This window comes from Leucopleurus acutus (genome assembly GCF_964270905.1).
Source record: "Leucopleurus acutus genome assembly, chromosome: 8".
In the NCBI taxonomy this organism is placed as follows: domain Eukaryota; kingdom Metazoa; phylum Chordata; class Mammalia; order Artiodactyla; family Delphinidae; genus Leucopleurus; species Leucopleurus acutus.
The window spans coordinates 107,255,499-107,324,960 of NC_139151.1; the positions used below are offsets into that span (position 1 = coordinate 107,255,499).

The window sequence follows — 69,462 nt, forward strand, 5'->3', positions numbered from 1 at the left end:
TTATCTGTTTTATACAGAGTGGTGTGTATCTGTTAATCCCAAATTCCTAATTTATCCCTCCCCCCCCCCTTTCCCCTTTGGTGACCATAAGTTTGTTTTCTCTCTGTGAGTTACAGTGTGTGTTGTAAATAGTTGGTTCTTGGCATAAGTTCAGTTATTTTAATCCAGACTGTGATCACGCTTCTCTGTCTCAGCCCTCCGGGGGCTACAACGTCGACACCAAATAAAGGGCTGGCAGCCGCGTGCCGGGCTGCACGTCCTATGGAGTGTGGGGAGCAGGGAGGCGGGTCCGCTTCCCTGAGATCACGTGCTCGGTTTTCCCACACGTTGTGCAAAGTGTTTTCCACCTGCAGTGTGGCCGAGGCTGGTTTGGGACAAGACTGGAGTATAATTACTGCACGGCGTCTGCCCGCCCGGATCCCCGGGGCCAGCAAGCAAACCGGCTGAGGAGCCGGCCACGGGCCCACGCGTGCATGCTGACCCTCACATTTGTGTTCCGTGGCCCCGTGGCGGTGTCTTCCCAGCTCTGTCGGGAGCCCACCTCTCAGCCTCAGTCCCCCAGAGGGCTTTGGTTTCCCCATGGACGGCTCCCCGGAAAGGGGCCTGTGCTGTCTTCATCCAGCCTCACGCCAAGCCTTCCCCGGCCCCGGCCATCGCTGCACTCCTGACGCCAGGCTTGTCTCTTCAGGGCTCGGTGCTGCAAACGGTAGAACTTCACGTTTGTTGGTGCTGCTGTTCTAAACCCTCTGTGAGCCTCGACTCCACGATAACCCTACGACGGGTGCTGCCATCAGCCTGTTACAGACGAGGAAACCGAGGCACTGAGTAGGTGCGTGGCTGGTCTCCCCACCCCATGGTGCTGCCTCCCCGCCGGCTACACCTGTGCTCTTATCACAGGCCTCTGTGCCGTGTTGTCAGTGATCATAGCAGGAGGAGAGGGCAGCCTGACGTCCGGGTGTGTCGGTCAGGGTTCTCTGGTGTGTGTATCTGTAGACGTATAATCTATACGTAATAAACACATATATATAGAGAGAGAGAGAGAGGGAGAGACTTATGATAAGGAATTGGTTCGGGGCTTCCCCGGTGCGCAGTGGTTGAGAGTCTGCCTGCCGATGCAGGGGACACGGGTTCGTGCCCCGGTCCGGGAAGATCCCACATGCCGCGGAGCGGCTGGGCCCGGGAGCCATGGCCACTGAGCCTGCGCGTCTGGAGCCTGTGCTCCGCAGCGGGAGAGGCCACAGCAGTGAGAGGCCCGCGTACCGCAAAAAAAAAAGGAATCGGTTCGTACCGTCACGCAGGTGGCGCAGCCTGAAGATCTGCGGGTGGTCGCAAGCTGGAGACCCGGGGGCACTGGTGGTTTAGTTCCGCTCCAAACGCCAGCGGGCTCGAGACCGAGGAAACAAGCGGATGCTTCAGTTCAGGTCTGAAGGCAGAAAAAATCCAACACCCCGGTCCGAAGGCATCAGGCAGGAGAAATGCCCTTAGTCGGGGAGGCTCAGCCTTCTGTGCTATTTAAGCCTTCAAGTGATTGGACAAGGCCCGCCCACACTGCGGAGAACCACGTGCTTCACCGAGTCCACCGATTCGGATGTTCAGCCTCATCCAGAAACACCTTCCCAGACACACCCAGTATCGTGTTTGACCAAATGTCTGAGCCCCCATGTGGCCCAGTCAAGTGGATGCATAAAATTAACCAGGTGCCCTCCTTGTGACCTCCTTGGTCTCAGAAACGAGGTGCCCACAGCCAACCCTGGGCTGCCGCGAGCCTGGGCATCAGGGAGCCTGGACGCCCCAGCCAGGCCCCCAGTCTCCGGCTCGATGCTGTACAGCATGGTGGGTGGGGAGACGTTGCCCGTCCCCGGGGGTCCAGGCTTTCTGGGTCCTCGGTGCCCCTCTCTCTGGTGGGGGAGGGCCCCGAGGCCAGGCCGAGCTGGTGGACGCCGTGCGGGGATTACGCTCTGTCGATGTCCCAGAACCAGCCTTGGGCACAGTCCGGCTGGGGTGTGCTTTGCACGACTTGTGGGAAAAGCGGGCATTGGACTTCCGTGGACCTCACGCACCCAAGAGCACGCGACCAGGGGCTGTTGAGAGTGGGTCCTGCGAGATCAGGCCCCATCTCCCCTGAGCGAGCCAGCGTGCGCCCCCGACCCAGCGCCGGGCAGCCGGGGGCCAGGCTGGCTGGCATTTAAGGTGACCCGCCAGCGAGCCCGTGAAGGTGGCACGCGAGCGAGGGCGCCTCTTCTTGGCAAGAGGCAGGGTTTCTCCGCACTCAGAACCGGCCCGGGTCAGCCGGGCTGGGGTAGGAAGGAGGAGACGGAGGCTGCACCCCCCCCGATGAGGCTGAGATCCTGGTGTTCGTGTGGGGTCCTGAGCAGGTTTGGGGGCGCCCTGCCGCGCCGCGCCTCAGCGTTCTCAGCCAGCAGGCGGGGCGGCCCCCTCCCTGCAGGAGCTACAGTGATGCCTGCTCAGGTGTGGCCAGGGTGCTGGATGAGGGGCGCCCGACCCAATTCCAGGGACGCTGCAGGGCTGGGGCACGGGCAGGGGCTGGGGGAGAGGAAGACTTTGCCGCACCCACACCTCTGGATCCCACCACCATGACCTCTGTGGGAGACCTGAGCCTTTTCGGGGGCGGGGGCCCCCCACCCAAGTTGGGGGGCCACATTGCTGAGTCTCTTAGGGAGCTTCTAGGTGCTTTCAGGAGCCCACCCGCCTCCGCACACGCTTTGCCTTTTCCTGGGCTGTGGGCGCCGCACCTCCCCTTCCCCAGAGGGCGGTTGTCTGAGCCCCGCATGAGCCCGGCCCTGCCTGGAGCTCACACCATCGATCACCGGAGGGACACAGAGGAGAGCTGGGCTGTGTGTGCCCTTCCCAGGTGGCACCGCTCCCCGGTGGCACGGCCCTGGCCCTTCACAGAGCATTCCTTTGGGCCACCCCTTGCTGAGACGCGCAGGGCAGAGCCCAGCAGTCTGACCAAGGAGGGCTCGCTGGAATCATCCCCTCCCTTTTTCTGGGGGCCTCACTCTGGGTTAACACAGTCCGAGATGGTGGGTGTTGCTTAGGGAACCTGGGCCAGATTCTCCCCTGCGGAGGGAGATCCTTGACAGAGATGCCCTGAGGTAGAGCCCTGGCTGTGCCCATTCCCGCCCTGCACCGCCGAGGGCCAGTGCCCCCCTCCGGGGACCCCCAGCAGGCTTCGGCCCCACCCATCCGCTGGCAGCCCTCCTGGCCTGTCTCCTTCTGTTTACTGGACGACTGCGCCTCCAGGGGCCGCGGCTCCTACCTACCTAGTTTTCAGGCCCGCTCAGCGCCCGCCCCAGGGCCACCAGGACAGGAGCAGCTGCGGAAGGTCCCATGGGGGGAGCACGGGTGGGCAGGGGGAGAGGCTGAGGCTGGAGGGGTCTGGAGGAGAGTGCAGGCTCACTCGAGCCCCCAGAATCCTCTCAGGGTCGGCGATGACCCACCACTTCCCCTCTTCTCCCAACCCCCTCCATGCCCCTCCCTGCCTGCTGGGAGGGGGGCTGGGCCACAGCAGCCCCTGGCCCACTTTGTTCTCCTTTTCTTATTGGAATTTCTTATTGGAATTTCCCTCCCAGGCTCGGCCCTGCAATGAGGGAAGATGGGCGGGTGGCCATCTGTGGCCGAGTGACCCCCAGGGCAGCCGCCTAACTGCTGTCCGTCAGCCACCACCACCCAGGCAGGCAGCGGCCTGGGGGGGTGTCTCCCGGGGGAGGGGGCACGCAGAGCAGAAGCCCCGCTGGGAGAGCCAGGCCACAGGGGATGTCCGGGAGACATCAGCACCCCTGGGAGAGCCCCGCAGTGTGCGGAGGACTTCATGTCAGCAGCCAGCCCCGCGGCACGGGCAGTGCCTCGGGCGTGAGGTCACCCCGGGGGCCCAGATCCAGCTGCCTGGTTCAGATGCTGGACCTGAGGGTGGGCAGCCCCGACCCTTGACCCTCGGCAAGCCCCTCTCCTGGGGGGCTCCTGCCTCCCCTCCCCGTCCTCCTCCCCGCTGCCCTGCACTCCCGCCTGGTTGCACAGCACCCGTCCTCTCACCGCCCCCTCCCCGTCCCAGAGCACTGCGACCAGGATGCAGTTTGCATCAGAAACTCAAACTCTCATTTGGGACAGGTGGGCGGGCAGGGTCTGGGTAGGACAGGGTGGGGTCAGGCCTGCAGCGGGGACCACATCCGATCAGGCCACAGTGGCCCGGGCTTCCCAGAACTGGGCGGCAGTGGCCTGATGCAGAGGAAGTGGCAAGTGGGCGGTGCCCAGGCCAGCCGATCGTGGTACTGAGTGTGCCAGTTGGCCCCGTGTCGGTCAGGAAGCCAGGTGGGCGGGCGCCAGGGCCTGGCCCTACCCGCGGCCATGTGATCTGGCTGAGTCAGCCGAGAACACCCAGGCAAGGCCTCGAGCAGGGCAGGCCGCTTCCTGCCCCTCTCCGCAGGGCTCAGGCACCCCGAGGTGGCCTGCCTGGGAGCTGTCTCTCTGGGGGAGACCCGGCTCCCACCACCTCCCCCAGGATCCTGTACCCCGCTTCCTTTCTGCCCCTGCCCTCAGCCATCTTCAAGGTGCACGGGGACTGGGGGCGTAAAGCTCTGCCACCTCGCGGGGACCCGGGCACGGTTCAAGCCACTGGACCTCAGGCTGGTCTTTTCTGCTCTCGGGGCCTCTTTAAAATGAGATCTGCTACCCTCAGCTCTCCGATATCATAAGAATCACATCAGGTGGAATAATACCTATGAAAGGGCCTGGGACGCGTCAGGGGTCCATCAGCACAGGTCCGAAGTTCTGAACACCGGTCTGGACCCGTCAGGGATGCGCCCACATGCCACGGTGCGCTGAAGGGGCTGCTGCTCCCATGGGGGCTGCTCAGGCTGCCCAGTTTGAGCCCAGATGCTAGGTCCAGCTGGGGGACGGTAGCCAGGACATGTTTCTGGACCCTCACGAGGGGCCTCCTGGCAGGGACTTCATGGCCACTAGCCTTGGGACCTTAGCGAGTTTCTGGAAGGCAAATGTGTGGTGTTGACATGATGGCTGCTGTACTTTAACTGATGGCTGCTGTCCTTCCCTGGGATCTGCTGACCTGTCCACTGGGTGTGCAGACAGAGAGCCAAGCGGGTGGGTTCACGAGGCTTCATCCCTGAGCTTATCTGTGATTTCAGAGCATTTTTCCCCTCGCCTTTTACGATCCGTTTTGTTCAAGCAGAAGTGAGTGCACTGTGAGTGCAGGCACGTTGGCGGTGGCCGGGCTGCCAGTGCCTGCTACTCCTGCACCCACCAATTAACAGAGGAGCCCCCCGTGGCCCGAGCCGCACCTCCCCTGCCCAGGAACTCTTGCCCTCCTGCCCTCTAGCACAGTTAGGCCAGTTGTGACACTCAGCCACTGGTGAGAAAGCTAACCAGGCAGCCAGGAACTCACACTGGGTTCACCGTCTCGGCCTCTGCAGGGGACTTTGCCACCCCCACTCAGAGGAACCCCCCCCTTTACAAATAGGGGCTCAGAGACGAGCATGGCCAGCTGAGGCCACACAGCCAGTCCCACAGGCAGGACTGGACCTTTTCCCAGGCTCAGAATTGTCCCCCCCACCTCCGCGCCTGCAGGTGGGATGCGAAGTGAGTCCAGGATTCTGTTGGATTCCTTCTCAGAGCCTCAGCCCTTCCCACCGAGAGCTGCAGGCGGCTCCGCGGATTCTGGCCCCAGATAAGCGGGCTGGGCATCCTGTCTGTGCTCGCAGATAAGGCACAGAAGACCTTTCCTGACAAAGATCACATTGTTCTGGCCCGAAGGTGGGCCTCTGGTGGTGGAGGGAGGGGACAGTGTTTAGAGGCAAATAACTGCTCGGAAGGCAGCTTCCAGTGGGGGAGGGGAGGGGCAGGGTGCAGGCACCCAGGTGGGGCAGGGTGGGCTCTGTGCAGCTCTCCAGGCCTTGATGTTGGCCAGGCGGCCTTGTTGAGGGACAGAGAGCTTGTCACCTACCGGGTGCCCGAGCAAGTGCTGGAGCTCAGGGACATGGGGCTGGCCCGGGCGGGGCCGAGCCTGACCTATACCCCGTGTACCCTGGGCCAGCACCACGTGGGACCCGTCTGCCCCCGACGCTGGGGGGCCTTCGTGCCCCAGAAGGGAAACGGAAGCCGAGGAGCCAGCTCAGGCCGTGCGGGGTGAGGGCGGCCAAGCCGGAGGTCGGAGCTGCCTCCCGTCCTGGGCTCCCCTATCTGTCCCCCTCATCTCCCAGGTGGCCCGGGAGTGGCAGTGGGGCAGGAGGAAGTGGGGAGCCCTAAGGAAGCAGACCAGGAGGCTCCTGCGGTTGACAGGAAGACTCCTGAGCCGGGGTAGAGCTTGAAGTTCAGCTTGTCCGGCCCCTGCTGCCGGGCAGGGCTGCACCCAGACCCCACCCGTGGATACGTCCCGCCTGCGGCTGCAGGACCCTGATGGCTCCTGGCAGTGATGTTTCACTCGAGGCCCCCATGGCGCCCATCAGCCCGGGCCTTCTGCATCCTTGGGGTGCAGGCGGGGCACAGGAGTCTGGGGCAGGCTGCAAGGAGGCTGCTGGGACGCAGAGGACGCCGGGGAGGCGGGTCCATCCCTGGATGCCTGGACAGCCACTACCTTGCCCAGAGCAGGGCTGCAGGAGGGGCCCCTGCCCTCCTTGCTCTGGGCCCCCAGGGCTACTCCCTGGACCCGCGACAGCCCTGACCCCTCGCAAGCCCCCTTGCCAGCGTGAGCTGATTCATTCTGGAAATGCTGCATCGGCCCTACGGGCGCCCGGCCTGAGTGGGTACCCAGGGGTTCAGGCAGTCGAGGAATCAGCTGGGATGTGCCCCACGGCGGAAGCCCAGCCCGGCGGGGAGTTAACGCATGGACCGAACTAAGACACGAGGGGTGTGTGCCTCGGGCCCCAAGACGGGCAGACGTGCTGCCCCCGAGAGCGCTAGGGTCAGGGTTCCTTCCCTCTGCGGGGACCAGCCGGGAGGAGGAGCGGTGGGCGGCCGGCCCTGCCTGTCCTGGAGCTTCTCGGGCCAAGGGGTGGGCCCGCCTAGACGCCTGCCTCCATGGGAAGGAACTTGCTCAGACAGACAAACCTGGCGGTCCCAGGGGCGGGGGGCTTGTCCCCAGGGGCACGTGTGCCTCCAGGGCTGGGATTCCTGCTTGCTGGGTGGGCCGCGAGGGCCCCGGCGGCAAACCACAGCCCGCCGTCCCCCAGAGGTGCCACCACTGCCAGGGCCTGCAGGAAGCTGACCACGCCTGCGCCCTCAACCCTGCAGGTCAGCGTGGGAAACGCTGCCACGCCTTCCCAAGCCCCGAGGCTGGCTTGGTCTTGGGTCTGAGCAGGGGCTGCAGCGGCTTCCCTGCTGAGCTCAGGCCTGCAAAGCCCTCCCCCGAGGCTTGGCCAGGGCTGGGCAGTCCCAGGCCACAGACCTTCTCCCCAGCCGCCGCCCCTCCTCCCGATTCCTGAGCTCCCCCTTAGGGGGGCCGGGGGCCTCTGGGCTGGGGGCCCCCTCTTGCTGAAACACCCGAGGCTCCCGCACAGGGATGCCAGGGCCCCTCACGCTCAGGCCCCCTCACGTGCTGTGTCGGGGGCCGTCTCACCGTGTCAGGGTGCCCTTGGGCTCCTTCCTCCAGACCCTACGGTGTCCCCTCAGACACCTGGACTTCATAATAACGAGGGCCAGGTGAAGCCACGGCAGCCTCATTTATGGCAGCGGGGGAAGAATTTAGGCAACTGTAGGCCGAGGGCGAGCTGTGTACGGGCAAGCGTCACCCCAGGAACCAAGTGTAACGGAGCCCCAGTAACCAAGGGTAACGGAGGGCTGTTACTGTGGTCGGGGCACAGGCCAGCCGTCAGAGGTTGGGGAGGCCAGTGAGGGCAAGGCACATGGTGGCCCGAGATGTCTCAGGCGGGCAGAATCCAGGCTCCAAGGGCCCAGGGCTGGGCCCAGAGACAGCGTGCCCTGAGCCCTTGGGCAGCTGGAGCCCAGGCCAGGACAGAGGGAGATAGCTGCCCGCCGCGGGTGTGGTCCCTGGTTGCTGGCTCAGCCTGGGAGTCTACTTCCTCATCCGCCTCCCTCCCTCCTCTCTCCATCCTCATGGACTGGCTCCCATCCTCACGGGTCTGTGCTCCCTGGGCTACGAGCCTTCAGCTTTCCCTGTGAGGTGCAGAGCAGCAGACAAGGTCATGGTCAGCCCAGCATCGGGCTGACGGTCCTCCCAGCTTGGAGCCTCCCAGGGTCCGCAGACCCGCCAGGTGCCGGATTCCTCCTGCCTCCTGCCAGTGCCTGGAGGGCCGGGCCTCAGTCCTCGGCCGCACCAGGCATGGCAGGAGGCCTGGGACAGGAACCTCACCAGGGTTACCGTGAAAATCGGCCCCCAAGCTGACGCTGGCCAGAGGTTCCTCCCCTAACCCGCAGAGGAGGGACGAAGCCCAGGGGCGTTTGCTCCGCTGCCTTCATTCACCCCAGGCTCTGGGGTCCCCAAGCCCTGGAGCGGAGTGGCGCCCACGCCCGCTGCAAGTCCCTGCTCCCGGCCCTGGGGAGACTCAGCAAACGGGAGGGACAGTGCTGTCCTGGAACTTGCATCCTGGGGTGGAAGAAAGTTGACACAGAAGCAGGAATGTAGGAGCAACGGCCCAGCGACTTGGACTGTCCACGGGGATGTGGCATCGTGCGAGACAGAGGGGTGGCGACCTGCTGGGAAGGGACATTTGAGCGGAGAGTGGAATTTGAGAAGGACCCAGCCACACGGACGGACGGAGATGTGGGCGAGGGCGTTCGGTGGCGGGGGACGTCAGAGCAGAGGCCCCAGTGGGCACGGGCTTAGCGTGTTCAAGGAACATAACGGGGGCCAGTGTGTCTGGGGCAAGTGGGTGACAGAGCCAGGCAGGGAATGAGGTGGGAGGAGCGGGCAGGGGTCCTGACGGCCTGGGAAACAGGGACAAGGAGACAGAGGCCGGACTGTGTTCTAGACACAGTGTGGAGCCTCTGGCGAGAGGGGCCCTGGATTTAGCTGTGAAATGAACGAAGCAGCATCTCTCCCTCCTTGACCCCAAACGAGATCATTGACAGCAGCCAGGGGTGGGCATTGGGAAGGCCGAGGGGCTGCGTGTACACCCTGAGGCCTTGCCGAAGGAGAGGGGCCACCTCGCTGTCGGAGTGGGTCAGAGGGGGGCCTTTGGGGGCCCGCGCCTGCTCTGGGGTGTCAGGACACAGAGGGGGTATCCACGGGTGCCCGCCGGCACTGCACTCGGATCTGTGGGGGTCTGTTCTGGACCAGCTGTTCAGCCATTTGAATGTCACCTCTGATGTACCTGATTATTGGGCAAATAGGAAGGAAGGGGGGAAGGGAAATCAGGCTGCTCTTCTGAGAAGAGAGATTCACGGAGGAGGGAGGGGAGAGAGTTTGGACGGATGGATCGATGGATCGATGGATGGTTAAATGATTGGATGTTTGGATGGATGGATGGGTGGCTAGGCAGTTAGATGGATGGACAGATCGGCAGGTGGGAAGATGGGTGGCTGGCTAGCTGGATGGATGGATGGATGGAAAGGAGGGAGGGAAGGTGGAACGGAGGATGGTATATATGAGCAGATGGTGGGGCTCACAGACTAATGAGTCCCACTGGCCGCTGGTGGTTAGCTGTGCTGGGGGAGGAGAAAGGCAGCCAGTGACCTCTGTGCCCTCCCCACCCTGCCCTGGTAGAGCCGGGGTGCATGGCCAGATGGGGGAGCTGAGATGTGTGGGCAGGAGCCCCTCTCCCTGCCCCAAGTTTGCAAGACTCAACCCCTAAGAGACATGCAGCTCCAGGTGAGGAAGGCCTACCTGTGTCATCCCTCCTCACGCGTCCTGGGGCCTCCAGGGCAGGAGCGGGTCTGACTCACCGCGGCTGCCAGCCAGGTGCTTGGAAGATCTCAGCTACATGAGGAAGACGCGGCGGACCTCCTCTCAGGTGCTGGCTCCCTGGCCTGAGACACGCCTGGGGAGTCAGTGAGCGAGCACTGAGACTCTGCAAGCAGGGGCTGGGCTTCCAGACTCCCGCCCGCTCCTCCCCACAGTGGGTTTGCTAGAAGCTAAGCTGAACTGGTGAGAGGGGGGGGACTCGGGCCAGGATTGAGAGTCAGCCTACTTGACTCAAACACAGCCGTTGCCAATGAACAACTGTGCGACCTGGGGCCCCAAATCCCAACCTCTCTGAAACCAGTTTCCCCCTCTGTGAAATGGCAGAGGTGACAAGCTTAGCCAGGTGACACGGTAGTGATTAGGAAGGGTGGGGCCCCTGGGCCCACTGCAGCCTTGGAGCCCCCCCACTCTGACCCCTGGGCAGGGAACACAGAGGAGTTTCCGGGGCTGCCGACGGAACCCTGGGCCACCCTGCCTACTCCTGAAGCCCTGCCCGGGTCCACTCGCCCACCTGTCACAGCAGGAAAGGCTCTGTGTTTCTGCTGCCCTGCCCAGGAAGGCCCAGGGCCAGGGGAGAAAGCGGGAACTTTGTCCTGGGCTTGGCAGGAGGCCACCGGCCCACCCGGGAGGCGGCAGGAGGCACCCCTGGGCCTTTAGAAATCGGTCACTGGGCCTTTACGCAGCACGTCCTCAGGGAGTGGAAAGAACCCAGGATTCCGAGCCGGAGTTCCTGCTCTGCCAACATCGGCCAGGCCGTGACCACAAGGCGAGGTCATCAGCTCTTGGAGCCATGATTTTCTCATCCATAAAATGGGCCGACGTCGGTGGCGGGGTGCCGTCCACTGGGAACTGCTTGCCCCAGCCCCACGCAGGGCAGGGCTGCGAGGGGGCAGGAGACAGAGGGAGCTGCCTCTTTCCTGATCTGGGCAGACCGGGGCAGCGGCAGGGCTTGGGAGGGCGCGGCAGGCACCTGAAGGCCTGGCCGTCGGGCTCCCCGGGGGCCGCTGCTTCCTTTGGGACCGGACGCTGGTTTGGGCAGTGCTGTGGGGCAGGAAGGTGATGTCTTGGGTGGAGCGTGGGTTCGGGTGCACCTCACCGTAAGCACGCCTGCACTGCCTCTCCGAGTTAAGGCGCTTTGGGTGCAGGGATCAGAAACCCAGCCGGGAGCTGAAGCCGGGGAGGGCAGGAGGCGGGGTCTCGAGGCGCCCTTAGGTGGGATGGGCAGGCCAGGTTCAGGGACGGCCCCAGCCCCATGCCAGCTCCCCCGGGGGCTCTGTGGCCACCTGTCTGGGCAGCCCTTGGCCCCCTCCCCTGCGTGCACCAGTCGCTGTCTTCCCACCACGGAGCTCCATCCCCTAGCGGGGGAAGTCTGGTGGCCCGGCATGGGTCAGAGGCCCACCTCAGCTCCACTTCACCGTGTCCAAGGTCCTACAGAGCCGACTTAGTGCCGGGCCTGGGGGGCAGGGGGTCCTGCCACAGCTGTGACAGCCAAACTTCCAGCGGGGCCGGTCCAGGCCTGGCTTCTGCCATGGGCCCTGGAAAGCCTGAGCTTGGCCGTGAAGCCTTCCCTGGGTGACCCACAGGCCCCTCGGGCCCTCGTCCCATTTCTGAGACGTCCCCTGAGTGGGGACCTGACTGTAAGACACGGTGGCCCCGGCCACTCGGCCCTGGCTCTCTGGCGGGTCTCTGGTCCCCTTGCCAGGGCGGGTGGAGGATACCCCCTCCAGGCCCCAGGCTGCCCCAGCCTCGGCGTGAGGCGTGACCAGTACTCTCCCCTCCTTCCTTCCAGAAGCCCCCCAGTGCCCACGCCATGAAGGAGGAGGCCTTTCTGCGACGACGCTTCTCACTGTGTCCGCCCTCCTCCACCCCTCAGAAAGTCGACCCCCGGAAACTCAGCCGCAACCTGCTCTTGGGTGGAGAGAATGAGCTCGACTCTCTGGGTCCAGGTCAGCGTCCACATGGGAACCCGGTCACCTGGCACGTGGGCCATGGGTGGGGACAGCCAAGCCTGGGCCCTCCTCAGCTTCGAAGGCCAGCTGTGTGGCCTCAGGCAGGTCCCTTTCCCTCTCTGTGCTGTCCGGGTTGGGGGTTGGGGAGGGAGGGCGTCGGCCTTGCTCTGCTCACACCCCAGCCCCTGGTGCCTCCCGGTCAGGATGGCTCTCCCCTAGTCATTGCTTCTCCACTTCCTGCAAGGACCTGGCAATAAACCACCAGCCACAGGGAGCTGGTGGGAGTGGCCCGTCAGGCGGCCTCAGGCCTCCTCTGAGACCATGGCCTCTTCTTCCTGCCCGTGAACCTGAGCTTTAGAAACCCGCTTCAAAACAAACAGAGCTATATGGAATCTAAAAAAAAAAAAAAAAAAATGGTTCTGAAGAACCTAGGGGCAGGACAGGAATAAAGATGCAGATGTAAAGAATGGACTTGAGGACACGGGGAGGGGGAAGGGTAAGCTGGGACAAAGTGAGAGAGTAACATTTACATATATACACTACCAAATGTAAAATAGCTAGTGGGAAGCAGCCGCATAGCACAGGGAGATCAGCTGGGTGCTTTGTGACCACCTAGAGGGGTGGGATAGGGAGGGTGGGAGGGAGACGCAAAGAGGGAGGAGATACGGGGATGTATGTATACGTATAGCTGATTCACTTTGTGATACAGCAGAAATTAATACTCCATTGTAAAGCAATTATACTCCAATAACGATGTTTAAAAAAAAAAAAAACGGAGCCGGGCACGGGCAGCCGCTCCCCCCAGGGTCGAATCCAGACACCTCACGCCCCCCCACCCGCTCAAGCGAGCTGCAGAGGAAGCCTGCTGGGAGGGGCGCGGGGACAGTGTCCGGCCACCTCCCTCCGAGAGCCCAGCACTGGGGAGCAATGGAATTCCAGCCAGCGGATTTGGGGCGTGGGGGAAAGCCAGGCGAGGTCTGGGTACCCTGAACTGAAAACAGGGGGCCTGTCTTACAGACCCCAGAGGGTGTGCCACACCAGCGCCCAGGGCACCCGGGCTTCTCCCAGCGGTGACACCCCCTCATGACGCTGACTGGTGCTCATTAGCTCTCTGGTCCCGCAGCCACCGCCTGGGCTGGCTTCCTGCCCCGCCCAGGCCACCCGTGCCGGTGCCCGTGCCTCGCCTGCCACACACTGGGCAGCGGCGGAGGGGCTGCCCGGCAGCCATGCCCCGGTCCTCATGCCGGCCACTCTCTTGCAGGGAAGGACATGGAGCCCAACAGCCCATCGCCGCCCAGAGATGAAGGGCCCCCGACCCCAGGCTCTGCCACGAAGGTGCCACCGGTAGGAGCCCGGCTGTGGGAGGACCCAAGGCAGGGAGCCTGCCCTGGGGACGATGGGAAGTGGCTGGAGGGAGGGGACAGCAGGGCTGCCGGCCGAACCCACCGTTGCCAGCCCTTGGCTCTGAATCAGGGAGGCTGCTGGAGCCGGGGACGGAGTCACAGAGCTTGTGAGTTGTTTATCAAAGCCATCTTCTTGAGTAACACAGGTCGGGGATGCAGGGCCCGGAGGAGGCTGGGGCTGCCAGGGGGCCTCAGGGACAGAAAATCATGGTAAAAGGAGGCCCCGGGCTCTTCTGTCATAGGGAACCCACCCAGGTGTGAGCGCATCCTCCCTCTGCCTGTGTCTGTGCTGCGCCCTCCACCCGTGCACCCTCTTCAGGGCAACGCCGAGTTCGGGGAAAGGGCACGCGCACACACAGATGCACACACAAATGCACATACAGATACACAGATATACACACACACAGATACACACAGATACACACAAATGCACATACAGACACACACACAGATATACATACACACAGATGTACACACACACACATGCACGTACAGACACACAGATACACATACACACATAGATACACACACACATGCACATACAGGCACAGAGATATAGACACACACACATATAAATGCACATACAGATACACACACAGATACACACAGAGGCACACACACAGACACAAACATACACACAAATGCACATACAGATACACAGATGCACACACACGGATGCATACCATACATGCACACATGTACACATGCATACACACAGATGCACATACACACAGATACACATACACAGATGCGCATACACACAGATGCACACATATACGCACAGATATACACACACAGATGCACACACAGATACACACACGCGCACACACACACACACCACGTGCTCCCCAGCCCAGCGCCTCTCAGCTGGGGCCCAGCCGTGCACCTCCAGGCAGAAGCTCTGGTCCAGGGAGGGTGTGGGGCCCCAGGTACAGGTGCCAGGTTGTAGACACGCCCTTCCTTCCCCCAAGGGCCTCAGGCCAGGGGAGCCACGGCCCCCAGTTCTGGCGGTGCGGCTGGGGGGCTGGGGGCACATAGAAGCCAGTTCTCCCCACCCTGGCTGCCCCGTGAGACCCAGAGTGACAACCGCCTGCTCCTCTGGGACCCCACGCCCTCCTCTGTCCAACAAGGAGTGTGTGGTGGTCCTCCCTGTGTCCACTTCCGGCAGGGAAGAAACCGGACCTTTTGTGGGTCCCCCCTCAGCCAGCGTTTCCCCGCCTCGGTCCCCAGGGCTGCCAGCTGCTGGGAGTGCAGTTGGAGCGCCTGCATTTGTGTGTGTGGAATTTTTTTAATTAAAAATCTTTTTTAGATTACAGTAAAATACTCATAACAAAATGTACCATCCTAACCATTTTTAAGTCTACAGTTTAAGTACGTTCACATTATTATGTCACCATCACCACCATCCACCCCGAGAACTTTTTCATCTTATAAAACTGACAGTCTGTCCCCATTAAACACTCACGTCCCACCCCTTCCCCAGCTCTGGGCCCCGCCGTCCTACTTTCTGTCTCTATCAATGTGACTCCTCTAGGGACCTCCCGTGAGTGGATCGCACAGTATTTGTCCTTTTGTGTCTGGCTTATTTCACTTACTATAATGTCCTCATGTTCATCCAGGTTGTAGCTGGGTCAGAATTTTCTTCCTTTTTAAGGCTGAATAATATTCCACTGTGTGGCTGGACCATACTTTGTTTATTCAGTCATCTGTGTACGGACACATATATTTTTTTAAGACACAGATTTATTTCATGAAAACATGGCTCTTCCTTCTACAACCCAATAAAACATTAAACCCGATAAAACCACATCAAATGCTATCAGGAACACTCGGTTCAAATTTCAGATTTCACCCATTCAGAAATGATGTCTGAGCATCCTCTCTGGGCAAGGCCCACACCGCGGTAGGTGCTGGGGATGGAGTCATTGGTAAAAGAAAGTCCGTCTCTCCTGGAGCTTGTGTTCTAGAGGGAAGACAGGCACCAGACAAAACAAGTAAGGTCTAGAACATGTCAGAGGCTGAGGGAGGAAAGAAAGGACAGCTCTGGACACCCCCAGGTTCTTTTCTTTTTTAACAATTTTTTTAAATGTATTTATTTATTTATTTTTGCCTGCGTTGGGTCTTCGTTGCTGTGTGCGGGCTTTCTCTAGTTGTGGCGAACGGCGGCTCCTCTACGCTGCGGTGCGCGGGCTTCTCACTGCGGTGGCTTCTCTTGTCGTGGAGCACGGGCTCTAGGCGCGCGGGCTTCAGTAGTTGTGGCTCGTGGGCTCTAGAGCGCAGGCTCAGTAGTTGTGGCACACGGGCCTCGTTGCTCCGCGGCATGTGGGATCTTCCCAGACCAGGGCTCGAACCTGTGTCCCCTGCACTGGCAGGCGGATTCTTAACCACTGCGCCACCAGGGAAGCCCAGCCCCCTGCCCCAGACTCTTAAGAGCGACTTGAGACTGTTCTAAAAGGCACAGCTTGGGGAAAGATACAAACTCTAATATATATATGATAAATATAAAGTATTTAATATATTAATATTAGATATCATATACAATATAATATAGCATAATACAGTATAATATCACGTATAGTAACATATCAGATATGTAATATACCAGCAGTTCTTTATGTATACACACACACATGTGTATATATATTATATAGTTTTTCCACGAGATAAAATTCAAATAACACAAAATTAACCATTTTTGATGAACAATTCAGTGACACTTAGTGCATTCACAGTATTGTGCAACCGTCACCTCTGTCTAGTTTCCGTGACCCCAAACAGACACCCTCGCGGCAGTCATCCCTGCAGCCAGCGCTGCTTTCCCCCTCTACGGATTTGCCTCTTCCGGACATTTCATATAAACGGAGCCCTGCGCTGTGTGGGGTTTTGTGCCGGGCTCCTCTCCCTGAGCCTCATCCAGGCTGTGGCAGGTGTCAGTGCCCCTGGAGGGATGGACCACAGGCGGCTCGTCCACTCGTCAGCGGGAGGACATTTGGACCGTTTCCACTTTTCCGCTGTTGGGAACAGAGCTGCTACGAGCACGCGTGTACAAGTATCTGAGTCCCTGTTTTCAATTCTTTGGGTTTATATCTCAGAGCGGAATTGCTGGGCCATCATGGTAACTCTGTGGCAAGATGGAATTCTAGAAAGTTCTATAGTTGACTTTTGGGGGAAGTGCCGAAATGTTTTCCACAGTGGCTGCCCATTTTACTTTACAGCCCCGCTGGCGAAGAGTAAGGGTTCCCGTTTCTCACCTCCTCAACAACACTTGTTTCTGTTCTTTTTTAAACCCAGTAGGTGTGAAGTGATGTCTCACTGTGTTTGTTTGTTTTGCGGTACGTGGGCCTCTCACTGCTGTGGCCTCTCCCCCTGCGGAGCACAGGCTCCGGACGCGCAGGCTCAGCGGCCATGGCTCACGGGCCCAGCCGCTCCGCGCCATGTGGGATCTTCCCGGACCGGGGCACAAACCCGCGTCCCCTGCATCGGCAGGCGGGCTCTTAACCACTGCGCCACCAGGGAAGCTCCCTAAATCACTCTTTTAAAGGAATTCTTAGGTTTTTGGTCAGACTCCCGCGTTCATGGTTCTGAGCAGCATGTCTCACTCCTGGGGGTGCTGTGTTATCGCCCCACTGTGCCTTGAGGTTCAGTGGCCCTCGGGAACGAGCAGAGGGGTCTGGTGGGCCTTGGCGGGGTCCCCAGCATGGCTCTAGGATGGAGGAGTAGGGGCACTGTCTGCAGGGACCCGGCCCGGTGGGGCTTGGGGGGCCCAGGAGCAGAGGGTTGCAGGGCACAGACGCCCCATCCCATGCACCCCCCAGCCCCGCTGTCCCCAATCGCACCTCTCTCTTCCTCTGTTGCCCCCAACAAACTCCTTTCAGCCGCATCTGGTGGAAAGCTGGGCGGCAGGGAATCGGCAGAGGGTTCATTCACTCATTCATTCATTCATCCATTCATCCAAGATGCTCACCGAGCTCCCAGCCGCTGGTGCCAAGGGGATGCTGGGATGAAGCCGAGCCCAGTGGAGCTCTCGACAGTAAGCAGAAACGTCGGTGTGGCTGTCACTGCAGGAGATGCCCAGCCGGCCAGGGGTGGCTGGTGTCATCAGCGTCTGATGCCAGCAGGGTGGGCAGAGCCGTCTTCCTCCCGGGGAAGCAGCTCAGCGGGGCCTGAGGAAGGAGCAGGGGTTGCTCAGCAACAGGGAAGAGCATTCAGGCTGGGGGAACAGCATGTGCTAAGGAAGCTGGGGGCACCAGGCATAAGAATCCCAGCTCCCCGGGAGCTGGAGGGTCAGCCCGGCCCCCAGAGGCCTGTCACTCAGCTCCTTCTCACCACTCCTGCTTCAACACAGAGGGTGCTTCTAGAGCAGAGTCCCCCAGGTGCCTCGTCCCATGTCCCTGTCTTCCTGGGATCCCTGCCTGAGTTCAGCCCCAGCTCGGCCCCTCGCGAGCTGTGTGACGTCTGGCAGGTTCTGAGCCTCTCTGTGCCACAGCCTCCTCACCTGCAGGGCGTGGGTAGTAAGAATGCCTGAAGCTGCGCTGGTTCCCGTGCACACACATGCTCTCCAACCCCCTCTCTCAGCCCCTGCTCCCTGGGGGCGGCCTGTCCCTCTGTTCTAACCCCAGCACCCGAGGCCATGCCTGGCACGTAGTGCCGTGGGGACAGCCGGTCCCCGGGACAGTTCCGGCCGCAGCCCTGCCCCTGGCTCTGCAGCCTCGGGGGTCACTGCACCTCTCTGTGCCTCAGTTTCCTCATCCAGCGGATGGGGGTAGTAACTGGGCCCGCCTCCTGGGTGGTCGTGAGAAGTAGGTGAGCAAAGGCAGTAAAGACCTGAGAGGACCTGGCAACGGCGGAGCGGTCAAGAGCGTTGCCTTGCGCAGGGAGGGAGCTGAGGGCCGTTGGCCTCTGGTCCTCCGGGCCTCCCTCCCCTGCCTGGAGGCTCGGGGTGGAGGCACTCAGCCCAGAGGACGAGCAGGGCAGGCAAATTTCTGCAAAGGACCAGAAAGGGAACGTTTTAAGCTCGGCAGCCACAGGAGCTCCATCGCAAGAACTTGCCGTGGCCGTTAGAGCCAATGCAGCCAGGACAGCAGGCCAACAATGGGCGCGTCCGGTGGCCACGATCACCTGATTGGTGGATGCGGAAATCTGAATTTCATCATTTTCACATCTCACGTTGATTTCCCCCCCCCCCCATCCCCTTCAAAATGTAAAACCCGGGACTTCCCTGGCGGTCCAGTGGTTAGGACTGTGGGCTTCCACTGCAGGGGGCGTGGGTTCAATCCCGGGTCCGGGGACTAAGATCCCGCAAACCACGCAGCATGGCCAAAAAAGACCCAAACAAACTGTAAACCCCATCTGGGCTCGCAGGCGCCACAGAAGCAGGCCCATAGCCTCTAGTCCTGGCTTCTTCTCCCCACTCCCCCACCCCGGCTGCCATGTCCCCGTCTGTTAAAGGACCGAGGCCCCATCCGCTCCCAGATCCCTGGATGCAGCTGCCTGGTGGGCGTGGCCGGCTGCACCTCCTCCCTGCAAGCCTCGGGAGAGGGCCTGGGCGTTGCCCCACCCAGCAGCTGCTGTCAGTCAGGGCACTAGGGATGGGGTCCCCACTGCATACGTGCGCCCTCCCTGACCAGAGGCTGGGCGCCAGGTGATGGCTAAGATGGATGCCTCCTGGGCACCACGGAGAGGGTCATTGCTATGTGCCCAATGCGGGCCCCCAGGGAGGGGTTCCACCGCAGACACGCCCCCGGTGACCCACCCCAGCTCGTGTTCACGTGCCCACCTCCTGAGGCCTGTTCACCCCCCGCCCGGGGCAGGGAGTGGGAGGGACGCCTTTCTCCCACCTCCTGCTTCCTGCGCCCCGGCACCACCCCTCACCGCCGCACACCTGTCCTCTTCTCCCCTCCCTTCAGCAACCTGAGTCTCTCTTGCAGGCGGAATACAGGCTGTGCAATGGGTCCGACAGGGAATGTGTATCCCCGACAGCCAAGGTCACCAAGAAGGAAGCTCTCAAGGTGGGCCCAGGCCTGGGGAAGGGGCACGGTGTGTCGTTTGTTGGATGAATGGGCACCCCAGCCAGTGAGGCCACACCTCCACCCCAGCCTGCCAAAGGGAGGGGGACAGAGTGCACCCTGGCCACCTCCACACCCCCTCTTCCTGTCCTCTCCCTGCACCCCTCTTCGCCCCTGGCTAGACGGTGGAGGCCCTCGCGAGTAGAAGGCCCCCCGGGAGGGCCAGCCCAGGGCCTTCTCCCCTGACCCACCTGCGGGTGCCCTGGGCCCAGGCACAGAAGGAGAGCTACCGCCAGGAGAAGAAGCGCGCCACCAAGCAGCTGCTCAGCGCCTTGACAGACCCCAGCGTAGTCATCATGGCCGACAGCCTGAAGGTGAGCGCGTGTGTGTTCCAGCACTGGCCAGGCTCCCTCGGGAGGCCTCCCCCAGGGACAGTGCAGGGTCACCAGCCACTCGGGAGATGGTTAGGCATGCTGGCTGCTGCAAACTGTATGTGTCCTGGGGCTGCCCTGACAAATGACCACAGGCTGGTGGCTTATGACAACCAAAGATGATTCCCAGGTCCAGAGGCCAAAGTCCAAACTCAAGGTCCTGGCAGGGCCAGGCTCCTTCCCGAGGCTCTAAAGGAGGGTTCTTCCTGCCTCTCCCAGCTTCTGAGGGCCCCAGGCATCCCTGGACTTGTGGCCGCGTCCCTCCAGCCTCTGCCTCTGTGGTCACCTGGCCTCCTCCTGTGTCTGTGTCCTCTTCTCCTCTTATAAGGACACGGTCCAGGGCCCACCCTGCTCCAGTGCAGCCTCATCTTCACTTGGTCACATCTGCAGAAACCCTATTTCTAATTAAGGTGGGGGGCCCTGACCTGCTGGCGGGGGTCCCAGAGTGCCCATAGAGCCCCCTGCTGGGATACAGGAGGGAGGTGAAACTCGGACTTTGGGAGAAAGGACCGGGGCTGTGTTCAGACCTCACTGAGGCAGCGAGAGAGTCCCTCAGCTCCCAAGCTTCGGTTTCCCCCTCCGTACAGAGGGGGTAAAGCTGCCGTATCCCGGGGCTGCCACGAGGGGCAGAGGAGACAAGGGGACCAGGGGGCCTGGGCTTCTACAGAGCCCTGGGCCCGCGGGGCTCCTGTTCTCTGCTCCACGAATAAAAAATTAAGTACAAAAGTGAATATTTAGGATGAGAAAAGAAATGATCACAGGTTTCAAAATCACACAGCGGACAATTGCAACAGTCACCTCCGATTCCCAGTCCCCCCAGGGCCCTGGCAGGGCCTTGAACTTGAGCTCCATGAACTTGAGCTCACCAGTAAATCTGGCTACAGCGTCCTCCTTTGGATTCACCATCATTCAGAGTTCCTGTTAAATCCTAAAAGAGAACTCTGCCCGGAGCCCAGAGCCCTGTGTATCTGCCCCTCCCCCAGCCGTCCAGATGCCCCTGGGTCCCGGGCAGGCATGGACGGCAGCGCCCCTCCCCCCAGATCCGCGGGACCCTGAAGAGTTGGACCAAACTGTGGTGCGTGCTGAAGCCGGGGGTGCTGCTCATCTACAAGACGCCCAAGGTGGGCCAGTGGGTGGGCACGGTCCTGCTGCACTGCTGCGAACTCATTGAGAGGCCCTCTAAGAAGGACGGCTTCTGCTTCAAGCTCTTCCACCCGCTGGACCAGTCCGTCTGGGCCGTGAAGGTACCGCAGTGCGAGCCCTGGGGCTCGGGAGGGCCAGGCAAGGAGAGAGCCCCCGGGGGCAGGTGGCTGTGTGGGAGGAGAGCACAGACGGGCAGTCAGGAGGCTCACCCTGGGGCCCCAGCGGCACGGAGTCCAGAAATGGGCGGACAGTTCCAAGGGTTAAGTCACTCAGTGGCCAGGGGATCAGATGTGGTCACTGGAGGTTGGGGGCGCTCGGGGCCTGGGGGCCCCATGGGATGAGATCACACCTCGAGCCGTGTCCAGAGGCTGAGGAACGCGGCCATGTGAGGGCAGCTTCTCTGAACCCAGACCTCACCCTCATAACCTGGGGGCTGCCCAGCCCAGGACCAAAGGGGGTCAGGTTGCCAAGTGAAATCCTGAATGCCCAGTTAAATTTGGATTTCAGAGGAAGATCAGAAAGTTTTTTTAGGGACTTTCCTGGTGGTCCAGTGGTAAAGAATCCGCCTTCCAATGCAGGGGATGCGGGTTCAATCCCTGGTCAGGGAACTAAGATCCCCCATGCCGCAGGGCAACCGAGCCCGCGCGCCACAACTACTGAGCTCACGTGCCTCAACTAGAGAGCCCCCATGCCGCAAACTACAGAGCCCACGCACCCTGGAGCCTGCGCGCCACAACTAGAGAAGAGAAAACCCGCATGCCACAACTAGAGAGAAGCCCGCGCGCTGCAATGAAAGATCCCGCGTGCCTCAACGAAGATCGTGCGTGCCACAACTAAGACCCGACGCAACCAAAAATAAATTAAAATAAATAAATCTTTTTTAAAAAAAAGTTTTTTTAGGATAAGTATGTCCCAAAAAGAAATGGAGTTATTTGTAGTGAGGTGGATGGACCTAGAGACTGTCGTACAGAGTGAAGTAAGTCAGAAAGAGAAAAACAAGTACTGTATGCTAACACATATATATGGAATCTAAAAAAAAAAAACACTATGTCCCAAATATTTCATGGGGTATACTTATACTATGTATGTAATTTTTCTGAGATTCAGATTTAACTGGGTGTCCTGGATCTGCCCATGCTGATTCTGGCCACCCTAAAGTGGGGGGCTCAGAGCTGGAAAGCCAAGGGTGGGACAGCCAGCTAAGAAGGGGGACTGAGCACCCCGCCCGTTCGCCTCTCTTGCCGCCTGCCACGTCTGCGTGGTCAGGTGCCTGACCCTGCCTAGGGGTCCTGAGGCCTCGGAAGCGTCCACGCGTGTCTGAGTGTGGGTCCACATGACCGCACAACCTGTGTTTCCACCCATCCCCGGCCCATCCCTTGGGTGACGCCGGGTCTCTGCCTCTCCAGGGCCCCAAAGGTGAGAGCGTGGGCTCCATCACACAGCCCCTCCCCAGCAGCTACCTGATCTTCAGGGCCGCCTCCGAGTCAGACGGTGAGTACCTGCCTGCCCTGCTGGTCTCCATGGTGACCCCACCTGATGCACCCCTCCCCTTGGTGGGATTTAGGCCGGGTGTGTGGGACCCCAGTTCGGACCCCTTCACCGCCATCCAAGGAGGCAGCCTGGTGCCCGGGGACGAGCCCGCCATTCACCAGCCCCCTCTCTGGAGCCTCAGTCTTCCCCGTGGGCAAAAGATGAACAGTAGCACTGTCTCCCCAGTTGCTATGCGAATCTGATGACCTTATTTAAAAGCAACCAGATAACAGTTACTGGGTGCCAACCACGTGCCAGGCACCACTGAATCAGCAGATGCTACTGTTACCATCCTCGTTTGACACATGCGGAGACAGGTTGGGTGAACTGCAGGTGAGAAAGTGCTGGAGCCGGGACGAAGCCAGGTTCCCAAATCAGCGCACGTGTTTGGAGCGCCCTCTAGTGGCTGCCCCGAGTAACCGCGGCTGCCCCCCCACCCCCACCCCACACACACACCGCCCCATCGCCGAGCCCTGAGGGCCGGCGCCTCCCAGGGATCTGGTGGAAGACTCCCACCCCACCAGCAGTTCAGGGCAGGCAAGGTCCTGCCCGAGGCAGCCTGGCCTGACCACTGGGCTCCGGCCCTCCCGGCTGGGAGTCTGGGGCAGGCGGCCGTCCCTAAGGTGCCATGCCACCCCCTGGTGGCCAGACGCTGCATCCACGCTCCAGGGGGCCGTCCTGAGTCCCTTGAATGCCACCCTCATTTCCCCAGCCCCCCCACTCGGTGCCAGGCCCCTCGTGGGCCCTGGGATGGGATGGGCAGCTAGTGCTCCCATGGAGCCTGCAATCTAGTGCGAGAGAACACCAGCAAACCAGCAGACGAGGCCAACTGGGCTGAAGCATGAGCTGAGTCCCTGATGGGGTCGGGGGCCGTGGTCAGGGAGGAAGGGCACCCACAGCCCCTGTGGGTATCAGGGTGGGCTTCCTGGAGGAGGAGGAGGAGGAATGGGCTCGAAGGATGCGTGCTATTCAGGATGTCTAGTCCCTTGGGGCAACCACAAAAAACGCACCTCAGGGCCCCAGGCCCCACCCAGCAGGTGTGGGTTTCCCAGCTCTCGCCTGCGGGTTCTGCTCCCATGAGCGCCCCACCTTCCACCACCATGACCTTTCAGCCCTGGCTGAAAGTTGGAAGGTTGGTATCCAGCCAAGCCTGCAGTGAAGCCCCCCCCGCAGGATGCCGGGTGTTCTCCTGATGACCAGGATCCACCCCCCTGCAGGCCCCTCCCCCGCGATCCCCAGCGCCCCTCCCAACGCCAGGCCCCGGGATGCACCACGGAGAGTTAGGGAAGGAAATTCACTGTCTCCAGGAGGGAGACACTTTGAGGCTTTGGAGAAAGAAAGAACCGAGTTCAAGGTCCTTCAATCCCAGGTCCAGCCCGCGGGCGGCCTCTACCAGCAGGGCTGCAGGGAGCTGAAGATAAGGGCTGGGGGCTGGAGGCGGCTGGCTCTGGCCACCCTACCCCGCCTCCCCGCCCGCCTGGCCCTCCCCTCCCCCCGGAGCTGTTCCAACACCAGGGGCTGCCTGTCTGCGGCCTTGGCTCCGCAGCCCCTCCCCAGCCTGCCAGCCCCGCTCCTGCCCTGTGCTCCAGGCCAACGCAGAGACCCCCTCCTGCCCTGTGCTCCAGGCCAGTGCAGAGACCCCCTCCTGCCCTGTGCTCCAGGCCAGCGCAGAGACCCCCTCCTGCCCTGTGCTCCAGGCCAGGAAAGCCCTCATCGCACAGACGCCCTCCCGCCCTGTGCTCCAGGCCAGCGCACAGACCCCCTCCCGCCCTGTGCTCCAGGCCAGGAAAGCCCTCAGCGCACAGACGCCCTCCTACCCCGACCGACCCGTGGGGGCCAGTCTCCATCAGGGAGGGCCCTCACCCTGACGCCACAGGTGGGAGCTCGCAGGGCCTCTGGGTGCAGAGTGGCCTGAGCTTGCTACGCGTATGACCTTGGGGGGGTCACTTACCCATCCTGGCCTTAGCCCTTGTCTGTGACGTGGGTGACTGACAGTGTGCTGGGAGTGGGGGGCTCCTTGTTGAAGAACGGAGGGATGGGGGCGGGCAGGCTCCCTGACAGAGGGGCAGGAAGCTCCCCAGTGTGCAGTGGGTGCCTCCCCAGCTGGGGGCTGCTCATCGCCCCTGACCCCCACCCCCCCACTACAGGCCGCTGCTGGCTGGACGCCCTGGAGCTGGCACTGCGCTGCTCCAGCCTCCTGCGACTCAGCACATGCAGGCAGGGCCGCGACGGGGAGCCCGGGTCCTCGCCAGACGCATCACCCTCCTCACTCTGTGGGCTGCCCGCCTCGGCCGCCGTCCACGACCAGGACCTGTTCCCGTGAGCAGGGGTGTGGCGGGCAGGGACCAGCCTCTCCCGGGAGTCTGCTGGGGACTCCTGGGCCCGGGCCCTCCCTGGCACCACCGCACGGGGTCTCCTTGTATGTGGGGAGAAGATGGGGGGCAAACGCCACCGAGGTCTGGCTGCCCAAACCCCAGGCCAGGAGGCAGGCCTCCTCCACTCGAGGTGGACCGGGGAGCCTCAGGGTGTTCGCCTGTGAACTGGGGCTTCTAGTGTCAAATGCCCATCGCTGAGGCTTTTCAGCACAGGGATGGGGCGGAGGCGCCCGGCAGCGAAGGGTGCCCGGGTGAGGGTACCAGGGGGTGTGCCCAGAGGTGGGCGTGCCAGGGCCTCACCTGTGACCAGCAACCCACGGGCGCCGTCCACCTTCCAGACTGAACGGGTCCTCCTTGGAGAATGACGCTTTCTCAGACAAGTCAGAGAGAGAGAACGCTGAGGACTCAGATAAGGAGACCCAGGACCGCAGGCGGAAGGCCGAGAGCGGGGGCGAGCCGTCGGAGGCCCCGGGGCGCCCCGCGCGCAGAGGGACCACGTACGTGGTACAGGAACACGAGGACCTGGGGGAGGTGAGAGCCCGCCCTGCCTGGAGCTCGGGCGCCGCCCAGCACCCACCCCGCATCCCTGAAGCGATGGAGGCGACGCCTGGCCGTCCCCTCGGGGAGAGCCCGCAGGGTCTGCTACACCCAGAGGGCCAGGGGCACGGGAAGGCCAGGATGGCGGGACTCAGGGAGAGCCGGGAGGGCCGCGGGGCTCTGGTGAGGGTGTTGGGGGGGCCACAGGGCAGGTTCAGGTGGCGGCCTGCCAGGGTCCAGGTGAGACCTTCAGAAGGTCAAGGGACAGAGGTGGAGCCTGGGACCCGCTAAGGAGGAGCTGTTGTCTGGACAAAGCTGACGGTGCCCTGGACCCGGGTCGGGGTGGGGAAGGGAGAAGGGGTTCAGGGCGCGTCCAGAGGCAGACGGGCAGGACCCAGCCTGACGGCGATGCCACCTGTGAGACGGGCGCTCTGGAAGAAAGAGCTGGCGGCTGGGGGTAGGACCCGACTGTGTCCCAGGCTTGGACGTGCAAGGGAGACGCTGCTGCACAGGAGGGTCTGGGGCTCAGGGGGCCGTCTGGACATAGGGCAGCCCAAGGGGCCCAGGCACCCCAGCCTTCAGAGGCTGAGCACAGACGGGGCTCCGCAGAGGAACCCTGGGAGGCGTGGCAGGGAGGGGAGGGGTGGCCTCAGGGGCAGCTGTGCTGGGAGCTGGAGGAGAGACAGGGTGACACGGGGGTGGTGGTGACCTTCACCAGGGCACTTTTGGTGGAGAGGAGGGGCAGAAGCTAGAGGGAGAGGGTTAGAGGGAGTGTGGGTGGGATGGGGGGTGCAGGGGATTCCCACCTGCGGCAGCTGCCACACGCGCCCCGAAGCTGGCCTGGACATCAAAGCCAGGGAGCCACAGCCTCATGGGGGTCAGAGATGACTGCTGCCTCTGGGGGCTTCCCCCCCTCAGTGCCCAGGCGAGCTGTCCAAGTGAGCGCCACTAGGCCTCCGCCACAGCTGTGCAGACACAGAGAGGCAGAGTGGCTGCCTGAGGTGGCCCAGCAGGGTGGTGATGGGCCCTGACGCAGGGCTGGCTGCTGGCACACCATTCTGCTGCCTCCCCGGGGGGTAGGGATGGGGGTCCATGGGGAGGGGAGGGGGGCTTGGCATTGGCCCGGGAACTGCGGCTCGATGGCAATTCCCGAGACGGGCGGGTCCCCGATGCACAGCCCTGCCTGGGAGCACCTGCCCCCCCAGCCAGCGTCTGTAGACAGCTGCACGACCCTTTCTGAGATCACTCTGCGCACCTGAGGGTTTGCTGGTCGGTGCGGCCTGGGAGATGGAGCCCCCCACCCCCCTACCCTGCCCCCTCGCCCCCTGCCCAGACAAAGCCCAAAGCTCCGGGGCTCAGTCTCTCTGTGGCACAGTCTCAGGGAAGAGAGGAGGGGCCCAGGGCGGCCCCCTCTAGCCGTGCGATCCTGGACAGGTGAAGACCCCCTTCTGAAGGGGGTGCAGGCCTGAAGCGTCTGTGTCACCCCATGAAGACAAGATGGGCTGGGGGTGGGAGGAGGTCTCCTCGAGCACGTGGCACCTGCTGCCGCGGCACAGGTCATGCAAAGTCCACAGACAGGTGTCAGCAGCCACGGTGGACGTGCACCAACCGCGGGGAGGGCCCAGGCTGGCCAGGAGCAGAGGCAGACGGGAGCCGGCCTGGGCCAGCAGCTGCCCCTCGGGCCTGCTGGAAAACGCAGGGCTCAGCTGGGGCTGGGACAGGCCCTCTGGGTGTGGCGGCCCGGCCCCGCCCCCTCCAGGCTCCCCGCCCAGCTCTGGCTGCAGCCTGACCGCGGTCCCTCTGCCGGCAGCTGGGCGAGGCATCGCAGGTAGAGACGGTGTCTGACGAGAACAAGAGTCTGATGTGGGTCCTGCTGAAGCAGCTGCGGCCGGGCATGGACCTGTCCCGCGTGGTGCTGCCCACCTTCGTCCTGGAGCCCCGCTCCTTCCTCAACAAGCTCTCCGACTACTACTACCACGCCGACCTGCTCTCCAGGTGAGCGACGGGGAGGTGCCCAGAGACACCCCCCACCCAGGCTCCCTCAGCCCCTGCCTGCCCCACAGAGAGTCCTAAGGGTCCCCAGGAAACTGTCCCTGAAGCCTCTGCCTCCAAGGGGCCCGGCCTCCATGGGAGGAGCTGGTGGACAGGGAGGACGGGGCAGCCCCACGTCCGGTCAGGGCCACCATCACAGGTGAGCCCAGCACCTTCTGTGCACCTGAGCCCTGGCATTTGGCTCCCTCAAGCTGAAGAAGGCGGAGGTTGAAAGGGGGGCTGCAGGCTCAGCAGCCCACGCAGAGGGAGCTGGGTGAGGGCGAGAGCATCCCGGGGACTTCCTGGAGGCGGCACCCTGCCGGCCTCGAGCCAGCAGCACCCTCTCTGCCCCAGCACTGGAGCCACCCTGACATTTTCCAGTTCCGTGGAAAACCCGATTCCCTGGAGTGTCGGGGGAGGGTGGGAAACTCCTTTTTGGGGGCTGGGCAGCCGGGGAGGGGCCTGGGTTTTCAGCAAGTGGATGGAGGTTGAAACGGAAGGAGAGAGGGCGCCGGGAAAGGGCAGAGGGCGGCCCAGGTCCCCCGATCTGGAGTGAGGGCATTCCCCCACCCCATCGCAGGGCCGCACTGGAGGAGGACGCCTACAGCCGGATCAAGCTTGTGCTGCAGTGGTACCTGTCCGGCTTCTACAAGAAGCCCAAGGTGAGAAGCACCGTCCGGGGAGGGCGCAACTACAGCCCAGCCCTGCGCCCTGGCACCCAACCCCACCCAGAGTCCAAGGCCATCCCCTACCCCGCGTGACCCTGAAGGATCCTGGTCGTCCCCACAGTGGTCCCGGGTCCTCCGAGATGGGGGACCAAGCCCTGACTTCCCACCCAGGGAAGCGACTGAAATAGCAGGGCTGGAGAATTGGGGCTTTAACTTGAAAGGTCATTAGAAGCCACAGCGGGCTTTGAGTGGGCTGTGCACTGGCTTCCCCTGAGGTCCGGGGAGAGCTCGATGCGGTGAGGGTCTCATGTGCCCCTCAGAGCCAAGAAGTGGACAGGGCACCTCGTAGGCCGTCCGCCCAGAGCATAAACCAAGGGTAAAGCATAGTCTCCCCAGACCAGGAGTGGGGCGCTGTTCCCAGATGCTGGTGGGAAACTAGACATCCCTTCTAGAGACCTCCTCCCTGCAGGTGCCCGGGGCTGTGGGCAGCAGGCAGCCCCTCTTGTTGTCCCTCGGTCCACACCCCGTCCCAACTGGCATCTGTGCCCCACCCACAGCTTCTCACACAAGCCTCTTTGTTCACTGCCTGCAGGGAATCAAGAAGCCCTACAACCCCATTCTGGGGGAGACCTTCCGCTGCTGCTGGTTCCACCCCCAGAACCACAGCCACACCTTCTACATAGCTGAGCAGGCAAGGGCCCGGCCACCCTGGGCTGGCTGCTGGGTTCTGCAGCAGACGGGGCCCTGGCAGGGGGCAGGGGGCGTCTGACCCCCAGGCACGTTTCTGGGTGGCTCCACCTGCGACCACTGGAAGAGCTCTGGCCTCACTGCGGCCAGCGGGGATTCTCCCAGGAGGCACAGGCACCATCTCGGCTGTGACGGCAGAAAGTGTTTCCTTAGGGAGGGGGACAGCGCATCCCGTTTTCCTGGGGGGATGCGGGGATGGCATTCAGCTCCCCCCCGGGCCCCAGGACTCAGGCCCGGCTTCGCTGGACGTTGGGGCTGAGAGATGGGGACTGCCCTCGCGCCTGGTGCTGGCACTGGGAGGGATGTGGTGGGGGACCGGGCCTGCCTGCTCCTGGGGCTGCCGCAGGAGCCACCTCTCCACCCACAGGTGTCCCACCACCCCCCCGTGTCCGCCTTCCACGTCAGCAACCGAAAGGACGGCTTCTGTATCAGTGGCAGTATCACAGCCAAGTCCCGGTTCTACGGTGAGGGGGGCTCCCCTGGGCCTCGAGGAAATGGGGGGAGGACTGCCCTGCCGCACTCAGTGGTCACCGAGACCTCCCCCGGTGGCCATGTTCGTGTCCCTCTCCGCCTCTCCTAGCCAGGGACCACGAGGGGTAAAGTGCTCAGAGCCTGGGGTCAGGCAGAGCCCCCTCCCCCCGGCCTCTCATCCCTCAGCCGTAGAGCTGCACTGATGCTGGGAGGATTACGGGAAGAGCCATGTGAAGGTACCATCTCGAGCTGGCTGTCCAATTCAGCACCACTGGCCACACGTGGCTGTTTGAATTGATCCAAACGAAATACAACCTAAAAGGCAGCTCCGCGGTTGCTCTGGCCGCAGTGCAAGTATCCGCGTGCTGCGTGGGATAGAACAGTGTCATCATCACAGGGCAGGCTATCGGGCAGCACCCCTCGAGAGCCTGGCACCGTGGGTCTGTCTGCATTTTTACGTCCTGTCGACCTTCCTGTTGTTCTCACTGGTGGGCAGGTGCTCTGAGTGCCTCTGCGTGCCCAGCAGACTGCAGAGGGCGTACAGGCTCGGCCCACCTTTTCCACCCCTGTGCTCCCGTCACTGACTGTGGCTGTGACTCTCAGCCCTGAGCGGGCCGTACCCCCTCTCCGCTGGTGTTTAAAATCAGAGCAGAGGCCCTAGTTTGAAAAGGTTTGAAGGCTCCACCCTAAGAATCCCTGCTTTAGTAAGTGAAATAAACATGAACACATGGCGACTTAGGTAACTCCTCAGGATGAATGACTTGTACGACCTGGATGGGGCCTTTACAGAATCCGAGGCTCAGAGAGGTTAAGCAACCCGCCCAAGTCACACAGCTGGAGGTGCCTGGGACTCTTTCCACCTGTTGGAAGGGAGCTCAGGTCCTGTGACTTGGGGTGGAGGTGGGGGCCCAGGTCCCGAGGATCGGTCTCATCTCACTGGTCCCACTGCCCCGTCTCTGCAGGGAACTCACTGTCAGCTCTGCTGGATGGCAAGGCCACCCTCACCTTCCTGAACCGGGTGGAGGATTACACCCTTACCATGCCCTACGCCCACTGCAAAGGTGAGAGGCCATGGTACTCCCACCCTGGAGGGCAGAGCCCAGGCCGGCTCCCTCAGGGAGAGCACCCTGGTTCTTGTCTATTTGAAGGTATCTTATTTGACCCTCACTCTTCCATGACTTTTTAGCTGGGTATGGAATTCCAGGCAGATTGTCCTTCTGTCCTCTTTGGAAGCTTGTTACCACCTTCTAATTTCCATTGTGGTTGGTGATCAATCATCTGTTGGCCTGTTTGTTACATGTTCTGCTTTTCTCTGTAGCTGCTTTTAAGATCGTCTCTTGTCTGTGGTTTTCTGCAATTTCACTGTAGTAGTTCAAGGTTTGGATTTCTTTTTTTTTTCCTCTACAGTGTTGTGTTAATTTCTGGTATACAGCAAAGTGATTCAGTTATAGGATTTATTTTTTATTTTTTAATTAACAGACTTTCTTTTTTACAGTGCTTTTAGGTTTACAAAAACTTTAGCAGAAAGTGCAGAGAGTTCCATATACCCCCCCATCCCAACATGCACACAGACAGGTGCACACACACACACACACACACACACACACACACACACACACACACTCGGATCCCCTAGTGTTAACATCTTGCATTGGTATGCTACATTTGCTACAATTGGTTAGCTGATATTAACACATTATTATTAACTTAAGTCTATAGTTTACCTTAGGGTTCACACTTTGTGTTGTATAATTATATGGATTTGGACAAATGCATGTTTCTACCTTTACAGTATCACAATAGTTTCACCACCCTAAAAAATCTGAATAGATGAATTCACCTGTTCATCCCTCCCCCCTCCCCTCAACCCCTGGTAAACGCTGATCTTTTTTTTTTTTTGCGGTACGCGGGCCGCTCCGCGGCACGTGGGATCCTCCCGGACCGGGGCACGAACCCGCGTCCCCTGCATCGGCAGGCGGACTCTCAACCACTGCGCCACCAGGGAAGCCCTGTTTGAACTTTTTAAGCAGCGATTTCATGGTTTTGATCAAGTGTGGGAGTTTTTAAGCCCTTATTATTTAATACTGCCTCACTCCAATTTCTCAATTTTTTTTCTAGAACTTCAGACACTCTGTGCCCTGCATCTGACATCTTTTACGTCTTTGCGTTCTAGATAAGTTCTTTAGATCTACCTTTAACTATGATTAACCTAATATTTAACTCATCCACTGAGTTCAATTTTGAAGTTTTGGATTTTTTTCCCCCCAGAAGCTCTACTTGATTCCACTTCAAACCTGCCTGTTCTTTTATACTTGTATCTTGTTCCTTGATCAAGTTCACAGTTTCTTCTCATAGATCTGTAAACATGGTAAACGCAATTCTTTTCTATTCTCTATCTAGGAATCCTAATATTCTAGCCAGTTTGCAGCTGTGTCCCCACTGCCCACAGCAGTGAGATTCTGGATAAACATTTGTTGAGTGGATGAGTGTATATATTAAGACCTTGAGATTCTAATTCTGCTGGGGGTTTTCCCCTATACTAGGCTGTCATGTATAGTAGGCTGTTTCTGGGCCACACAGGAAGTTTCCATTTGAGTCCCAAACTCACCTTACAAATTGAAGGCCAGGGATGTAGGGGGTGGGGATATTTTTAGCCCCTAGAACCCTGCCCAATGCAACTGCTTCCTTGGCTCTCCTTTTGCTGAGAGCATGGCGATGTGGGAGTCCCGGTTTTATGGAAATGTCTCAGAACACACTTTCCTTGTTGCTCTGGCCCAAGCCCCTCTGTCCTGCACCCCACCGGACACCAAGGGCTCAGGTCAGCAAAGTCCTCTCTGCTCAGAGGACAGATGCACTTCTTCCTCTCTCTCCCCCTCTCCTTCTTGTTTGTTTTTTCTCCCAGAAGATTGCCCTTATTTTCTGGCATTGCCTGTCTGTTCATTAGTGCATTTAAAAGAGCATTACTTTTTCTTCAACTTTTCATTATTGAAAACTTCAAACACATGTGAAAGGACAGTGACCCCCCTACACACACAACGTACCCAGAACGCAGCAAGTACCAATCGTTTCCTTTATCCCCTCATGCCTCCCACCTCATTCATTTGAAGCAGATCGCAGATATCACGTCATCTCTGCGTTTCATAGAGTGTCGCTAAAAGATAAGGAATCCCCTTCTTAACCACAACCACGGGACTATCAGTACACCAAAAATTTTTTTAAAAAAACAAACAAAACAAAACTCAAGGCTCTTTCCCTAATACCATCAGGTATACAGTCAGTGTTCAAAGTGCTCTGATTGTCATAAATAAATGTATGTTTACATACGTACATACACACGTATGTTACGATTCACTTGTTTGAACAGGATTCCAGATGAGGGTCACACTTTGTGCTTGGTGTGAACCTTGACCTTTCTTTCCCTTGCACTGTATTTGTGGAAGGAATAAGGTCATTTTCTTGTGGGGTTTCCTCTAGTCTGGACTTACTGGCTGTGTCTGTGGTGTAGTTGAACGTATTCTCTGTAAACTGGAAGCTGACCTCATCCCTGGAGGTCTGATCGCTTTTCAGGCACAGTTTTTCCAACAAGACAACAGTAGGTGGCTTCCCGTCCTCCTGCCGTGGGGCTCGTGACGTCAGGTTGGCTCCACGTCTGTGATCTTAAGTGACGTGGATTCTCAGCTCCTGGTCCCTCTAACCTGGTGACGGTCCATCGCTCCTTCATCCAGCCAGCAGGCAGCCTCCTGCAAAGAGAAAGTCGCCCTCGCCTACCACGTGCTTACCCGCTAGGCCAGTACCTGTAGGAAAAATGCCAGAGTTCTTCAAAATAGTCATGAGTTTTCCTTCCCTTGCCCCTGGCTCCTCCAAAGGGGATCCTTGGTGAGGTCGTTGTTGCTTTGAGTATTATTTGATCAGAACACGCATGATCGATACAGAACGTTCCAGCTAGAACATTCCATGCTCCTTGTGCCACGCTGGCCAGCGGGAGCCCTCAGATTGGCCCCTGTGTCCTCTGTACCCAGCCCAAGTGGCCTGCCTCCTTTTGCTGTGACCCCGGGAGACCCTGACGTCTCCTGCTCTACACCTTGAATCAGGCATTGCTCCTGGGAGACCCAGGTTCCTGCCAGTAGGAAATGGTACTTAGACATCGTTGTCTGGAGGCGAGATCTGCTTCCTATGAGTGGTTTGATCATCGTTTCTAGGGCTTTCGTCCAGTGAGCTGAAGATAGAATCTTTTTTTTTTTTTTTAAGATTAAAACAGGTGAGTTCACACTGACATTTCCAATCCAGATTCAAGACGGCGGGTCTTTTTACGCCCCATTCACCTCACATGGGAAATGTCTCCCCCACGCTGGAAAGCCACTTTCCGTGACCTCGCCACGCTCGCTTTTCGTCCTAGCGCCACGCACAGCGCTCAGAGTGACACTCGGCCCCGCCACCAACAGGGCGGTGGCTGAAGGCGGCGTGGGCTGTGATGTCTGTGCTTCTTGTCCCGAGTAGATCGCTCTGGGATCTGTAGGGCCATCAGATACACCCCTCTGGGGTCGCGCCCGCGCTGGTCTTTTGTTTCATTTCACTTTGCATCTTTAGGAATTGCTCTTTTAACTTCATTTTTTAAATAATTTTGTAAATGAAATATGTACCTGGTTCCAAAGTCGAAACTACATAACAAGGTGTAGACAGTTCTAGGGCCTCTCAGACCTCCTCCCCCACCCCCCGCAGTAGAGAATCGGGCCCTGCACACGCGGCCCTGCAGCTGCTTCTCTGACTCTGCGTTGGTGTGTCCTGGAGAGACACCAGAGCAGCTCAGAGGCCCGACTCCCTTCCATGTAGCTTTTCCACCCTGTGCACAGGGGAATTTGGGGGTGATTCCAGCCTTTTTGTGATTTCAATTAGCTTGTCTTTCTAAATTGTTTTTTTAATTAGTGCTAAATCTTTTTTTTTTTTAATAAAGTTATTTATTTTTGGCTGCGTTGGGTCTTCGTTGCTGCGTGCTGGCTTTCTCTAGTTGCGGCACGTTGGCTTTCTCTAGTTGTGGCGAGCGGGGGCTACTCTTGGTTGCGGTGCACGGGCTTCTCACTGCGGTGGCTTCTCTTGTTGTGGAGCACGACCTCTAGGCACGCGGGCTTCAGTAGTTGTGGCTCGTGGGCTCTAGAGCACAGGCTCAGTAGTTGTGGCTCATGGGCTTTGTTGCTCCGCAGCATCTGGGATCTTCCCAGACCAGGGCTCGAACCCATGTCCCCTGCATTGGCAGGCGGATTCTTAACCACTGAGCCACCAGGAAAGTCTTTTTTTTAATTTTTGAAAGACTTATTTTATCCTACGTCTCTAAGTGTTTTCAAGTGAGAATGATCCTTTCTTTCTTCCTTCTTCCTTCCTTCCTTCCCTCATTTCTTTTTTTCTTTTAGAGTAAGCCCTCCATAAGACCAGAAATAGAAGACTCATGCTTTCCTTCAGTAACTAAAAAATATATGTATTAAGTTAAAAAAAAAAGAAAACCACGTGGGCCCGTCCTGGGCGCAGCAGTGAGCAGGGACGATGCAGCCACCTACATCGGGGCAGGATCTGCGGAGCGGAGTGACAGGCCTTGACGAGGGTCTCCCGGGGGCAGTGGGGCTCCTGGGAGCCTGGAACAGGGGCTGCTGGAGGAGGTGACCTAGTAAAGGGTGGGGATGTCTCCCAGACTTAGCAACTCGCATGAGCAAAGGCCCTGGGGCCAGAGACCCCGTTCGCTGCGGGGAGCTGGTCACTGAGGAATCAGGCCCGGTCACGGGCTCTGCTCACCTAACGAGATTCTCCCCCTCCTGGCAGCACTGCCCCCTCCCTTTTCCCGTCTCGCCCTCCGGGCCCTGACAGGGGCCTTCCCGGCTCAGTGTTGCTGGGTCAGGACTCAGCAGAGGTCTGGGGACTCGGCTGGCCAGGGGGTGGCCCTGACCCCTCAATGCGGCTGTGTTCCAGGCATTCTCTACGGCACCATGACCATGGAGCTGGGTGGCAGAGTGACCGTCGAGTGCGAGAAGAACAACTTCCAGGCTGAGCTGGAATTCAAGCTCAAGGTAGCGCTGGCCACAGCACCTCGGCCACCCAGGGGCCTTGGGGGGCGTGGGGCTTGGGCCGGGGAGAGGCGAGGCCTTGGGTGGCCCCCTCTTGCCCTCTCAGTGCCCCAGGGATGGTTTCCTGAGCAGGTGCACATGGACGAGCAGCTCCTGGCTTCCCTGTAGCACAGCGGGGCTCGGAGAGGGAAGGGGCTGCCCACAGGCCACACAGCAGAGCTAGGACAGGCCCAGGCCCCTTCCCCACCACGGGGCACAAAGCCCTGGCAGGGACTCAGCACCCTTGAGCTCAGGCTGGACCGTGGGCGAGCATGGCCCCCTCCAGCTTCAGTCCCGTCCCAGCCAGCCCCCCATGCACTGGGGCTGGGAGCTCACCTCCCGCCCACCCATGAGGAAGGGGCCCCTCCTCCCCAGCTCCACGAGGGGGCCGTGGCTGCCGCCCTCACCAGCGTCGTAAGGGCATCGTCTCGGGTGTGTCCCCACAGCCCTTCTTCGGGGGCAGCACGAGCATCAACCAGATCTCCGGGAAGATCACATCGGGCGAGGAGGTCCTGGCGCGGCTCACGGGACACTGGGTGAGAGGCCGCCTCCGGGCAGGCGCGGGTGGGCCCCGGGGGCAGCAGAGGCCACGGCCGGTACCTCTGACCTGCCCGGCTGTCTGGGGCAGGACAGGGAAGTGTTCATCAAGGAGGAGGGCAGAGGAGGCGCCGAGCTCTTCTGGAACCCGAGCGAGGAGGTCCGCGGGCAGCGGCTGAAGCGGCACACGGTGCCTTTGGAGGAGCAGACAGAGCTGGAGTCGGAGAGGTAAGGCCCGGGTGCCACAGGACCCCTGACCACGGCTGGGGTGGCCGGGCCGGCAGCTGCTGTCTCCTGGGTGCACGTCCCCTGGATGTCTGCGGCAGGGAGGATGGACCTGAGTGGACCTTTCTGGGCAGAGGACACATCCAGCTGTGGGCAGCTGGAGAGAGAGCAGGGGAGGCCTGGGGAAGAGCAGGCTCCGGGGCAGATGACCTGCAGTCCACAGGGAGGGCCCTGCTGGTGGCAGGTGTGCGTCCAGCATAAGAAAGAACCATCTCAGGGTAAATCAACAGTGCCCAGGAAACCCGGGCACCCTGAGAGGCAGTGAGCTCCCTGTCACTGGAGGCAATCAAGCGGAGGTTGCTCTGAGGCTCCCCTCTAGTGTGAGGGGACGGGACTGCCCAGGTCCCCCAGCTCAGAACGTGTGCTCCGCTCGCAGGCTCTGGCAGCACGTCACCAGGGCCATCAGCGAGGGTGACCAGCACAAAGCCACACAGGAGAAGTTTGCCCTGGAGGAGGCACAGCGGCATCAGGCCCGAGAGCGCCAGCAGAACCTGGTGCCCTGGACGCCGCAGCTGTTCCACCTGGACCCCACCACCCAGGAGTGGCGCTACCGATACGAGGAGTGAGTGCTGGCAGACAGCGGCCTGGGCCCCGCGGTGGGCTGGGTAGCAGACCCCCACCATCCTGGCCCTGGGTGATGGGGAGGGAGGGAGGGTCACACAGGGGCTGCACACAGGTGCAGGCAACGGTCACTCCCCTGGGGGTCTCCGGTCCTGCTGGGAGGCTGAGGGCTGGGCCGGGCTGGGGCCCCCTCACTCCGAGGGCCACCGCCTCTGCCAACAGACACTCTCTGGACCCTCCAGCCACAGCCCCTGGGACCCCCTGAAGGACATTGCCCAGTTTGAGCAAGATGGGGTCCTGCACACCCTGCAGCGGGAGACCATGGCCCGCCAGACCACCTTCCTGGGCAGCCCGGGGCCCAGGCACCAGGTCAGCACCACCCCCAGGGCCCCTGCTGGGTCCCTCCAGGTGTGGCCCCATGCCCACCCTCACACCCACCTGCCTGGCCCCCCTCCTCTGGGTCCCCCACCCTGGCACACTCTGACCCACGTCCTAGCAGGGTCGCCTCTGGCATCCCCCTGCATCCCTGTCCTGCCCTTCCCTGCCCAGCATGGGGCCTGGACGCCTGGATTTGCAGGACGCTCAGTTCCCAGGGCACCCTGGTGTTCAGGGCACTGTGCCAGGGTGTATGGTCCTGGCCCATCAACCCCCAGAGCCGCCCTCTGCGGTGCGGGCAGCATGCTATCCCATTCCACAGATGAAAAAACGGAGGCTCTGGGCAGCCCAGGGACTCGCCCAAGTAGGAGCAGGAGACGGCACATTTACCCAGATGCCTGGGCCTCAAAAGTGTGGGAGAGAGGGTGGGAGGCGCGGGCGAGGGCAGGTGGGAGGTTCCAGGAGACACGAGGAAGGAGAGCTCCAGACAGAGATGCCTTTTGAGGGAAGCCTGGAGCGGCCCCCACCACGTGGGCAGGTTCCACGTGTGGAACAGCACACGCTACACCAGCTAGGCACCCACTGTGCACACGGCCGGGGGGCACGGCCCACCCGGGGCAGGGAGGGGAGGACTCCCCATCTTGCCCAGGGGCCCCAATTTTCCCAGCAAACAGGGGCCACAGTATCTCACTAGCCACGTGTGTCCCACCCACCCTTCCGCCACATTCCGCGGCCCCTCGACCTCGACCAGATGGCCCCAGCCCCTCGCACACGTGTCCACCTGATGCCCCTCTGCATCCTCCTCCTTCACTTAAGCCTTTCCAGTCGGCTCAGGCCCCACCAAACCCCAAAACCTGTCCCTGCAGCAAAGTCTACCTGGGTGGACTGCCCCACCCTCCATCTCTGTCTGCACCTCCCATCGCTGACCCCACCCCCCAGCACTGACCCCACCCCCCAGCACTGACCCCACCCCCATCGCTGACCCCACCCCCCAGCACTGACCCCACCCCCATCGCTGACCCCACCCCCCATCGCTGATACACGTCAGAGCCACAGGGCCCTGATGCAGAGCGTCCAGGCACCATCCTGGGCCCGTCTGTCGGACACAGGCCTGCTGTCACCTGGCCACTCCTGTACTCAGGGGGCTTGTTTGAGGCCGGCCAGCCTGGGGGTCCCTCCATGATGGGGGAGCCCTCAGCTCACACACTGAGCGGGTCCCTGGCCCCACCCCCATCATCTCCGCATGTACTGGGCAGGACCTCGTGACGGTCCCCAGGCCGCCGCAGAGGGGCCAGCAGTCTGCATTACCCCTGAGGCCCCTGAGGCCCGCGGGGAGTGAGGCTCCAGTCCAGGCAGGGCCAGACCTCCTCTGTGCACCCAGAGCCAGCAGTTCCCTCCTCTGCCGGCCACCTCCTCCGGAGCTGCCCTGGCATAAGCCCACCACCACGTCCCCAAGGCCAGCGACACCCCAGCAGGTCCCCGAGGGCACGGCGGGCGCACGAGGGTGCGGTGGGTGTGGGTGAGCTCCAGGCCACAGCCGCTCCATCTCCCTCCAGGGGTCTGGCCCCGACCGGCGGCTCCGCAAGGCCAGCGACCAGCCGTCTGGCCACAGCCAGGCCACCGAGAGCAGCGGCTCCACGCCCGAGTCCTGCCCAGAGCTCTCTGACGAGGAGGAGGACCGTGACTTCGCTCCCGGTGAGCCCTCCTGGGCCAGGCCCTCTTCAGGGCGGGAGGACAGAGAAGCCGAAGGGCAGAGGGGGGTGTGGGAGGGGGCAGGGCTCCCGAGTCTGCACTCAGGGGGCGGGGCCAGAGCGAGGGGCGGGGCTGTGACCTGTCCATCTGTCTGTGACTCTCCGGATTGGCTCCTGCCTCTCTGCCCCCTGCCCTCAAGGGCGTGCCTGTCTCCCCAGCTTGGTCCCCGCCTCTGGGCGAATCAGAGGCCAGCGGAGCCCGGGGTTCCCTCTGGAAACATCCCTCGGCACCACCTCCCTGTGTCATTAGCTTCACCTGAAGGCTCCTGTGAGGTGGGACACGGCCCCACGACCCCACCTGCCGGCTCCCCAGACATCCCCGCTCATCCTCACTTCTCCCCCCCACCCCGTGTTCCCTTGTCCCCCGGGTCCTGCGTCCCAGGCTGCGAGAGCCCGTGCCCTCGGTGTGGGAAGGAAGCGTGGCGGCTGCAGTTGCTGCACGAGGGGATCCTGTCCATCCGGGAGGCCCAGCAGGAGCTACATAGGTGGGCCATGCTCGGGGGTCCAGCCGGGGCTCCGGGTCAGAGAGCAGGAGAGCCAGAGCCGGCGGGGGGTGAGGGCAGGCGTTCACCTGCACTGTCACTTGGGCTAGAACCCTCAGGACTTCAGCCGGTCTGGCTACTGGGCGAGGACAGGGGACCTCCTGGGTTCTGCCCTCTGCGAGGGGCGGGCAGGGCAGAACGCGGCGTGTGAACAGGCTGAGCTGGCAAGGAGGATGCTGGGTCTGGCGGGGGCTTGATGGAGTCCAGGTGAACCAGGGCAGGGCTGCCCGTGCTTGTGGCGGGTGGAGCAGACAGAAGCTGGAAGGAGGTGCTGCCAGCACCGGCTCCCCCGAGGATGCCTCCGACCGCCCCGCGGTGGCCCCAGCTCCAAGAATAGTGGGTCCTCAGGAACAGCTGGCTGAGTCATCTCGGGGAAGACTGGGAACACACTCTATTTGCCGGCACCAGGAGGCAGAGCCCTGCTTGCCAGCTCTGCCCCAGAGCCAGGCTCCCGGCTCCAGCAGGGCTGCAGGACTCCCGGCCTGTGGGACCTCGGGCTGTCCCTGCCTCAGTCTCCCCATCTGTGAACTGGGGTGACAGCAGTGGCCCTGGGGCGGGAAGAGGATGGAGCAGAGGGCTGAGCTCTGTGCCTGGCACCCAGCGAGCACTTAACCAGCTGTTAGCATCGGAGCCGCCCTCGGAAGCCTAGAATTTCATGCCTGTGACCCACCCATATGTGGCATAGAGGCGTTTCACACCGTTTTAGCACCCCACTCCACTGCAGGCTGTGTGGGGCTGAGAGAGGGAGAGGAATGCTGTCTCCATGGTCAGGGAGGGCTTCCTGGAGGAGGATGCAGGTGGGCAGGGAGGAGCTGCAAAGGGGGAGAGCAGAGGCCAGCACTGAGAGCAGAGGGCACCACAGGTGGGCCGCTGCCGGGAGAAGGGCGAGTCAGGTGAGGGGGCGGAGATGGTGGAGCTGAGCCCAGAGGCCGTGGGAGCCGGGAGGGTCGGGGTGGCCATCTAGCACCACAGGAGGAGACTAGCTGCGAGGCGGGTGGCTGGGAGAACCGCCAGAAGCTTCTGCTGAGGTCCAGACACACACTGACGTCAGAGTCCAGGGCGGGGCTATGGGTTTCCTGGGCTGCCATACAGAGTACCACAGGGAAGCAGCTTCAACCACAGACATTTACCTCTCCCAGTCTTGGAGGCTGGAAGTCCAAGATCAGTGCAGGGCTGGTTCCTCCTGAGGCCTCTCTCCTCGGCGTGTAGACGGCCGTCTTCTCCCTGGTCCTCACGGGGTCGTCCCTCTGTGTGTGTCTGTGTCCTGACCTCCTCTTCTTATAAGGACAGCAGTCCTACGGGATCAGGGCCCATCCTAGTGGCCGCATTTCACTTTATTCACCTCTTTAAAGGTCACATCTCCAAATACAGTTGCATTCTGGGGCGCTGGGGGTCAGGATTCCAACAGAGGACTTTGGGGGACACAGTTCAGCCCATAACAATGGAGGTGGGAGGGAGGATGTAAGAGGCCAGCTCCCCCAGCCCTGACCCCCCTCCCCGGAATGTGTGCCCAGGAAGCGCAGTGCAGCCACCGTGCCCTGGGTCCCTCCCCCGCCTTGCACCCTGGGGCAGGGACGTGCCGCCCTGCCTGGGCTGGCCCCTGCTGAACTGCGGTGCCCTATCATTCCAGGCATCTCTCGGCCGTGCTGAGCTCCACGGCACAGGCCAGGCAGGCACCAGCCCCAGGCCTCTTGCACAGTCCCCGCTCGTGGTTCCTGCTCTGCATGTTCCTGGCGTGTCAGCTGCTCATTAACTACATCCTCAAATAAGAGCCCTTCGGGGACGGCGTGGGCATCGCCTGCAGAACTCGGGCAGCCCCAGCCTCCCTCCCAGGCACCTAGCACTTTAAGCCAGCCCCGTGGAGGCAGAGACCCAGCGAGCACGGCCTCTGTGGACAGAGGGGCCCACGGCGGCACAACAGCAGGAGGGACCTGGGGGGCCACACGGGGTCCTCCCGGGGAGGCGCTGGCCTTAATGCTGAAGCCAAATGCCACACTCGTCGTGCACTGCACTCCCTGGTGACCTCGTCCCATCCTCCCTGGTCAGCCTCAGGGGATTGATGGCGGAGGGGCAGGAGAGCCTGCAGGTCTCTGGATGTTGTTCCCCAGCAGGGGTGAGTGGGGGGCGTTGAGGAGCAAGCCGGGACCCCAGGCCCTCCTTGGGCCTAACACACAGGCCAGCCCTTCCTGAGACCCTGCGCACATTGCCCTGGAGGGGCCACGGGTGGGCTGCTTCAGAGAGGGCGCTTGGGGCTTTATTCTGCCTTTGTGCTGTCTGGACAGAGCCCAGTTCCTATACCTACAGGACCCGCCCCACCTCCCTCAGCCAGGACGTGCCAAGCTGGGGCGGGCACACGTGAGCACGGCGTGCCTGGGGACAGCGTCCCCGGCCCGGAGCCTGAGTTGGACACTTTGCTCAGACTGATGCACGGTCTTCTCCTCCCACACGTTTTTAATAAACGCAATCGCAATATTTTAGGCAGGCTGCAAACAGCGCCTGGCGTCTGGCCTCCATTCCTGTGTCAAATGCCAGGGTGTGTGTGTGTGTGTGTGTGTGCGTGCGTGCGTGCGTGTGTGTGTGTGTGTGTGTGTGTGTGTGTGTGAGCATCTGCACATATAGATACACACGGAGCCTTAAACTATGTTGTGACGGTGTCATCTGAGCTGATTGTCCAGTTTATGTACCCATGTTCTTACCCTCCCCCAGTTTGGGGACGTGTCTTTGCTCCATCCCTTGAAATAAACAAGACACACATATTGTGTGTGTTGTCTTCTTGGGGAACTTCTGGAAACTGGCGGGGGTGGGATGTCTTTCAGGGGAGAAACTCAATGCCAGCAGAAGCTGTCTGGGGCTGGAGGGGCCCAGGGAAGGGTCCGAGGCCCTGAGGATGGAGGGAGGAGGTCCGTGAAGGATGGGGGCGCAGTTTGCAGGGAGCAGTTAGAAGCTGCCCACCCTGCTGAGCCAGCGCCAGGAAGCTGGGGTCCTGTCAAACAGCCGCTGAGCCAGCTGAGGACACGGGAGGGGCGCTGCCCACCGGGGCCTCCAGGGTGGCCCTCAAGCCCATTTGGCCTGGTCCCTTCTCCACAGTAACAGCCCCCTCCCTGCCCTGCTGCCCCCAGCCCAGCCCTTCAGTTCCACTGTGGCCACCATTCCCAGTACTCACAAACACCAGGGCCAGGTGAGTGGGCCTCCCTTTTCTGGGACAGCCCAGGATACCCCTGAAGGGGAGGGTGGGGACAGCTGACCGCAGACCCCATGCATCACAGTACAGGGAGACTGCAGCCCAGCCCTGACAGTACATGAAGGAGAAAAGACAGAGGGAGAGGCCACAGGACAGGATGGACTTGGACTGGAGCCGAGGAAGGGGCAGGTGGGCACTGCCATCCCAGCCCTCACGCCTGCACCAAGCAGACGGGACTCCCAGGATCCCGCATCGAGGGCAGTCCCCCTAGACTGGCTCTGGATCCCACGTGGTTGTCCCTCCCTGCTGAGGGTGGGTGCTTTCCAGGTGGAAGTATTCTGCACCTTGTTACTGAGGCAGGCTGCTCTGGACCCAAAGCCCTGGGCCACCTATCTTGCACCCTGACCCCTTCAGAGCCAGACGGGGCCACCCTGCTGCAGCCTGATCCACCAGCCCCTCCAACCCCTGACCCCTGCAGCCTTGGAATCTCCTCCAGAATTCTCTTTATGTCCTTGGTAGGCCAAGAACTACTCTAAATAACGAGGAAAAGAAAGCTGGGTGGGCATCGTCCCAGGGGAACAGGTGGCCAATGCCCAGAGGGGTGGCTGCAAGGGCATCACGCAGCCCCCCCGTGCAGTGAAAACCTGGACGTGGTTTCAGGGTCCATCAGCCAACTCTTGGGTGTCCAGATGCTGGTGGTTAAATCTAGAATGATGTAGGGTCCAGAGCTGGGCCTCCCACCCTCACGTCCACTCAGCACCCATTTTCCCACCCCACTGACAGTGTGCCTGGCTTGGCTCCCAGGGCATCTGGGCGGGAAGAGGATGTTGCAGCTGGACTAGGAGAGTGGAAGCTCAGGAGGGCCTGTGCGGGGGGGGCCCCACCTCACCCTCTAGGAGACTCAGAGCAGCAAAGAGAGAGGCTGAGGAGATGCACTTCCTGGGGACACAGTGACAGTCACCTCACCTTGTCACCTCCTTGGGTGAACAGCCAGCAACCTCTAGTAGGAAGAACTTCTAGCAGAAGCGACCTGGGTCCCGGACAGGGCAGAGAGACTCAAGCAGCTGAGCGGGCCCCCTGGAGTACGGGATTCCGGGTGGGGGCGGGGGACGTTGGAGGAGGTTGAGGAGATGAAGGGGCGCGAAGCTCCCTGTGGATGTGCCTGGGCTGCATCCTGCTCTCCCCACGAAGGAAGGGGAATCCCTCTCATCCACCTCACCCGCATCCCTAATCAACGTCGCTCCCGCGGGCAGCTCAAAAGATGCTGTGGGCTGAGGCGGGGAGGGAGAGACAGACGCTCGGTGTGCGGCGGCCACCTGAGCCCGGGTCGGAGCCCCTGGGGCATCTGGGGCCGAGGGCGCAGGAGGGGCGGGTGAGGGGGGACCGGCGGTCGGCAGCGTGCTCGCCCAGGAGGGGCTGGGGAGGGGGGCGCGGCAAGCGAGGCGCTCCGTCCTTTCCTTTGCAGCGGGGGCTGTGCATACACCCTGCCCTCCCCCGCCCCCTCGGAAGCGACTGGGCAACAAGTTAAACTTGGGGGGAGGGCCGGGAATGGCCGTCCCGGGGGCGCCGAAGCCCGAAGCCCATCGGTGGCCCCGGCGCGGCGACGGCCTGGGCTGAAGACCTCGGCATCTGAGGCGGGAGGCGCGGGGTCCAGGGACGGGCAGGGCCGAAACGCGAGTCTAGGACCACCGGTCCTAGGCGTCGCCTCCGCGTGGCCGACCTACGAGAATTCGGAGAAGCGGAAAGTACCGCTTCCAGCTGGGAGGCGGGGCAACTGGGAGGCGCCGCAACTGGGAGGCGGAGCCCGTGGGTGGGGCGAGGGGAAGGCCGTCCGCTCCGATTGGGTACTTTGGTCAGAAGGTCCCCTCCGATTGGCTGTGAAGTCAGAAACTCCTCAGTGAATGGGGCCCGGGGGGTCGACGGGTAGCCAGGCTTGGAAGTGTGACCGCAGTTGTCAGCTAGTCCGGAGAGGCGTCGCGATGGAGCCCCGGGCGCGCGCTGTCCTGGCGGTGCTGCTGCTGCTCGCGGCGCAGGTGGGACGGCGGCGGAGGGGGGAGGGGGAGGGAGGACTCTGAGAACGGGAAGGGGGCTGTGGCCTGGGCGCGCGTCCGGAGCGAGGATGACGCGGGCGGCGGGACATCCCGCACCCGGGTTCTCATCCGGAGCAGGTCTCAACGGGAAGTTTCCTGCACCCAAAGGCCCAGGCGGGGCCGAGCCCGCTGCGCATCCTTGGTGACTGAGCGCGGGGAGCCCCAGTGGAAGGGGGGGGCATGCGAGGGACGGGACTGCGGAGGGCCGGGGCTGCGGGGGGCTGAGTGTGTGTGTGTGTGTGTACATTCAAATATATAATACAAAGATGTACACATACACACTCAGATCCCCGTTCCCAACCCATAGACAATATCCTTTCTTAACACAGTCTATATGCAACAGGTGAAGCAATTAACTATAGACTAGAAAAAATCAAATACTAAATTCCAAAGGTTTACTACCACAAAGGGTCTAGTTCTGGCCATGCAAATAAAATAGGCTCCTACCATCTAAGTAGTCAACAAATCCACGTGCATTTGGGAACTGAAGAACATATTCCCCCCAAATAATACTGCTCTGTATCGCGAGTGGAACAGCACGGAGATGCTCCCCCGAGGAAGCCCACTTCCACGAGGGAGGCAGTGCTCCAGGTTGGGGGGTGACTGCCACTCCTTGCTCAGGGGTTTCGGTGTCTGCTTCCATCAGGAGCAGAGGCATCTTTTGATAATGTCAATATCCTCTTTCTGATTGAAGGTGACCATGGCAACCGGGGAGACCCGGTGTAACCCGGGCGAGTATGAGGTTACCAGCCTTTGCCGCTGCAGCAAACTCTGCCCGGCTGGTGAGTCTGGGACCACTTCCAGAGCCTTCCGGGGCAGACCCTGCCTGGGAGGAGGGAGGCCGCAGTCCCTTCGAGCAGAGCTGGGGGCTGCCTGTGGGGAGTACCTGGCTGTCTGTGGGTGGGAGGGCCTCTCCTGGGCAGCTGCCCAGTGCCCCACCTCTGCACCCACCTTGGGGGCTCTCGTGTGAACAGAGTGGTGTGTGCTTGTTTTGAGATGGGTGAGGTGAGTTCAGCAGGGCTTGGAGGACAGAAGTGAGGACCCATGCCCAGGCTGGACACGCCCACCTTCCCACCCGCACCCCATCCACACTCAGACAGGTGTGCCCACGTGATCAATGAAAGTCCCTTCATGGCCTCCTCTTGTAAGGGTCCAGCCACACACCTGTACCATCACCATGGGCATCGTCTACTCACACACACCTGCACACGTGCCTCATTTTATCCGGGAAAGTGTGCCTTCCGGGGCTCCTGGCTCAGAGACCAAACACCCAAAACCTGGACACTCAGCCCCGTATCCTCCCCACACACACACGTGCACACCCACCAGTACACACACTACGTACATCTATACGCACACATCCATGCATTCACACGCACACCTACATGAACCACATGTAGGAAAGAAAGGGACACAGTTGGTCCAACATGAAATCTTGTGACCTCTGCCCAGCACCCACATACTGCATGTCATCAGTAAAAGCCAAGGGGCAATTCAGGTCCCCGGTTTCTGGGACACCTGTGGCCTCGGATCAGTCCAGAATGTTCCAAGGAGACGGGAGGAGAGGGGTGGGTACTGTGCAGGGCGTCTGGCCTCCAGGTGCCTTGGGACCTCCTCATGCAGAGGCCTCAGAGACCAGGCGGGGTCTGCGGCAGAGCAGGACAGCCCTGGACACCCACCTCCCCTCCGTGTACCACCTGCCACAGGCTACTACGTCAGCAAATACATAGACCAGGACCACAGCGTTGGAGAATGCAGGAAGTGCGAGTCTGGAACCTTCCGGGCCCACCCTAGTGAGGAGAGCAGCTGCGTGCCGTGTTCCCAGTGCCGGGAGGGTGAGTGGGCTGCCGTCCAGGCAACGTGCCCCTGTCGACTGGCCCTGTGGGAACCTCCCCAAAGGAAATTATCACAGAGGAACACGGGGATGGGGCTGCTAGAGCAGACATCACAAAGTGCTTGTTTTTTTTTTGGTTTTGTTTTTTGCGATACGCGGGCCTCTCACTGTTGTGGCCTCTCCCGTCACGGAGCACAGGCTCCGGACGCGCAGGCTCAGTGGCCATGGCTCACGGGCCCAGACGCTCTGCGGCACGTGGGATCTTCCCAGACCGGGGCACGAACCCGTGTCCCCTACATCGGCAGGTGGACTCCCAACCACTGCGCCACCAGGGAAGCCCCAAAGTGCTTGTTTTTATCGTGATGCTGTGTGTATTGGCTAAAGAATCAACCTACAGGTCATTAGGATTTCAGAGTTGCTGTGTATAAGGATGATATACAGAAGTTCTTCCAAATCTGTATATCGGTGACATTGTTTTTTAAAATGTAATTGAAAAATGCCACTTCCATTAGCAAAAAAACCCCCAAACAAACAAGATTCTTTGGAATAAATCTAGCAAAGCATGTATAAATGTGTAAGTGAACAAACAACATTTAAGGAAATCTAAATACGGAGAGGAATACCACAAGATAGTAAGCAGGAAGGCTCAACGTTTTGTTGGGGGTTTTTTGGGCCGCACGGTGTAACTTGCAGAATCTTAGTTCCTGACCAGGAACTGAACCTGGGCCACAGCAGTGACAGCGCTGCGTCCTAACCACTGGACAGATAGGGAACTCCCTCAGTGTTTTAAAAGCATCAGTTTTCCCAGGAATGGTTCTTAGGTTTAGTGCATTCCCAACGAAAATCCCAACAGAATGTATCAACTTATCATGCCATACACCTTGAGTAGATACAATTTTTATTTTTAAAAAGTAAACTATCCCAATAGGAGATTTCATAAAACTGGCTATGCTGACAGTTGCCAAAACAACTTCCTTCTTTCCTAAAGGAGGAAAACAAGGTAGCACACTGGCTCCCCCTCGTACTGGGACTCTGTACAGAGAGACAGTTCAGCAGCGTGATATTCACGTGGGGGTGGACAGTGGGCCCCGTGGAAATAGCCCCGTAGATGTGAAATGTGGGGTGTGGCCCCATGAGCGAGCCCGCCACAGGCGAAAGGCGGAATGCCCCAGTGATGCTGGGAGAGGCCGTTCAGTGTCCACACTGAGTAATGCTCTTCTGATCCTTGTGGGGCAAACGAGATGGACAGAATGATTTGGGGGTGTTTCTGAGCAGTTGGCCCTGTGCCCCAGCCCAGATTGCAGGGGCACCCACGGGCCCCTCCACAGACACTCCGGATGCAGGGGATGAGGTCTGGCTGGTCCCTGTCTCCATCCCTGCTGGGGAAGGAGGGGGGTGACGATTCTGAGGCTTTGACTACGAACCTGGACGTGGCCGGCGTGGGCAGGACAGAGTCCAGGCCCCTGTGACTGACCCTCGGCCTTCCCTCCAGCAGATCAGGAGGTGGTGACTGAATGCTTCCCAACTAGCGACCGGCTATGCCAGTGCAAGCAGGGCAAGTTCTACTGCGACTCCGTGGACTGCACAGAGAGCTGCTTCCAGTGCAAAAGGTGTTGGCCTGGGGTGTGTGAGCTGATCAGACAGGCCTGGGCGTGGGTTCCCTTCCTCCATTCACTGCCTGTTTGGCTTTGGGTCACTTATTCTTCCGCCCCCTTCCCGGAGCCTCCGTTTTCCCATGTGTAAAATGGGGCTAAGAGTAGCACCTGCCCCACAGAGGTGTCCTGAAATTAAGTCAGACAAGTCACCTGGATGTTTCCACCTGGTGACGGACTGGAGTCAATGCTCCTTCCTTCCTTCCTTCCTTCCTTCAGGTGTGATCATGAGCCCCGCTGTGGCCTGCAGGTCTTATGGCAGGCCTGGCGCCCCCAGCCATGGTGGAGACCATCCCAACACCTATACAGTGACAAGCCCATGAGGGACAGAGGGGATGCTAGAGACAGCTCTCTAGAGCAGATGCCCCGTGAGGGAGGGAGGGAGGAAGCTCCAGGCAAAGGAAACCACAGGCAGAGAGGACGGCAGTACCACGCCCTGAGGCAGGGTGGGAGGCCCACTGTCACGGTAAGAGTCTCCTGGGGCTGCTGGAACAAAGCACAAGTGGGTGGCTTTTAATCAGCAGCAGAAACGGATTCTCTCGCGGCTCTGGAGACCGGAAGTCCGAAATCAAGGTGTCAGCAGCCGTGCTCCCTCGGAAGACTCTCAGGGAGGAATTTCCCTCGCTCCCTCAGCTTTCCATGTTGCCGGCAGTCCTTGGCGCTCCTTGGCTTGTAGACACATCACTTCAATCTCTGCTTCCACCTCCAGGTGGTCTTCTCCCTGTGTGCTTTTGTGTATCTGCATCTTCACGTGGCCTTCTCTCTGCCTGCATACAATTTCCTTCTTGTAAGGACGCTGGTCATTGATTCAGGTCCACCCTGATCCAGTATGACCTCATCTTAACACGATGACATCTGCAGAGACCGCATTTCCAAATAAGGTCCCATTCTGTGGTTTCGAGTGGGCACAGATTTTGGGGGGACTTTGGGGAAGACACTTACAGCGGTAAAGCCACTTGTAAAATCGTTCACGTTTGTAGACTCTTAAATACAACTCAGACCATGTTGAACTGTTGGCTTGGGAACCGGACAAGTCCAGAGTAAGGACTGCCCTCAGGTCTGGTCTGATCAGGGCTCTGGCTTCTCTGGACTTGCTTGCCTGTCCCCTTCTCCATGAGCTTCATCTTTAGGCTGAGTTCCCTCTTGGTAGAGATATGGCTACAGCAGGTCCAGTCCTCATAGCCACGCACATCTCTATCCGGGAACAGAGGCAGAGGGAGGCCCCTCCCCTATATATCAGAGAATCCCCAAGCTTTATTCTCATTGAGCCAATTTGGGCCAGATAGCCCAGGAAATGCCAGACACTGATGGCCTGAAGCCTGGTGGGGCAGCACAGGACCCGGGGCTGGTCCCTCGAACCCCTGACGGGTGGGTTTTAAGAAGGATGCTTTGGGCTGGGCCTGGGCGGGGAGAAGTAATGCTCAGGGTTTCTTTATTCTTCCTCTCAGGTGTGAAGACAGCACCATCCTTCAACCCTGCAACGCCACAAGGGATACAGTTTGTGCCGTAAAAATTCATCCAGAGGCTGGTAGGTCTCATTCTGTCTCTTAAATCCATAAAAGTAAAAAGTTGAGGCTCTGTGGGCCCTAAGGTCCCTGTTGTCACAATTTAACTCTGCTGCTGTTGCTTGGCTGTGTGTGAATAAAGCTTTATTTATAGCAGTGGGCAGGACTTGGCCCATGGGTCACCGTTCATACACTCCTGTCTTGAGTAAGCAAATAGAATCCTTGGGGACAAGCGGTGGCTCTGCCATCCTTGTCCCCATGTTGGGGCCGTGTCGGCTCAGGCACTATTTTTTTTTTTTTTTTTTTTGCGGTACGCGGGCCTCTCACTGTCGCGGCCTCTCCCGTTGCGGAGCACAGGCTCCGGACGTGCAGGCTCAGCGGCCATGGCTCACGGGCCCAGCCGCTCCACGGCATGTGGGATTCTCCTGGATCGGGGCACGAACCCGTGTCCCCTGCATCGGCAGGCGGACTCTCAACCACTGCACCACCAGGGAAGCCCCATTCTTTTTTTTATTATTGAAGTATAGTTGATTTACAATATTGTGTTAGTTTCTGGTGTACAGCAGTGATTCAGTTTTTTATATATATATATATATATATACACACACATATTCCTTTTCAGATTCTTTTCCATTATGGTTTATCCCAGGATACTGAATATAGTTCCCTGTGCTATACGGTAGGACCTTGTTGTTGGTCTATTTTATATATAGTAGTGTGTATCTGTTAATCCCAAACTCCTAATTTATCCCCCCCTCATCCCCCCTTACCCTTTGGTAATCATAAGTTTGTTTTCTACGTCTGTGAGTCTGCCTCTGTTTACTAAACATGTTCATTTGTGTCATATTTTTAGATTCCACACATAAGAGATTTCATGCGGTATCTGTCATTCTCTGCCTGACTTACTTCACTTCATGTGATCATCTCTAGGTCCATCCAGGTCCCTGAAGATGTCTTGCCCATTTTTATATTCGGTTGTCTGGGGTTTTCATTTTCTTATTTTTGATGATTATTTATAAACATTGGTAATTATTTATAAGCTTGGGATACAAGCCCTTTGTATCGGATATCTGCACCCACCTCTGCCCCCGAGGGTGCCTTTTTACTCGCTTTATGGGGTCTCTTGTGGACAGAGGTGCTTCATTTTAATGAGGTCAAGTTTGTGGCTGTTTTCCACTATGTTTGGTACTCTTCCTCTCCTGGGTGAGAAATCTTTGCTCACCCGGAGAAAGTATTCTGCTCTGTGACCTGCCAGCAGCTTCGTGGTCTTACCTTTCTCTTTTTCACTCTACACGAACCTGGAATTGGTGTTTTGCGAGGTGTGAGGTAGGGGTCTAGGTTCAGTGTATGTTTTCGCACTGCACATATCGACTACCCCGTTTTGTGTTTTGAAGACGATCCCTTCCCCGCCCTCAGTGTTACTTGGTCATAACTGAGCGCCGTGTCCATCTGGGCTTCCTGTTTGTCTGTTCTGGGGCCAGTGCCACTTTCCTGCCAGCCTTGACATTGGAGCTGAAGTCCCCCTTGCCTCCTTCCACAGGGTCGTCAGGCCACCCTTGGACTCAGCACATCCACTGAGACTTAAAAATCAGCTTGTCAGTTTCCTTCTGTTTTAAATAACATGCAAGGACCTTTTTTCTTTAAATTTTTACTGGAGTACAGTTGGTTTACAATGTGTTAGTTTCAGGTGTACAGCAGAGTGAATCAGTTATACGTATACATATATCCACTCTTTTTTAGATTCTTTTCCCATATAGGGCAATACAGGGTATTGAGTAGAGTTCCCTGTGCTATACAGTAGGTCCTTATTAGTTATCTGTTTTATGTATAGTAGTGTGTATGTGTCAATCCCAATCTTCCAGTTTATTCCTCCCCCCCTTAACCCTGGTAACCATAAGTTTGATTTCTGCATCTGTAACTCTGTTTTGTACATAAGTTCATTTGTACCCTTTTTTTAGATTCCACATATGAGTGATATCATATGATATTTGTCTTTCTCTGTCTGACTTACTTCACTCAGTATGACAATCCCTAAATCCATCCATGTTGCTGCAAGTGGCATTATTTCGTTCTCTTTTATGGCTGAGTAATGTTCCATTGTATACATACCACATCTTCTTTATCCATTCATCTGCTGATGGACATTTAGGTTGCTTCCATGCCCTGGCTATTGTAACTAGTGCTTCAGCGAACACTGGGGTGCATGTATCTTTTTGAATTATGGTTTTCTTCAGATATATGCCCAGGAATGAGTTTGCTGGATCGTATGGTAGTTCTATTTTTAGTTTTTTAAGGAACCTCCATACTGTTCTCCAATATGGCTGTACCAGTTTACGTTCCCACCAACAGTGTAGGAGGGTTCCCTTTTCTCCACACCCTCTCCAGCACTTGTTGTTTGTAGATTTTCTGATGATGCCCATTCTGACTGGTGTGAGGTGATACCCCACTGTAGTTCTGATTTGCATTACTCTAATAATTAGTGATGTTGAGCATCTTTTCATATGCTTTTTAGCCACCTGTATGTCTTCTTTGGAGAAATGTCTATTTAGATCTTCCACCCATTTTTCGACTGGGTTGTTTTTTTAATATTGAGCTGCATGAGCTGTTTATATATTTTGGAGATTAATCCTTTGTCCGATGATTCATTTACAAATATTTTCTCCCATTCTGAGGGTTGTCTTCTTGTTATGTTTATGGTTTCCTTTTCTGGGCAAAAGCTTTTCAGTTTAAGTAAGTCCCATTTGTTTATTTTTGTTTTTATTTTCATTACTGTAGGAGGTGGCTCAAAGAAGATCTTACTGTGATGTACGTCAAGGAGTGTTCTGCCTGTGTTTTCCTCTAAGGGTTTTATAGTATCTGGCCTTACATTTAGGTCTTTAATCCATTTTGAGTTTATTTTTGTGTATGGTGTTAGAGAGTTTTCTACTTTCATTCTTTTACGTGTAGCTGTCCAGTTTTCCCAGCACCCCTTATTGAAGAGGCTGTCTTTTCTCCATTGCATATTCTTGACTCCTCTGCCATAGATTAGGTGACCATGGGTGCGTGGGTTTTTCTCTGCACTTTCAATCCTGTTCCATTGATCTATAATTCTGTTTTTGTGCCAGTACCATACTGTCTTGATTACTGTAGCTTTGTGGTATAGTCTGAAGTCAGGAGGCCTGATTCCTCCAGCTCCATTTTTCTTTCTCAAGATTACTTTGGCTATTCGGGGTCTTTCGTGTTTCCGTGTACATTGTAAACATTTTTCTTCTAGTTCTGTGAAAAATGCCACTGGTAATTTGATAGGGATTGCATTGAATCTGTAGATTGCTTTGGGTAGTATAATCATTTTCACAATATTGATTCTTCCAATCCAAGAACATGTTGTATCTGTCCATCTGTTTGTGTCGTCTTTGATTTCTCTCATCAGCATCTTATAGTTTTCTGAATACAGGTCTTTTGCCTCCTTATCCCTAGGTACTTTATTCTTTTAGATGTGATGGTAAATGGGATTGTTTCCTTGATTTCTCTTTCTGATCTTTCATTGTTGGCGTATAGGAATGCAAGAGATTTTGGTATATTTATTTTGTATCCTGCAAGTTTACCAAATTCATTGATGAGCTCTAGTAGTTTTCTGGTGGCATCTTTAGGGTTTTCTATGTATAGTATCATGTCACCTGCAAACAGTGACAGTTTTACTTCTTCTTTTCCAATTTTTCTTTTTCTTCTCTGATTGCCGTGGTGAGGACTTCCAAGACTTTGTTGAATAATAGTGGCGAGAGTGGGCATCCTTGCCGCCTTCCTGATCTTAGAGGAAGTGCTTTCAGCTTTTCAGCATTGAGTATGATGTTTGCTGTGGGTTTCTCGTATGTGGCCTTTATTATGTTGAGGTAGTTTCCCTCTATAACCCGCAAACACTTTTAAAGGCTATTATAACACCAAAACAGAAGGCAGAATGAGGAAGGGCCTGATCAGAGAGTAAAGAAGAGCCTTTAAGCAGAACAGTGGCACCACGGGAAAGACTCGCTCCTTCCTCCTCTGTCCTTGGTGACAGATTGCATCAGGGTGGCCGAGCGTCCACGGCTCTGATGGCCCGCCCCGCCCCCCGTGTCTGTGTGTCCACGGCTCCTGTCGGCGCTGGGAGCTCAGCAGGGTGAGACGGAGACACCCCAGTGGTCACGCCAGAGGTCTCCCCAGGGTGGACCCTGCCCTGTCCCTTGGGCCAGCATGGCCCGGCCCTACTGCCATGAGGACTGGCCGTCCCCTCCCTCCTCCCAGCCTCCTCCAGGCTCTGCCTGCTGCTGGCCCGGTAGTAAATCCTGCAGCTGCGACCACTCACACCTGAGCCCCATCCCGGGATGCCAGGGCCTCTTGCTGCTCTGCTGGCCGGTCAGACGTCCTGCTGCTTCCAAGGATGTGAGCAACAGCCCAGGTCCTGTCTGAGCAGGAAGGAGGAGCCTGTCGTACCTCCTGCCGGGGAGGTTCGTGGCGACAGTCGTCAAGAGAGCACTTCGGGGCCTGGAGAATGGCGGTGCTGCCACCACGCCCAAGAGCTGCCCGTCACTTGGATGGGGTAAGCGTGCCCGACACTGTGACAGCATTCTCTGTTTCGCCTCCTTGCAGGGAACCGAACGTGGTGGTGGATCCTCCTTGCTGTGATTGCTGGGATTGTGGGGATTGTGGGGATTGTGGAGATTGTGGTCCTTTCCATCGCCACGGCCATCATCATTCGCCACTGTAGAAGAAGAGGTAAAGCAGAGTCACGTTGATCCTTGAGGGAACCAGGTCAGCAAGGGCACCAGGAGCTCAGAAGTGGGGGCCTGGGGTCAGTGGTTCCCGGCGGAGCCTCTCGTTTGAACACAGCTCTGCTTACTTTCCATCTCGGGGGCCCTGCATGTGTCTGGGCTCGGAGCCGCCCGCAGCGTGCTCCCCGACGTGCAGGGCTTGAGACCAAAATCGCGGGGCAGCTGCTGGGGACAGGCGTCCAGGGCACCGGGGGCCGGGAAGCCGGGAGAGACGGGTGCAGCTCCAGCCAGGGGGTCTTGGAGGAGGCGGTCCCTGGGTGCTGGGGAAGCTTACCAAGTAAGTGCCCCTCCTGTGTTTTCCCAGCTGCGTGGTTTTTCCAGTCGGTTGTGGTTTTGGGAAACATAAGTCCACTTTCTTGACTGTGAATTCGAGGCATTTCCTCTCCTCACGGAAGTCGCTGTAATAGTTCATATCAATTGTTTTCTGTTCTCTCTCTTCTTTTTGATTTGCAGAAAATCCAAAGGAGCCAGGCAGCCCTGTAAGTATCACCCTGGGATTTGTCCAGTGAAGCCCCAGGAGGTGGAGGGGTGGGGGACAGCCCCAGGCCTTCCCCGCTGCGTCCACATTTAGCCTGTGCAGTGGTGTCTGCGCCCACCTTAGCAGAGCCCTGGGACATCTGTGCTGGAAGATTTAAATTCTGCTGAGGCACAGGGGACAAAAGGCTTTCTTTGGTATCCCAGGGCTGCTGAGACAGATCCCCATAGACGGGGGGCTTCAAACATTACGAGCTTCCTGTCCCACAGTTCTGGAGGCCAGAGATCCGAAATCAAGGGGTTGGCGGGTTTGGTCCCCTCGGGGCTCTAGGGGCAGGTGCTTCCTCGCTTCCCCTGGTTGGGGCTGGACGTGCTTGGCGCTCCTTGGCTTTTGGGCGCATCACTCCGATTTCTGCTGTCTTCACACAGCCTCTCCCCGTGTGTCTCTGAATCTCTCTCCTTTTAAGGGCACTAGTCATAGGATACCGGTCCCACCCTTATCCAGTATGACCTCGGCTGAAGAGACCCTATTTCTAAATAGGTCCCATCCACAAGTACTGTGGATTAGGATGTGGGTCTATCCTTGGGTGCCCACCATTCAACCCACCACAGGCTTCTCTTGGGATCCCCGAGGAGTCGGTGGCAGAGCAGGGACCTGACCCCGTGCAGTGTTCCTCTCGAAAATTGCACAGGCCTTGCTTACCTATCAGACAGTTGGCATTTCTTTCCCTGAAAGTGGCTTGGGAAGGGCCTGTCCTGCAGGCTCCTGTCAGCAGAAGAAATGACTTTGTTCTTTAGTCGCCTAGAAGCAGCCAGCCCAAGGAGATGCAGATGCCCATGGACCTTGAGAGGGGCCAACCAGCCCCTGGTGTGGAGACCAGGCCGATGTTGGAGGTAGAGGACTCAGCCCTGGAGCCCGAGGCCAGGACTCACCCGGGACCCTCCAAGGACGCTGGGGAAATCCTAGAGCTACAGGAGCTGGGGGCCAAAGGAAGTCCGGCAGCCCCAGAGCAGACACTACAACAGACTCAAGCTCCCGAGGCCCCCAGGCCCCCAGGCCAAGCAGAGGTGTCCCCTCCCCTCCACAGCCTGGAGCAGGTAAGTGGACCGTTGGGAGGGTCTGATGACCAAGCCCCTGCTCGCTGAGTGCTGAGTGCAGGGCTGTGTGTGGCGCTCTTGCAGAGTTCTTGTCTGCGTTTCCTGAGGCTGATATAACGAAGTCCCACAGCCCAGGGGCAGGGAGGAGGGTGTTTAAACAGCAGACTTTTATTGTCTCATGGTTCTGGAGGCTGGAAGTCGGAGATCAAGGTGTCGGCAGGGTCACTTCCCGCCGAGGGCTGTGAGGGAGAATCTGGTCCAGGCCTCTCCCAGCTTCTGGTGGTTTCCGGCAATCTGAGGTCCCTTGGCTTGAAGGAGCATCCCCCCATCTCTGCCTTCATCTTCACGTGGCCTTCTCCCTGTGTGTGAGTCCCTCTCCAAATTTCCCCTTTTTATAAGGACCCCAGTCATATAGGATTAGAGGCCACCCTAGTGACCTCATCTTAACTTGATCGTGAGCAACAATGCTGTTTCCAAATACGGTCACAGTCACAGGTACTGGGAGGACTTCAGAACCCTTGCGGGGACACAGTTCAACCCATAACCTTCCCCCACCCTACCTGCTGTCTGCGGGTGTAGCAGGGAAGAGCCAGTTCTGGCTCCACGTTGCATCTGCTTCTTTGACTTTAGCCTTCGTTTTTCATTGCTTTTGTTACTATAATCATCGATAACGGCCTGCCTCGGGGAACCCTGCCCCCCTGCCTGAATATTAAACTAAAGTGCCTCTGTTCAGCTCACAGGGAGACAATCTGACCCCGCCCACCTGTGAATGGCTGCAAGAAAGAAGAAATTCATGCATCCCCTCCTCAATTCCAGGAGATGATTTGCAAGACCGAAGGCCCTCTTTACTTTACTTCCCCACCGCCTCTCCCTCTCTATTCTGCCTTTTTACTTTACTTCCCTGATTCTATAGAAGAAAATGGCACCCAGACTCCGATAAGGTGGTTATTTTGAGACATAAGTCTGCCATCTTCTCGGTCTGCCGGCTTTCCGAATAAAGTATTCCTTGTCTCAACACCTCATGTCTGACTTATTGGCCTGTGTGCGGTGAGCAGCACGAGCTTGGACTCGGTAACCAGGGGACCGTGGCACCCGGGGGGGGGCAGAGGCTCAGCGTGTGTCCTCGCTGGGCCCCAGGGCTGGGAAGCAGCAGGACCGACGAGGCACAGCCCGCTGGTGCTGGACCTGAAGCCTCCTGCGCTGTCAGCAGAGCTGGGCCAAGCACCCCCTGGGTGCCGGGCTTGGCATCTGGAGAACACGGGGCTGCAGGGGCAGGGTGTGGGATGGATCCCGAGATGGGTGGGACTGTCCCCGGTGGGCCGTGTCCAGCCGTGCACAGCAGGAAGCGACGGTTCCTATCCTCCGCTGGGGGGCTGCTGGGGGCTTTCCCGAGTGGGTGACACCTGAATGGGGTTTGACAAATGATCAGACACCCACTAAGTGGCCCTGCGGGGGAGGGCCAGGGTTGCTGAGTGATGAGCAACCCTAAGGCAGGGCAAGGTCAGGGGCTGAAGAAAGGGGAGACTGGGAGGAGATCATGGACCCCTGGGCCACCCTCGCACAGACACGGGGCTTGAGAAGTCCAGAGACTGTAGGTTCCATGGGTCGTGTGCCATTATGCATCATTTCAGGGAGCCGGCCTGTGACTTTTGTTGGATTCTCCAGGGCTCCTGAGACGAATAAAATGCAGAAGTTGGGGCCCCTGCCGAGGGTCAGGTCAGGGTGACATGCTGGTCCCTGGGTGTCCCTCTGGGGCTGTGCTGTAACAGGGCAGCTGTTCTTACCCTTTTTACCAGCCATGGGACAGAGCGGTGAGTCCTTGCCGGCCGTGGGCAGAGGCAGAGCTGAGATTTGAACCACGTGGTCAGGCTCCTGGCCTCAGGCCCGGGCATCTCAAGGAACGCCTGGCCTCATCCAGGGAGAAGCCCGTGCTCGTGGCAGCTCCTTCAGACGGGTGGTCAGCTTTCATCTGTCTGGTGTCCCGTCCACGCTCGGATTTCCCTGAACTAGGAGGCTGTGTGGATAAGTCCCTAATATTTGTCCACAGTGCATGTCTGTAGACCTGTGTCCTCTCCATTGTCTTATCCAGAGAGCAGGTCACCGACAGGTGACATCGTTCAGCTGTTACCCGCACCCCCCGGGGGGGGAAGGAGCAGGGCCTGGGTCTGGGAAGAGTCAGGAGCACATGCAGAGCATCAGGGACCCCCGCCCGCCCAAGCAGGGGCAGCCGTGACGGCACGGTGTCACCCGCACGCCCAGGCCGTGTCCTGGGGGAGCGTGACCCAGAGGACACGCTGGGCTGTGAGCTCTCTGCTACCCGTGGGGGGATGGAGTGGGGGTGACTCCCCACGGGCTGACTCAGGGGTCTTATCATGTTGATAGAGGCCCACCGGCCCCCACCCACAGCTCCCACAAGAAACCAGGTTCTGGTTCTATTTCCGTAGAATTCCTCTAAGAGGCCGCACAGGTTTCTGCTCCTGGAACCATTTTATTCTCTTCTCTCTGCAGGAATATGAACAAAAGTAGTTTTTGAAGGACGTTTCCTGTGTTGGTAAGTAGTCTAAATTCTTCATTTTCTTCTTTTATTTGTTAACATTTTTTTTGTTTTTTTGTTAACAAATTTTTCTCGTTTATTTGTTTAGGCTAAATCTTCCTTGTCGGGACTTCCCTGATAGTCCAGTGGCTCCCAATGCAGGGGGCCTGGGTTCGATCCCTTACTGGGGAAATAGATCCCACATGCCACAACTAAAGATCTCGCATGCTGCAACAGAGATCCCGTGTGCCGCAACTAAGGCCTGGTGCGGCCAAATAAATAAATATATGTTTTTTAAAAGTCTTCCTTCTTTGACATGAATGCTAAGGCCTAACGTCTTTATTTTTGAGACGGGGGACCACCTGCCTACCCGAAGCTTAGGGAACTTTCCTGTGGACTTGAGATCCACTTTTTCACATTCACCAATGACAGTAGAGAAACAGATATTTGCCAGATATAAGTTTTGTGGGGTTCATAAAGAAGGATTGGATGTTGTTTTAATTTTATTATACATTCCTGTTTTTAAGAGAAAGTATGAGTGGGTGATGGGAATACTTATCTAACCCTAGATCAGTGGGTCCCCATGGCTGGGATGCTACGGGCTTAGGGGCAAAAAAGGCAAGATTTATCGAGCACATGCTGCGTGCCAGGTGCTTTTTATAATCTTATTCTAACAGCTCTGGGAGACTGCCCCATTTTACAGATTTAAAACACGACAATCCGAAGCTCAGAGAGGCTACAAAACTTGCCCCAGGTCTCAAGGCCTAACCTGGTCCCCCCGCTGACGCCAGGAGGCCTACCCGTCCGGAGCACCCCACAGCCCATGGCTGCGTGGCACGTGAGAGGGGCAGGGCAGGGCGGACGTCAGCAGATGCTTTATCCACAGGGCTTCTGACTTGCCTGGGGTTCCTTCTCCCAGGTTCATTGGCACCAGTAATGAATGAGCAACAGACGTGTCAAGAGACACAGCAGGTCATGGCCAGACCTTGGCCTCGTGGCCCCTGGGCCTGATCCCTTCTGTGGGATCATCTGGGCTGGCGCAGGGCTTCCCAGGTCGTGGGCTCAGGGCAGGTGGAAGCACCTCTAGGGCCACACTCCTGGGAGCCGAGTTACAGAGGATGCTCCACGGGCCTCCCAGGAATGTAAACAAACTCTCCCTTTTTGCTTTTATTTTTTTCGTCCATCAATAAGATCTATTGTGAATTCAGACATGAGGTTCCAGAAAGTAACTGGAAGATGTTATGGGGTTTACTGGACTTGAAGAAAATGATGAGATATGGGAACCCCAACATCCAGGAAATTTGGAAGAGCTCCTCAGGCGGAGGAATGGGCTAGGGAGGGACATTCCTGTATTTAAGCTCACGGCTGCCCTCCATAACATGGAGTTACATATATGTTCGCAAATTATAAACAAATTGGTTGCAGAAGGTATCTTAGGTGCATGCAGAGAGCTCCCAATAAACTCCTTTTTGACACAGGGCTGTTACTTTACGCAGTGTCCTGGATGGGTAGGGTCTGAGCTTCTTTTTTTTTTTTTTTTTTCTTTGCGGTACGAGGGCCTCTCACTGTTGTGGCCTCTCCCGTTGTGGAGTACAGGCTCCGGACGCGCAGGCTCAGCGGCCATGGCTCACGGGCCCAGCCGCTCCGCGGCATGTGGGATCTTCCCGGACCGGGGCACGAACCCGTGTACCCTGCATCGGCAGGCGGACTCTCAGCCACTGCGCCACCAGGGAAGCCCGGATCTGAACTTCTTTTCCAGTTCTGATCCCACCAGAAACTTCATGAATCCCAGATGGAACTGCGGTCCTTATCCAAATGGATTCTGTATAAACTTCCAATGGGGACATCAGCTCTGCCCACAAGCAAAGGTGCTTCTCTGTCAGGGGCACTGCCTGTGGCCAGTGTGGCAGAGATGGGATCCCAGGGGACTGCTGATTGCACTGGATGGGCTCACGTTCCTCGGAGCATTTCCCTAGGCTCTGCGGCCAGGAGAGTTTGGTGGTTGTCTTTCTGCCCCCACCAACTCCTTGATCTCAGAGTCACCATGATGTCTGCATGACCTGGGACAGGGCGTGGCATCGAGCAGGTGCTCCATGAATAGGTACAAGGTGACAGGCAACCCACAGGCCGCTCTGAGTAGTCAGAGACGCTGGTCCATACCTGGCCCTGGGACCAGACTGTCCCTATCAAAAATGGGCAGAAGGCTCTGCTCAGTATTCTGTGATAACCTCTATGGGAAAAGAATCTGAAAAAGAATGCTTATATGTATATGTATAACTGCATCACTTAGCTGTATACCTGAAACGAACACAGCGTTGTATATCAACTATACTCCAATATAAAAAATAAATTAAAATTTTAAAACTGGGCAGAAGAAACAACAAAACAAAGCAAAAAATGGGCAGAAGACCTAAACAGACATTTCTCCAAAGAATACAAACAGATGGCCAATAGGCACAGGGAAAGATGCTCAACATCACTAATTATCAGAGAAATGCAAATCAGAACTACAACGACGTATCACCTCCCACCGGTCAGAATGTCCGTCATCAAGAAGTCTACAAATAACAAATGCTTGAGAGGGTGTAGATAAAAGGAAACCCTCTTACACTGTTGGTGAGAATGTAAACTGATGCAGCCACTATGGAGAACAGTATGGAGGTTCCTTAAGAAACTAAAAATAGAGTTACCATATGATCCAGCAATCCCACTCCTGGGCATACATCTGGAGAAAACTCTAATTCCAAAAGATACATGCACCCCAATGTTCACAGCAGCACTATGCACAATAGCCAAGACATGGAAGCAACCTAAGTGTCCATGGACAGAGGAACGAACAAAGAAGATGTGGTATACATACAATGGAATATGAACTCAGCCATAAAAAAGAATGAAATAATGCCATTTGCAGCTACGTGGATGGACCTAGAGATTGTCATACTGAGTGAAGTAAGACAGAGAAAGAGAAATATCATATGATATCGCTTATATGTGCTATCTAAAATATAATAGAAATGAACTTATTTACAAGACGGAAACAGACCCACAGACACAGAGAACAAACTTGTGGTTGGCAAAGGGGAAAGAGGGGAGGGATCAATTAGGAGTATGGGATTAACAGATACACACCACTATATATAAAATAGATAAACAAGGGCCTATTCTATAGCACAGGGAGCTATATTCAGTATCCTGTAATAACCTATAATGGAAAAGAATCTGAAAAAGAATATATATATGTATGTATAATTGTATCACTTTTCTGTACACCTGAAACTAACACAAAGTTGTAAATCGACTATACTTCAATTAAAAGAAAAACAAAAAAAAAAACCTAAGACTATCCCTCTGCTCTTGTATCTGAGGATCAGATTGGAATGTGACCAGCTTTAGGCCCCAGCTTCCTAAACCAGAACTAGCCAGGGTGGGGCATGGTGACAGTCACAGAGACCATTTTAAGTACCTGAAACTATTTTTTTAAGGAATGGATATCATTATAAACTTTTTGAGATAATCATAGATTTACATGCAGCTGTAAGAAATAATATGGAGAGATCTCCTCACCCTTTACCCAGTTTCCTAAAATGCTAACATTTTGCGCAATCATGGTACAATATTAAAGCCGGGATAATGACACTGACACAGTGAATATACCCAACGTTTCCATCATCACAAGGACCACTCATGTTGCCCCTTTTTTTTTTTTAATGTTGCATCTTTTTTTTTTTTAGCTTTATTTTATATTGGAGGACAGTTGATTGACAATGTTGTGTTTGTTTCAGGTGTAGCCGCATCCACCTTCTTCCCGCATTAACTTCTGGTATTCACTTGTCTTTATTTCTATGATTTTTGCCATTTCAAAATGTTAAATAACTAGAATCACACAGTATGTAATGTTATGAGATTTTTTTCTTTGCATTTAGCATAATTCTTTAGAAAAGTAGCTTAAACTGTTAAAGTTTTAATGCCAAAGATACGCTTTTGCCAAAAAGTTGTACAATTTAGCAATACTTGCTTTTATACTTTTTCTTTACCTAATAAAATTTCCATCCTAAGTGTTTCTTTTCGTTCCCTGTGTGTGCAGAAGCTTGAGTGTGATGTCCTTGGGAGATGGTATCTTACACAGAGAAAGGCACAGGCCCTGAGGATGTGATCTGTGGGCTGAGGGACTCTAGAATGGGGATTAAACGCCAGAGAAGCCTCTTCTCCTCGTTTGTGTTATTCCCCCCGGGGCCTCTGTCTCTGGGAATGACAACCCTGTCCATACAGAGTGTGCGCTCCACCCTGCCCCCCTTTCTCACTCACCCCAAACATCATCAGTCCTTGGAAATGCTGACAAACCAGCTGCTTTCTTCCACCCAGCACCAAGTGTCTTCAACTTCAAGTTCATTATTAAAGGAAATGCCATAACCACCAGTCTCTCTCAGGACAGAAACGTGGGTGTCATCCCCGGCCCTCACCTCGCTCACCCGCCCCACCCCATCCCAGCATCTGCTGCCCCTCATGGCTCTCCCAGATCTGCCTGCCCACCCTGCTGGTCCAGGGCACCGTCTCCTCTCCTACAGACTATCGAAAAGGCTTCCTGTCAAGTCTTGCTTTCCTCCTGGCTTTCCCTAATCCACTCCACCGCCACACAGCAGCTGGCATGAGAGGTCTACAGCACAAATCCAGTCAAGCCTGCTGGGTCTCTGCCCTTCCTGACTTTGCTTACAAGATGCTTCAAGAAGCGCCAGCCCTAGCCTTTGCCCCAGGCCCCAACTCTCGCCAGGGCTGCTCCAGCCTGCCCTGCGGTCAGGCTGAATTTCTCAGTGGCTTGTTCTCTGTTGGTGTCACTTGCAGGACAGTACCCTCTGCATGGAATGCACTTCCCACCCACTCCCAATCCCCTCCTCTAAGCCTCCTTCCAACTGGTCCTCCCTCCCCGGACCCTGGGAGACAATTTTTCCACGGAAGTGGGTGGGTGGGCGGATGGTTCAGGCGGTAATGCGAGAGATGGGGAGCGGCAGATGAAGCTTCGCCCTCCCGCCTCTCACCTCCTGCTGTGCGGCCCGGTTCCTAACAGGCCGCGGACCGCTAGCGGTCCGCAACCCGGGAGCTGGGTACCCCTGCTCAAGGGCACTGGCCGCAGCGCAGTGGGAACTACAACTCCCAGCATGCCCCGGCCTGCGGCGTCTCGAGCCCGCGGCGGTTGCCTAGCGACTGGGCGTGTCCCGGAAGGCGCACCGCCTCCGGCGGGACTTCCGGGGCGGTGGTTGCGTCAGATTCTGGGAAGCTGTCGGCGCGGCCGCGAGTGCGGCATTCCAACGATGGCAGGTTCCTCCGCGGAGCACGGTGAGTGCGCGCGGCGGGCGGGCCAGCGGGGGCGACCCCGGGCCGAGGGGCGGAGGGGCCACCGGGGGTCTGAGGGGGCGCCAGGTCCCTGAGGGGCGGGTCTGAGGGCGCGCAGAGGGCCGGGCGCGACCCCCGGGCCCCCCCCCGGCAGGCCCCGCTCCTCCAACCTCGCGGGGACCTGGCTCCGGACCCGGAACTGCCGAGGCCACCCCGTCCCCAGACCCGGTGTCCTCCTTGGGTCCTCCAGGTTCCATTGCGTCTTGACTCCAGGACGTGGCCCTGCATTTCCCCCGCCGGTCCCTGGGCCGGACCTCGCCCCTCCTGTCCCCTGGACTTTGGGGGACAGGCACAGCCCTAGGGTGGTTTTCGTTTCCGCCCAGCCCGGGCAGCACCCGGGTTGGCACTTAGGAAAATGAGGCCGAGGAAACAGGGTACGCGGACATACAGGAAAGGGTTTGGGGTTTTACGAAGGCTTTCGTCTGCGGCTGCAGACAGTGGCCATTGGGACCTGCGTGGTCACAGCGGTATTGCCCCACTTGATTGCGCCCTCCGAGGTTCCGTGAGCAGCTCTGGCTCTGCCCACCAGAGTCACTCGTGTCGCCAGCCGGTGGACACGCCGCCCACAGGCAGACTCCGGGGAGCGCTGGGCCCTTGCTCCCCTCCCTCAGGCAAGATTGTAGGTGCCAGACAGACCGGAGGTTGTCCCTGGATTCCCACGTCTGGAGCAGACTTTCTTCAGGAAGAACTCTCAGTGTGTAGTATTTATTCCCCGGGCTGCCGGGTTTAGGCTGTGCAGGCTCCTGGAGCCCTGTGATCCCCCTTGCTCCTGGGGTTCCAGGCGGGGAGCTCTGACCACCTGGGTAACCCAGTGACGTGGGCGGCCCCTGCTGACAGGGCTGCTGTGGTACCCAGGCGCCCCGCATTCCGGGCGCCCCGCATTCCAGCCGACAGGTGTGCCTGGATTCCAGCGCCATCTCTACCCACCTGGAGCCTCGGCCCTCGGCCCTCAGAAGTGCACCCGGACTCCGGTAACATAGCAGCGTGGTTGACACCCCAGTCTTCTGAGCGAGCCGGGCTGGGGGCCCACCTCTGCCCCTTCCTCACGTGCAGCAGGGTAACACGTCCCCGCTCGGAGGATGTAGTGGGCATTAAAGGGGCTGGTAGAGGTTAAGGGTTTAGAAGAACACTTGGCATGAAACGGGTGCTGTGTCCAGGTTGAGAGCCCGAGCTTGTTTCTTTTCTGTCTTTCTTCCTTCCTTCCTTCTTCATTTGTGAACACAACTGACGTATTCGATTTGGGGGTTTTGGTTTTTTAATTGCTTTGGAACTTGAGGTTTTCAGAGCCTTTGTAAGAACTGGCCTGTTTCTGGAGATTGGTACCAGAGTTCTAGATATTCTTGGTTTCCGGGTTCTGAATGCTTTTCATTCTCAAGGTTGGATTTATCGAAAGTGACCATCTTTCCGGACTTTTTAAGGAGACCCTCGTCTAGAATATTCTTCCCATTTCTGGTCATCTTCCTTAAGTTGGCTCAGAATGTCCATTTGGTTCCCTGCCACTGGGGTTAAAGCTTTTCCTTTGTAGCTTGAACGTGCAGCCTGTTCCAGGGCCCAGTGTTTTTAGAAAGACGAGTCTCATCCCTGAGGACCCCGGGGTGGATGGAGCGCGTGTCAGAGGCTTTGCCCTGCAGATTGGGCCACTTTGGTGGCTGTGTGTTAGGTCAGATTTGCAGTTTAATTTTTTATGCAGTTTAATTCAAAGGTTCTTCGTAATAACAATGCAGCTAGCTTTTTTTCTTAGCATGAGTCTGTGCTAAATGCATCTGCGGGGGGCCTGTAATCCTCAGAGCAACCCTTTGTGGTCGATACTGCCCTTATCTTCCTGTGCAGGCGAGAATCCTGAGGTTCAGAGAAGCTAAGTGATTTGTCCAAGGTCACACAGCTAGCCAGGGCCTGTGTGACTGCAGCAGGGATGTTGACTACTCTGCCTTGCTGCCTTTGATGACTCTATTCAGGTGAACAGCAAGCACCCCAATTCCAGAGTGCGTCAAGGCAGACGAGAGGAGGGAGCTGATACACTTTCCTGTGTTTCCCAGAGAAGAAATGAAACGTACATATTTGTAGACTACGGACATTTGCTCATCCCTGAACCCACAGTCTCCTGGTATTTACACCTTAAGAGTTGTGAGAGATAGTGTCCTCGGGGGGAGATTAAACTGTTCCCAGTGTCCACACTGCTGTCCCCGGGCAGTGGTGCCGTCTGATCACCTGTGTGTCCTCAGGGCATCAGGTCATGATGCTTCTCATGACCTAAAAATCCCACGTGAGAGATTCACATCTGCTGTTTCTGTGGGAAGTTGCCCCTGAGTGGTTCAAAATAATTTCCTTAAATAGATCTGTCACTTTATTTATCCAGTAGATCTGCTTCGGGCACCGGCTCTGCCGGACGCTGCTGGGCGTGGAGATGCAGCATGCCTGGAGGAGCGTCTCGGCCTTCCTGGGCCTTCCGTCCAGCGGGGCAGGGTGGCCGGAGCCCAGAAGCCCAACACCTCCCCAGGTTGCACGGGCCATTCCTCTCTTGGTCACTTCCCAGTGCATGTGCTGCCAGGTGGCCTGAGTCTACGGAGGTGGTTCAGGGCCCACAATCTGCCAGAAACTTGGCCGGGTCCTCCTCTGCCAGCTGCCCCGTGGGCAGAGCGGAGTGCAGGGAACCACGCCGGAGGCCCTGCGGGGCCAGGTCCGGACGCTGCTGTGGGCATTAGCCTACTGGCCAAGCCCAGCCCCGGAGCCCCGAGACAGAGAGCCTGGGTCTGGGGAGCGCCCTGTGCTCTGCTCCTGAGGGAGGGCCTGGCTGCAGGGCAGGTAGGGAGCCTCCCAAGAGAGGCTGGAAGCTGATCCTAGAGAAAAAAAGGGGAGCGGGAGTCCTGGCAGAGAGCACCTCGTGCACTAAGACCTGAGGGCCAGCAGCACTGCTTTCCGGCAAGTTCCTGAGGCCAGAGGGGGTGGGGGGCTGGAGATGGGCCACAGGACCAGGTCTGCAAGGGCCTTGCGCACATTTGCGGAATTTGGGTCTTGTCTTTGCGTTCTGGCAAGATATCTGCCCCCTCCCCCGCGTGTACCAAGGCAGGGAGAGCAGGAAGAACCCAAGACCGTGGTAACCGGCGGCCTGGGCCCGTGGCGGTGGTGGGTGTGAGAAGTGGACAGTCTGGGGAGGACCGGGGCAGGTGCTGGGTTTGCCGTGGGATGAAAGAAACAGCCACCCAGCTTCAGAGCCAGTGGGGAAGGTGGCTGTACCGTTCCCGGACTTGTCCCCAGTTGGAGGGCGAGACATGATGCTTGGGAGCACCCTGTGGACACGTGACCGCTGGGCCTCCAGGGCTGGTGCTCAGGATGGAAGGGGGCGCTAGAGAGGGCCTGTGGGAGGAGGTCCTGGGTGCCGGGAGTGGGTGGCATTGCCGCCAGGTGCATGCACCTCTCTCCTTTATGAGATTCGTGTGAGGAGGGGATGCATTCGTTTGAGAAGGCTTTTCCAGTCCCCGTTCTGAGAGCCACCTGGGCAGGCTGGGAAGCCCCACAGGAAAGAAAAGTGGGCCTGAAGAGGGACCCAGGGGGAGGGGCAGCTGCAGAGGCGGGCCAGGGAAGCTGGAGGAGCCTTTGCAGAAAGGATCTGATCCACAGGGCCGGGTGCCGCCGGGGCCTCGCAAGGTGTGGACCCGAGAGGCCTTCAGCAAGTGCGGGAGGGGTGCAGACCCCCGCTGCGCTGGGCCTGGGAGCTTAGGAGGAAGGCAGACCTGCGGTGAAGGGCCCTGCGCATCAGCAAGCCGCCTGGGGGCTCCTGGCAGCTGAGCTCTGCACCCGCCCCACCCAGGTTCCGATTCCAAAGGTCTCAGGTGGGCCTGGAACGGGTGCTTCCAGGAGCTGGCCCTGCTGCCACTGCGCTGGAGCCTCCCTGAGCGGGAGCCTGGCTGGAGCGGAGGAGGGGGTGGGCGAAAGCAGGCCGCGGGCTGCTGTCCAGCAGGTGTGAATGCTGACGGGAAGGGGCCGGGGAGGCGACGCTTGGTGTGAACTCGGGTCCTTAGCTGGTTCTTGCGTTTGTGCGAGGTCAGTAAGCGTTTTCTAAACTGTGAAGACCGCGGTCCACGTTTAGGGCCTTCCCACAGTCAGAAGGTGTGTGTCCTGCGATGCATTTCTGGATGGACCTGCGGTGGACCTGGCGGTGGGTGTGGTGCGTGCGTGGGGCTCCCTGGGGAGGGCCAGCGTGGCCAGTGGGCGCCCTGCTCGGGAACCATCTCCTCTCATCTTGGCATCGTGGGCTGATAGCCAGACCGCAGTCTGGCCCAAACCCAGGGCCACTTGAAAGCTGACCAGTTTTTAAATTTGTTTCCTCAAGTTACGCTTAGCCACAGCTGCCACGGTGACCCTGTGACTGTCCCCCTCTGCCCTGCGGGCTCCCTGCTCCAGACGGGGCTTTTTAAATGCGCGTGTGATCCCTGGGTAAACTCCTCCAGGGCAGTTTCAATAGTAGTAATACAGGAGCGATTAAAATAAGAGTAATGGCAACTGCCGGGCGCTGGCTGTGTGCCCGGCAGTATTTCAAACAGTTTACAAGTGTAATTTCACTAATGCTCACCAGCTTTACCAGGCGTGTGTTGTGTGAGCCTGATTTACCCTTGAGAGGAGCCCGCCGGGTGAGGGAGGGGTGCAGACCCCGCTGAGCCCTTGTCCCCTGAACTGCTTCATTAGTGCTTTAAAACCATCGTGTTGGTAGAATGTTTGACATGTTTTTCTCATTGTAAAAATAACATACGCTTATTGTAGAAAATGTGCGCAGCGAAGAAAAGAGAGGGAAATAAAATGCCCTGTGAGCGTACTCCTCCAGGGTAGCCAACGTCAAGGTCAGGCAAGTTCCCGGGGGTCTGTGTTCCCTGGAGTAGTTCCGGAATGAGGGAAGTCTGTCTGTCCAGTGCTGTCCTGGGGGTAAAGGGGCAGGGGGAGCTGGGAGACCACACAGCTTCTCAGAGAGGGGCTGTCACCTCTGCTTCCTTCCCCTCCCTCCTGTGTCCTGGCATAGATGGCTGCACCAGAGGGATGCTCAGCGACAGGGAGAGGGAGCTTGGAGGGTCGGTGTCGGGTGACCGGCTGCCGGAGGATGGCCTGGCCCACTCCGGGATGCGTCCCCCCCCCTCGCCCTGGCTCTGTCCACCCTCTGGCAGGTCCTCTGACTCAGCCTTCGTGAACTGAACTTTCTCCATCAGGAGAAAGGAGCACGCTTCCCGACTCCTGACCGGCTGGCAGGGCTGCCGGGGAACCGTGCCAGGTGCAGTAAAGTTCCCTGGAAGGAAGACTCCGTGCCAAGGCATTTCTGTAGCGTTAGGTTTCCCGGTGCCCAGGACCGCCCTGGCAGGTGCTGCTTCCTTCTCCCTGGGTGGGAGAGAGCGGTCCTGTCAGAGAGGGGTGGGGGGCACGGACCCGCCTGGCCTTCCTTCACTGTCTCAGAGGGGATCTGAGCCCTCAGGCTGGGTCCCTAGAGCCAGCCACCTGCTCCCGGGAAGGAAGGCGAGCTGGCTGGCGCTGCTCCAGGGCCCTCGTGGGTTCCCCAGGCTTCCCGCTGGCACCTTGGGCGGGAGGGGCCGCCTCTGTGTCTCTCTGTGCTTCCTCCGA

At 58.3% G+C, this 69,462-nt stretch overlaps 2 protein-coding genes across 3 annotated transcripts in view; both read left to right on the plus strand.

Moving 5' to 3' along the window:
* Positions 1 to 6,838: 6,838 nt before the first annotated feature.
* Positions 6,839 to 41,091, plus strand: OSBPL5 (oxysterol binding protein like 5; the record flags this gene model as incomplete). The annotated part of the gene is made up of 22 exons (XM_082843893.1): positions 6,839 to 6,880; positions 11,682 to 11,838; positions 13,103 to 13,185; positions 19,172 to 19,252; positions 19,522 to 19,623; positions 20,721 to 20,924; positions 22,230 to 22,314; positions 24,501 to 24,672; positions 25,067 to 25,259; positions 27,076 to 27,260; positions 27,877 to 27,958; positions 28,557 to 28,655; positions 29,079 to 29,175; positions 30,145 to 30,243; positions 35,138 to 35,235; positions 35,718 to 35,807; positions 35,900 to 36,036; positions 36,470 to 36,655; positions 36,897 to 37,023; positions 38,586 to 38,724; positions 39,163 to 39,265; positions 40,953 to 41,091. The coding sequence occupies exons 1-22, from the start codon at positions 6,857 to 6,859 to the stop codon at positions 41,089 to 41,091; spliced, it is 2,682 nt and encodes an 893-aa protein (XP_082700019.1). The 5' UTR covers positions 6,839 to 6,856.
* A 22,632-nt stretch (positions 41,092 to 63,723) lies between these two features.
* Positions 63,724 to 69,462, plus strand: part of CARS1 (cysteinyl-tRNA synthetase 1) — a 47,372-nt gene continuing 41,633 nt past the window's right edge. The window contains exon 1 of one of the 2 annotated variants that reach the window (XM_082844892.1): positions 63,724 to 63,804. In XM_082844892.1, coding sequence (XP_082701018.1) covers positions 63,780 to 63,804 — 25 coding nt within the window. In that variant the 5' untranslated portion in view covers positions 63,724 to 63,779. The remainder of the gene's footprint in view (positions 63,805 to 69,462) is intronic. The other variant, XM_082844891.1, reaches the window with a different exon arrangement.